The following is a 72,089-nucleotide window of genomic DNA, read 5'->3' as shown; positions in this document are numbered from 1 at the left end:
ACTCTAAATTCTGATTTTTTTAGCATTACTGCTGATCCAGTATCACTGCTGATTGATGAACTCTTACCTGCTGAGGTGGGCAGTGGTGGAGTGGGTGTTACTGGCTTGCAAGGTACAGGTATAATAGCTTGGACAGTTAAATTCAGAGTGAAGTTTCCTTGTAGAGCATAGGTGTGAGGTGTAATGGAGCTGCTTGATATAAATAAGCCGCTTCCATCTCCAAAGTCCCACTTGTAGGAGATGACAGAATTATTAAGATAGTAACTGGGATCATGGATCTTCACATCAAATGTGATTGGTGAGTCTTTGATAAAGATAGAGTCTGAGATGTTGCGGTCATTTTTCTGGGACATGTTCACAAATAATGGAATTTTGTCTGCAAGAAAAAAGGAAGAAAACAATTAAAGCAAGCATATCTGTCTGCAAACAGCTCCAAAGTTCCTGAATAGCAACAGTCAGAATGTAAGACATCATTAATATCTTTAACATGGGTTTCTACTTTAATTCAGTTTACTGAGTGAGTGTCAATAGGAAACAGTTACACAGAGAAGTATGGGAACATATAAGGAATCACAAGCATCTGTTGAAGACCACGTTTCCTCTAGTAGATCACTTTTCATCACAAAGTAGAAGTGTTACAACTGAGGTAGATACCAAGGTAAATTATGTTATTCAAGGCAATTTGCCAGAGATTTCACATCCATATTAAAACCTTTCTTGAGCCAATGCCTTCTTTTCATCCCAGATAGTGCTCATGTTACATTCTTGTAACACACAACAAATATCTCCAGTATTTTATTACAGTTTATTTCAGGACACTCACCTGTTACAATATAAATGCTACTTGCTCTTGCAATTGGAACATATGTTGAGTGCCCTCTCCTGTAAATGGATACCTCCATCACGTGTTTGCCAAGAGTGATATTTGCTGTGTTGACTGAAACAATTGTTGAAAAGCGTCCGTTTTTTTGGTAGTACTGACCTGAAACACAACATGAACTTATAAAATGTTTTACCCTTAAGGCTAGCTACAGGAAATTGTTCTGAGATAACCAATGTCTCTGTGAATCTTGGATTGTGTAAATCATAATATAAGTTTAGAATAGTCTTTCAGTTATCTGACAGGTCCTTTTGGAGCACTGAGTACTTACACAAGTACACTTACACACTTATTCCTGTGTTTTTTTCAAAGGTGTCAGAAAGATGTCCCAAATTTCACTGATCTAAGAAAAGGCATTTGCAAAGCATCTACATCTTTCCAAAGCAATTACATTATATTAAGTTATCAGGATTATGTAGTGAAACAGCATTACCTCTTAGGCATTTTAGATTAGCTTGTATCTGTATGTTTTCAGTGTAGCAAGAAGGTATAATGCTTCTTGCATCATTCACCAGAACCCTTTGTATACATTTACTTATTTATATTCATAACAGCTGATTGAGATAGGTAAATAGTATCAGCTTTATTTAAAATTGAGGGCATTATTATTATTACTGATGCTTATATTGATGTTGTCAAGCTAAATTAGGATATTAAGATTTATTATGTAGCCAGTGTCAGAAATAGCCCACCATTACATATTCAAGAGCTGAAAACACTAGAAACCAGTATCTGTGACTAGAACAGTGCCACACAGTCAATGGCAGTTTTCAGAGTCAAAAAGTGCTGTACTGTTAAACTAATCTACAAATATACAGCTCTGTGGTCTCTCTAAGTTCAAGAATCTGAAGTAGTAACAGCTGGTCAACAAATCATCTGGCTGACCTGCTCAGACCCTCTGTTTTCCTAGAAAACTATTTTGAGCGCTACTGAAAGGAAATTAATTTTCTACAGTTGTAATTCTCTGAATGCATAACCTTAAAGAAAATCTCCTGGTAATACATGATTTCCAAATCTGGCGGAAGATAATAGAGCAGCTGATGCCTTCTCTGAAAAGCTCTGAATGAATTCAGGATTCTCACTTAAGAACTATGGAATACCATTTAAGAACTTTTAATGAAAGATATTAGAAAAATGAGTTAATATACAAAGTGAATGTAAGTTTTGCAGCAACAACCAAACCAAGATATATTTTGCAGTACTAACCAAATGTATGAAACAGATAGACAAAGTTCCTCCTCCTCCAGTCAGGATGATGATGGAAAGGTCTCCCATCTGGAAATACGTTATGGCTGTGGTTGCTTGTGCAGTTTTCCCAGCCGCAGTTGTTGATCCATTTAGTCCAGTTGTAGACATACTGATCCTGCAAAGCTGGAGTATCTAAGTGTAGAAATAGGACATGTTCCTGGTCAGTTGTGAAATGTATGGTAAACCAGGAAACAGAATGCAGACACCCAGGTCACAGCAAAGTTATTGCCCTTAAACAATGGGGTAAGTAAGTGGGCTGTTTTTAGACTGACATTTAGTTCTTCTGAGACTGTGTTTTGTTTGCTTTTTTTAGACATAGTTAAAGTTGCGTGCCCCATTAAAGTAGCCTGTCAGCTACAGAGGATGCTACTATTTCACTGGAGCCAGTGGAGCTGCCCTGACATTCAGCATGCAAAATTTAAATATTTAAGTAGAAAAAGCATTTGTGGAAGCACTGGGAGGAAGTGATTTATTTTGTTTTGTCAGAAAATATTTCTATGGCACTTTTAAATGTTACACATCAACTACAGTACCGTTCTGAATAGTAAAAAGACAGTTGCTCCCCAAACAGTAAAATGAACATTAAGTAGAGAATGGGCATCGGCAGTTAATGTTTCCACTGTAGACAGTGGAAAAAGTAGAACTTATGCTGAAAAAAATCTTTGTTGATGTTCCTTGAGATGGAAATTACTTTGATCAGTAGAAACATTTGTTGAACATTTAGGAATTCAGAGGAAGAACAGTACAACAGCCTGTTTCACTCAAGATCCAGTAACTTCAAACATCAGAACTGTGATGTTTTTTGCTCCTTGTAGCATGTAAAGATGGTCAAAAAAAGGTGATGTTCTGTTGAAAAGACTGCTTGTTTTTAAATGATAATATTCTCCTGGTTACTTTTTATTCTTGAAATATGGGAACGTGAAATTTACTCTTCCTTGAGGGTTTTCAGGACACAGAAGATTGTTAGTGATTCTACAATACTTAACTGAAAGAAGTCTCAATTGCATAAGTTGTCAGTTTTATAAATTTGGAAGAAAACAGTGTGACTGATCAGTTGAACCTGTCTTCATCTAGGGATTGGGCTACCTTGTGAGTGAGCTGAAAAGCAATAACAGTATTTTTAGGAAGCCAAATTAAAGTCAGTATTTTGAAAAGCTAATTTTATAGTGAAGACAAATCTCCTTAAAGTACTTGGCCAATATACGTAGCAGGTGCAGAACTGTAAAAATAATACAGTGATATTCTGAGGAAGAAAAGTGGCATGACACAGGCTAGACACTAGTGTAGTTATCAGTTAAAAGCAACTTAACTTTTGGTTACAGGTTGTGCTTCTGAAGATTTATGACACTCACACCACAACAACAGTGAGATACATAGACAGTACGTGGAGATTACCATTACCTACCCTGGGTACAGTTTCTCTCGTATATTATGTTGCCATCATTATCCTCTCTCTGGCACTTGGGAAACTGGAGAGTCACAACAAAGGTCACGTTGGATCCTACCAGTGCTGGGCTATCAGTGACCAACTTGGCTGTCACCTTTCCTCCTGTAGAAAATAAAATTGAGACTTCACTGCAGTGAAGGATGCATCAGAGCAGCAGTTACCTTCAGCTGTGCACTATTTACATTTGAAATCCTTTATTGACGCTTTCTTTATTTCCAATGGGATTTGTGCTCCTAAGTCACTTGCACCCATATCAAAATCCCAGCTTACAATCAATTAGAGGGATTCATCATCTCTGCCAAAATCACTCACTGACCTGCCATTTATTTCCTTCTTACAGCTGAGAATCAGATTTTTACCTATGGGGTCAATATATTCCAAAGGAGACTACTTTTATTTCTCCCCAGGGATACAGCCTTTAGACCTCAGTTGAGACAAGGTGATGATAAACTGGGTCTTCACTGTCGTTGTTAAACTGAAGCCCACAATACCCTAGGATAGAAGTTGAAGCTATGATGTGTCCCCTGGTGCATGTTTCCAAAAAGAAAAAAAAAAGGATTATCCAAAAAAAAAAAAGGATTATCCTAGAGCACTGCCTCTTAATACGTATTAATTTCTGATGCTATGAGTTGTGGGAAAGCATATACTGTAATAACTCACTAGTATGCTTCTTCAGACAATGTACTAATAGTAGTATCCAAACCAATGGTCTTTAATTTATTATTGCTTGCAGCAGCTCTGGATATGACATGTAGGAAATAGCACTATAGCACCTGCACTCTTTGATGAGGTGGATTTTCTGGCCAATTTTTTCAATTTTTTGAAAAATTCAAAAAAATCCTTTGAATAATGTATGTGCAACTACCTTTCCAGCAGTCCTTCCATCTGGGATCTCCTTCTTCCCAGAAAGGATAAAGTTTTTCATTCCATTCATTTTGATCACTAGACCAGCCATGTAGCTTCTTATACGATGTGACAGGAGAAGTTCTTTCTTGGCTCAGCACATCTTGAAACCCTAGATAGATAGAAAAAAATGAACATATAATGTCATAATATATTCCCTGTTACTCTGTCAGGACATAATTGTGCTGAACAGCCTACTTGTGATTGTGTTCTTGCACTGATTAGAAAACTCTTCACTAGTGGAAAGTTATGGAACTTTATTGTCACAGCTATAAACACTTAAATCACCTATAAACAACATAAAGAAAATTCTGTCACTGATTTGTAGTTGCACAAGCTTTCCAGAGAAAGAATAAAAGTTTTACAACATTTTTATCGTATCAGAGCAAGTGTTCTTATGGAATGAACATAACCATGCAATAATCAGGCTACCTGTAAAGAGGTTGCTTGACTGCTAAAACTCTTTTGTGCCTGACTGGTAATCTATGACTAAAAGGGTTATAGGCTAAATTCACAGTGTGTCTAAGTTGTACTTTAGTGGAAGTTATGCTAGGAATGAGTTTTGACCCACTGAAGCTTCATTTGTGAGTTGGCTGGTGGTTTGGATGGGAGTGATTCTTAACTGGTATTTCCAGAAAAGAAAATGTAGAGCTGAATAGTAAATTTAATGTGTTAATAATATAACAACAAAAAGATACTAGCTTCATGCCTATTATTTTAGAAATGGCTCAGGTTAAATAATTTTAATAACTTCTTTCTTCTCATTTTAGCACAAGTGATGGACTCAAACTTTTCCCAAGCCTTTGAGAGGCCTTTAGGCCTCTGTCACAAAGTAGCTGCATTATGAGAAGCAAAATAAATAACTGAATAACCTGTAGGAACATGTTTAACACTGTAGGATGCCATCAAAATATGTTTGTAAGTAGGCTCATGGACAGAGTTCAGTTAAAGCCTGGAGGCTTTAAACAGCTCTGTCATGTTAATCAGGTAACTCTGGGTGTGCCATTCTGTCATAACATCAAGGGAGTTAGGATTTCTTCTGCTTTTCATGTCTTTGTTTTAAAGTTACCTGATGTTGGACACTTCTGTGATTTATATACAAGTGCAACAAAGAGCTAGATGATTTCAGGAAGAATGTAGAGATCTATAAGAAAGGCAGGAATGTCCCTGTCTGGTATTACATAACCAACTATGTTGGAGTTTCTCCAGGTTTTGGAAAAGGTACAGAACAAGTGTAGCCGGTCCAAGCTGCTGGAAAGGACATGCCTTCAGACAGGCCAATGCCCATCTCTCACGGTCAGTCCAAACTGATGCTGTAAGCTCTCTCTCAAGTATCTTGGGGCTTGAAGGCAGAAAGGTCTGAGGAAAAGAACAGATTTTGCACTTGGAGACATACACTCCCATGTTCTTTTGCCCTAGAAGGACTCCTCACAATCTCACTTAGATCACTTAAATCAAGTCTTTCCTGAAGATCTACTACATTGATATGAGCAAAGCACAACATTACAACGGACATTGTGATACACACATTACTCAATGGCCCTTGTCACATATTGTGTCATTTTCAGTCTTGGTCAGAAGTAGAGTTGGGTAATGCTGTCCTTCAGAAATGTTTCACAGAAAAAAAACCACAACAGAGATTATAAAAATATTTCACAAAGGCTTATCAAGTTTGATTACATTTTATGTCAAGAAATTAATATGTGATCTTGAAATTAAATGGTTTGGGATTTTTCCTAATTTTCCCATTATCTTTGATTTTACTTTAAAATCGTTTAATGAATAAAAATGTTTTGATTTTGTCAGATCAAAACAATGGGTTCAGTCAATGTTTTTCCCCCCCCCCCAATGTTCAGTTCATCAAAAAGAGCTGGAAAACTTTCAGTTTTTTAAAAGCTTTTAATTTTTAATTTTGAATAACAATCTTTGAATTCAAAAGTCATTTTCTTGTCCAGCTTTGGTAATAACTGTGGTCACTGCTTCTAAATCACAAGTTCCTAAGTCATTTGTCTGCCTCTCTGATGTATTTTGTTTATTTCAGTCAAATATAAAACATTTCACAAGCTTCAGGACAACAAGACAAAGGCATTTTTTTCAGTTGAGCAAATATTTCAGCTCCAGCTTCTCTAACACATGCAGCTGAAGATTTTCAGTTGCTGAATTTAAAGGAATAAAAGGCTTTAATGTGTTTCTTCTTTAACAATGGAAAACATTCAAGAACAGATGTTGGTCATAACCAAAATTAGGGCAATTTGGTTCAAAATACAGTAATAATAGAATCTGAGGAAATGTTTACTGTAATAGTTTTGGTGAGGTGATCATAGGAGAAAAGACCTTATTCTTGGATTGACTTTCTTCTTTCTCATTCTGGTTTTGTTTTTGGTGAAAAAGGAACAGAAAAGAAGTTTGGCATTCCTAGCCACACATGGCTAGCATGTTAGCCATGAGAGAGAGAAAGAAAGACTGTTAGAACAGCGATAGAAAGAAGACATAATGAAGAGGAAAATAAAAGAGTTATTAGAAGTAAAAAGGATGATATTATGGCCAAGCTAAGAAGTCATGTACATTCAGCTAAGCTGAGGTAAGCTTGGCTTCTTAGCCAAACTAAGAAGACATTTACATTCTAAGAAGAGTATAAACTCTGTAAAGTTAAATGTAAAAACATAATAAAGCAGGACAAAAGAGAATTTGAGGAACAACTTGCAAAAACATAAAACCTACCAATTAGTCTTTTTTTCAAACACAAAAGTAGTGGAAGGCTTGCCAGAAAGTCTGTAGGGCCAGTAGATGATGGAGATTCAGAAGACGTGTTCAGGGAAGATAAAGTGATGGCACAAAAGTAAAATACATTAGTTTGCATCTGCATTCACAAAGGATGAGCACTGGATATTTCCATGCTAGAATTTTTCCTTACAGTGATGGAGAATCTCTGTCAAAATGAAGTGTTGGCACAAAAAGTTATAGAATAAATCAACAAAATGAAAAAAGTTGTCTAAATCAGGTGGCTCTAACAGTATCGAAGTTATTCAAGAATGAAGTAAATAAGCTGTTAACCATAGCATGTAACCTCTTGCTTAAAACTGCTTCAGTGACCGAGAAACAAAATGTGGCAAATGTGATGGCAATTTTAAAAAAGGGTTCTAGGAAAGATTTAGAGGACTACAAAAAGTCTGATGCCTGAACTGGACAAGCTGATAGCAACAACAAAGAACAGAATTAGCAGAGACTGGATGAATGTGATACGATGTAAAATGCTCTAATTCATAACAAATCTATTAGAGTTTCTCTGAGGGAGTCAGTGAGCATGTGAACAAGGCTCATCTGTTTGATATAGTCTGTTGAATTCCAGATGGCATTTGACAAGGTCCCCTGCTAAAGGCACATAAAGGAACTAAGTTACCATGGGCTAAGAATGAAGGATCTCACATGAATAAATAATTGGTTAAAATATATCAACCAAAAGTTATGAATAAATGGCCAGTTTTCTCAGTTGTTGAAATGGTTTTAAAAGTTCATAAATAATCTGGAAAATGGGTGATTAATCTGCTGAAAGTAGCAACTTAGAGTAGAGGGTAGGACTGACTGAAATGCAGGAAGACTGTATGAGACTCAATGATTGGGCAATAAAATGATACAAAGTTCAGCATAGTTAAATGTAACTCCAACTTTAATTACAAAACGAGGGGCTCTAAACTAGCTATTACCCGTCAGAAATGAGATCTTGGAGCTTTACAGTTTTCAATACAGTGCTCAGTAGTGGTTGAAAAGCTAGGGAAAGCTTAGAAATAGAGAACAAAGACAAAAGTGTTATTATAACTTTGTATAATTCTGTGTGTGTTCATGTCTCGAATACTGTATGCTGCTCTGGTCTCTACAGTTCAGGAAGGATATAACAACTGAAAGAGTACAGAGAAAGGTGGTGAGGATGCTACAAAGGGATAGAATTGTTTCTGTATGAGGAGCAGCTGAATAAACTGGGTTTTGAGCCTAGAGAACAGGTGACAGAGAAGAATATAAAAACAATCATGAACAGCATGGAGGATGAAGCAGTTGTTATTCACTATTTCTCAAAATACAAAAGCTAAGGAGAATTAAATGAAACCAGCAGGTTCTAAGCACATAAGAGGATTATATTTCTTCATGTAAGGCACAGTTAATATCCTGGGTAAATACTACTATGAGCTTGTCCAGTTATACGTTCATTACTATTCCCCATTGGAGACAGGTGCAAAGCTAGATGGATATTCAGCCTGACCTCAGCATTTAAGGTCTTTAGTTCCTTCTTGGAGATCCTGGAACTTGAGGTTAAATTCCCATTTCTGGGTTCCTAGCCCTGAGGTCAGTGAGTCAACCTAGATTGAGTCAAGTTGGGAGTCCTGGAAGATAACGACCAGCTCTGTGCCTGCCCACCACAGCTTGAGGATCTAATTCCTTGACTGGACTCCTTGAGGTTTGGGATCCAAAGGTATGGGTGTCCCAGCTGGGAGTGCTACCTCTAACCTGGCCTCTTCTAGCCACAGCTGAGCTGAGCAAATTACGAGAAGTTCATTCTACCTCTGCCTTTTTTTCCTATGCTTGTGCTGGGGAAAACTTGCTGGAAATTTGAGGAAATGAGCCAAGGCTTAGCTCCAGTCAACTCCCTGTGTATCTGTGGAGCACAGGAAATAGATAGCTGAAAGCTGTCTGCACTTTTCTCCAGCTCAAGTGACATTTCTACCCAGACCCAGGTAACCCTGAGATGGAGCAGCAGCCAGCTAGCTGCTGCCTACCAGTTCCCAAGCATAGCTACAGCAACTGCTGCACTTTGCAGTAGCAACACAGTTTTTACAGCTCTGCCTCAGGATGTTGAATCTGTAGATGTAGGGGAAGAGGAAAGGGGTAAAGCACTCACGTATGGCAGCAGTACACAGAACCACTTCAGCCAGGAGCAGGAATCCAAGGTGGTGGCAAACTCTGCTCATGGTGTGAGAGACCGTGCGTCAACTCAGCCTGTGCAGAGGAGCAGAGAATGCCCGTTTCTTCCACACAGTAACTCCTTCAGTCTCTGCTGAGAAGTGAGAATAAAGTTTCTCTGCTGCTCTGCTCTCTCATTAAATGAAGGGCCCCAGGACTCATCATGTGATGGAATTAAGCAGAGATGCATGATTTTGTCTTCAGCTTCTTTCAGCTCATGTGCTTATGACTCACTGCCCTTGCTTTCAGCATTCCCTGGGATTCCTGAGAGACCTGTTTAGTGCCACACCATTTACCTTGAAAGCATTTTTATACCAGTTTTGCACTGTGATCAATTTTTGCTCTTATTTGTTTTTAAATTAGAGCCATTTCTTTCCAGAAATCCAAATTAACTCTCACCTCAGACTGATTTGCAGCTGTTACTGCAACAGCTCATTGAATTTGATTGACCTGTCACTACTTCATTAACCTCTTCATTAATGACCTGGATGATGGGACAACGCACCCTCAGCAAGTTTGCAGACGTTTCAAGACTGGGAGGAGTGACTGATACACTAGAAGGCTGTGCTGCCATTCAGACAGACCTCGACATGCTGGAGAAATGGTCAGAGAGGAACCTCATGGGCAATGCAAAGTCCTGCTCCTGGGGAGAAATAGACCCATGCAACAATACATGCTGGGGAGTGACTGGCTGGAGAGCAGCTTTGCAGAGAAGGACTGGGGGTCCTGGTGGACAACAAATTGACCATGAGACAGCGATGTGCCCTTGCAGCAAAGGAGGCCAATGGTATCCTGGACTGCATTAGGCATCTCCAGCAGGTCGAGGAAGGTGATGCTTCCCCTCTGCTCAGCCCTGGTGAGGCCACAGTTGGAGTGCTGTGTCCAGGTCTGGGCTCTCCACTACAAGAGAGAGATGGCATTACTGGAGTGAGTCCAGCAAAGGGCCACAAAGATGATTACAGGACTGGAGCACCTTTCATATGAGGAGAGGCTGAGAGTTGGGACTGTTTAGTCTGGAGAGCAGAAGGCTTGGGGGGAATCTTATCAATGTTTATAAATACCTGATGGGAGGGTGTAAAGGAGATGGAGCCAGACTCTTTTCAGTGATGCCCAGTGGACAGGACAAGAGGCAATGGGCACAAATTCAAACACAGGAAATTCTGTTTGAACATAAGAAAACACTGTTTTACTGTGAGGGTGGTTGAGCAATGGAACAGGTTGCCCAGAGAGGTTGTGGAGTCTTGATCCTTGGAAATATCTGAAACCTGACTGGACACTGTCCTTGGCAACCTGCTCTAGATGACTTTGCTTTGAGCAGGGGGGTTGGACTAGAAGATCTCCAGAGACCCCTCCCAACCTCAACTATTTTGTCATTCTGTGATACTTAAATGTGTCTGTCCCCACATGCTGGGCAACAGCTATAAACTAAATGGAGACTGGCTGATTCTAACACATCCTTGCACTTGGCGCCTGATCAGAGTTGATTCTTAAGGAAAACGTTCTTTAAAAGTTTGTGTAGTGGGGCACATGCATCTATCCTACTGCAATTGTGTGATATGACATCACAATGCGAGGTCTCATCAACCTGCAGGACATTTGCAAATGTCCTTTATGGCAGTGCTGCTCTGAGTATGATTTCAGTGCATGACACATATAGAGGCTTTAACTGAGATTGGAGACTGTTGTGGGCCCACTTTAAGGTGAAGTTAGATGCTGCCCACAGTTAGAGGTGTGGTCACAGGCCATATGTAGTGATGTCCAGTCCATATCTAGCTCATGAATTGCCATGATTGACACACAGGCAAGTGCTTCATTTTAGTCCATGGTGTATAGAGATAATGGAAAAACAGATCAAGATAATGGAAAATGGAAGCCAGGCAAATACTACACTTTTAACAGTTCAAATTCAGATTCAACATGCTTCACCAACCCAGATAGACGGCTTCCACAGGTGGTCTTCTGTAGGCAGTGAAACAGCTGAATCTCTTTGCAGCCCTGGCAGCCTCATGAAGTTTATTGCTTTTGTTTGCAGCAAAGCACAAGCTTTGGTGAAACACGGCATAGAAGCAAATATGAAAGTTCTTGAGAAAAACTTGTTGTAACAAATAAGGTTGATGGAGCTGCTGACAACATAACATGGGTAAGTGCAGCTCAGGATTGGGAGAGGTCTCCGAGCTGAACATCAGGAGTCCAGCTAAAAGTGATGAGGGGATGGCCTGAACAAACAATGACCAGAAAGACAAACTTGACAAAAAGCATAGTGAATGCTTTTGAGGGAGGACATGTGATACAGTGGCGATTACCAAAGTAGAACTGTAATGTGAAAAATAGCCTGGGCCTTTGAATGTGTTGTCATCTGGGTCTTCAAGACAGCAGTTGAAGAGACCAAGGTCATTGATCCCAAAGTATAGCATTGGCAGAAGTGAGACACTGTTTAGCCAGAGACCAGCAAGCCAGGCAACACTAAACCATTTTTATTTTGGGCAGGGCAGTTGGAAGTCTGTAAACCCAAGGCACTGTCAACGAAATTAAGAGATTGCCCAATGGAAGGATATTTTGTAACTATGGCTATTTATTATTTTTATTATTTATTTGGTTTGTTTTTAGTTTCTTCCATTTTCTACCAGTTCCTATTAGCTGTTCTTGTCTCTACCCTGAGCATCCCAGCCAGCATTTCTGTCAGTAACACAGGATCTGATGTTCAGTTTTCTCTGAGAGCTGTTGGTAGGTGCGAGGCAAACTCCATTTGCCTTCATGATCACTGCACTCCAGTCTCCTCTAAATCACCACGTTCTGGAGGCCTTTCAGAAATGGTGAGTCATGGCCTATATGTGTGAAGACAGACATACGGGTAGGAAAGCTAAGGGAGCTGGAGTGCCCTCCTTTCTCCCCAGCAGCACAGAGGCAATTATCCCAGAGCATATGAAAAGTGAAGTGCTTCAGCACCCTCCTGTCTGCAGCCAGCCCTCGCTCCTTTCCTTCTACTACCAGCCAGGGAAAAGGGTGAAGGCCTTAGGGATACCAGGCTTGTTTAAACTAAGCCCTCATTATCTGGCAGAAAGGAGAGGGAGCATAAATCAAAGTCAACGCCAAAGCTGTGACTGACTATGCAAAGAAAATCATATGACTGCAGCGTCCTCATGTGATTGTTGCTTTTTTGTTGTTATTAAATCAGCTACATTCCCGGTTGAAATGTCAGGTTTAGAAGCCATTCACAAGTATTTTTTAAACCATGTGGGACGTTAATTTTAACCGCACTCCTTTGTTTCCAGGTTGTTGATCCTAGAAGTGAAAAGTGACCTTCAAATACAGTGTTTCAGCACTGAGGGCCTGATCCAAAGTTTTCTGGGGAGGACGGGAGTTTGAACATTCTTTCCCAACAGTGTTTTTGAGAGCCTCCAGAGAAAAACTGCTGACAACAAATGCCTGGTAATTAAAAACAAAACATTATCAGTTTAAAAACAATAAAGTTGGTTAAGACATAGTTTTTTTGCCATGTTACTTGATACATGAAAATGTTACATAAATATTGAATGACACTCTCAATAAAGGCCAGATGGTGGAAATTATTAAACATGTTGTAAATAGACTTCAGGGGCACTGAGGATCAGGCCTGTGGTTAGAGGAATCCAAAACCACCAGGGCTGGGGTAATCACTAAAAGGTGGTTGTGCTGTAAAGATCTGGTCATTCTCATTCTTCCTCCTTGGCTCTCAGGCTTTAGACTAAACATCCCAGAAGGTTTGAAACAGAAAATGTTTGGATCTGTTTATCCTTTGCCTGCAGCCAACAGCGTGAGCAAGAAAAAAGAAGAGAAAGCCACATAAGAGGGGAGAAGGAGCTAGGAGAAACAGAGTTGTAAAAGGAATGGAGAGAAGACTAAAAAGCCAATGAAATGTATTAGGAGTGAAGACTGAAGGAACCATCTGAAAACTGATCTGACTTCTCAAAGCAGTACTTTACAGGCCAGCCTTAGCTGACTTCTCAATTTATGTTTGAAAATGAATGCTTCTGAAACACTGAAGACTTCATGAAGCTGGTTGATCATCACCAAATCTTAAATTAATTTTATAGATTTTACATTATAATATCGGTCTCTGAGAAACAGTTTCACTGTTTAAAAGAATTGAACTGAATTATAAAAGAGAAAAGATTTAAAGTATATCCTAAATATTCTACTAGCAAAGAAACACACATTCAGGGAGATTTAGGGCTTAATCTTACAAAGAAGTGAGTAGGAGGTGTTCAGTACTTCACAGCTTTAGCTCCTCAGTTACTAAAGTCATCCAAGAGATCTACATCTCTGCTACCTGCAGGCCTGTCAGATGACAGGGTGTGATCAAATCATGTGTACCTGCATGTCTAGATTGTGACAGAGCTGGCATGTTCTCACTGCTATCACACTTCCATCTCCTCAACATGAGTACAGGAGTTGTTAATCACTTCTCATAGGAACTGTGAAAAAAAAAAAGGCTTTGAAGAATGAACTTGATTTTTTGCCAAGAAAGCAAACTAAAATGGGATGATCTCTCATTAACCAGCCAGGTACCTTTAGGTAAATGTTGTCTGCCATTTTCAGTGGTCTTTCAAGGGAACTCTGCTAAAGGCTACACAAATTCCCTTTCTGGGAAGAAATTTGTGTTACACTTCACATGTGATGGTAGGCCATCAGCTGACTAAACTGAAAATGTAAACAAAGCTAATTTAGCCATCTGCAGTCTCTCTTGTTATGCAGAAATCAAAAGTTTCTGATCAGTTTATGGCACCATCCAGCTCAGATTCTCAATGAAAAATGAATAAATCTGTGCAACTGGAGGAACAGGATTTTAATAATCCTGTATTCTAGTATCTTCATTTATTGCTTTTGTGATAGCTAAAGCTACAGCTAAGATTTTACCATTTTATTATGGGAAGGCATTTCCATTTGGTCACACTTTTCTCCTAATTCCCATGTTGGGGTTGATATTTTCCAAGCTTTGCACTTGACCATCATGAATTATTCTGGAATTGTTTCGCAATAAAAATCTTTTTTGGCCTGATTGCCTCAGGAGCCAAGGCTTAAATGATCATGCCATCTCTCCACCTTTTTAGGGCATCTCTGTCAGTCCCACCACACCACTGCTTGGTTGCAACCATGTGTAAAAGAATGCTCCAAAAAGTCTTGTGGGGAAGGTATGGAAACCTAAGAAACTGTTCCACTCAGGGAAAGGCTGCTGTGCTTTGACATCAGAAAATCTGCCTGGGAGCTCAGCCTTGAGATACAGATCCACAGAGCACCCTGGGCCACTGGTCCCCACAGGTGGGATGGCCTTCCCTCTTGCTGGGAGTGCTCATTAATAAGGGTAAACGACCAGCAGTTACAGATTAAGCGTGGTGTCAGAAATCAATCCTCCAAACCATACCACACATGTTTTTCAAATGTGTGTAAGTGAAGCAAGTGAGCTTCGTCCAATGTCTCTAGGCAGATCTTTTAACTCTGATTTCAATGCAAGGAGGAGATGTAGTTAACCTAGTAATCACAGTGCTCAGCTTCAATAGCTGGTGGTCCTCTTAAGGCCTCTGTAACCTTGTTGTTCTCTCTACGTGCACCCCAGTTAACCCAGTTCTAGAGTCTGAAAGCTACCAAACACAGTTCATTTGTAGTCTGAATATTGGCCTTACTATACTACTTTTCTCATACTGATTTAATGAACAGTTAGTTACATGGTTTATATTTACAGTGACTCAGTAAAGCACAATCCTCTTCAAAACAGGAGGGCATATAATTACTGTGAAAGTGCATGGTTATGACTGTGTGATATTCATTTTTTACATGCTTTCCTACATCACTTTATAATGAAATCCATTCAGACCTCTTTGTTGCTCAGGGAGACTGAAAAAGAAAGATTTTGTATCATTCAGCTAAAGAGAGAGCAACCAAATTGCTGAAAAGTTCTGTTTTCTCTAAAGACATTTATTGATATTTTGGCTGGGAAAAAGAGAAAATTTTCTTTAAAAAAACCCAGGCACAACCAAACAAATAAAAGCCCAGCTAAGAAGGTGACATCGTATCAAAGAGAATGTACTTAACAAGAACATCTGTTATGTAGACATTTTGATGGCAGGACACGGAAGGAGAAGTGGTCGCTCAGCCAAAGTCTGCTCCTTTAAAGTGTTTCTAAGAAACAGTATAAACTGAATGCACTAAATCACACCCTTATTTGCTGTATATGCTGTTACCTCAGTTTCACTTATTATAGGCAGGGTATAAGAGTTCAGCGTTGAAGCTCAGTTGTTTTATGGGCCGGTGGAATTACCTTGACTACTCAAGAAATAACCTCAGCGCTTCTCTGAAATGGGAGTCAGAATAACAAAAATGTTGGCAGCTGAACTTTAGCATAGCATGCTCTTTGATGTGTTAACAACAAGAATATGGGCAAAATCCTGCTTTTTTTTTTTTTTTTTTAACTGTATCTTCACTAACTCATGTCATTAATTCAGACACTGACCTTCTCCTTAGAGGGCAAACCCACTAGAGAACATACAGGCATCAGAGAGAGGAGAAAAAAAGATAAATATATTATATAGCAACCTGCTTTCTATCTAGAAGCCCAGTTTTGATAGTAACATTTATGGCATAAAAGGAAGGCAAACAGCAAGCAAGTTAAGAGTTGCTGTGCTCCTAGTAATGCACTTCTCTCACTCTAAGACTTAAATCCACCTGGGTCCTGATTCTTTGGCTGACAATATGCAGCTGGGGGACAAGGTGGGGGACTCATTTGGGGGCCTGTAGAGAAATAGAAGGAAAAGATCATCTGTTCCCCCCCCCTTTTTTTCCCCAGATTTATCTGCTGTCACTTGCACAGAGTGGTCATGCCCTGCTGGAACCGTGGGTCACCTGGAGAGGAGCAAGATGAGCAGTTTGGTTGTACTGTGACTTGCCAGGTCCTGCAGGTACACATGCATCACTGCCTCAACTCGTCTTACACTGCAGAGCAGCCAGGTGGGGGGATCTTGCCCTGATGTTGCAATGCCATGGCTGGCAGGGGAGGGAAAAGGGCCATGCTGTGACCTCAACCACACAACTTCCAGATCAGCATTGGTTCATGCCCAGGCAGTTTAAAGCACATGTGGAGAAGCTTAGCTTTGCTTGCTCAGTGCTAAAACTTTAACGGAAACTGCTATTTTTCTGTCACTATGTGAAAAATATAAAGTCTAATGAACTGTTCCCCAAAGCATTACATAATAATCTTTAACAGTTCTGATCTCATGAGAACAGGGAAATATATTATTAAATATATAGGAGTTAGTCTTCTGAGTTTATCTTAGACACTGAGGCCCTAATTTATATTTTCTGTGATATAAGCAGTAAATTTTCACTGATTCTGCTTTAAATCTGCATTGGAATATGGATATCTTATTTCAGCTTTCTTTGCCAGTACTGGAAAACCTAATACAAATTTATTGTGTTACTGTATGAGAATCAAAAAATTGATTTAATACAGTGGCTTACTTTCAATCTATGTCTTAAGTGAAATATAAAGGGTAAAATCTCTCTGTCTTGAATGTGTAATGCGCTGATCACCAGAGCTTTAAGGTCTGCATGGAAAATATTACATAACTTGATAACAATTGTTACAGAAAATGCGTGTGCATCATGTAACAGAAAATCTCATTCTTAGATCTATAGTACAAACTGCTCCCCTAAGAAAGCAAAATAACATAACAAATCTTACCTCAAACATGCTTAATTGCAGTTGCTTCCATTGAGCACTGTTGTGTGCCCATGGTCTGAAAGGAAGAGAAAGCTCTTCCATGTCTAACAGAAGTGGTTATGTGGTTTAGTTATGTTGTACATGGAATGGAGAAGTTTAAAAGTTATTAAAAATAATTCAGATCTAATGTAAAATAGTTGCAGTTCTTCTCAGCAAAAGACATTATGTCCAATTTGAACAGTCTGAATTTAATCCTGCATTGTTAGTGTCTGATGTCAAAGTATAAAAAATGGAATAGCCTTAAAGAGAAAAAAAAAGAAAAAAAAGAAATGAGAAGTGTAAGTGAAGAGAAGGAAAATGGATTTTATACTCAGACCTCTATAAATTTACATTGATTCTTCATGTGCAGTTGTGGTGAGTATTGTTTAGATGAAAGCAAAAAATGATTTTTTTTATGAAATAAGAACAAAATAATAAAATGGAAATAGAGATTATTTGACCACTTTGTTGCCAATTCTTTGCTACATTTCCTAATACCTAATTAATTCTTCATTTCCTAATACCTAGTTCTTGTATTATTACATGATGCAAAAAATCTTTCAGCAAGAAAAAATGGTAATTCAATGGTATTTTGTAGAATGAAAAAAAGGCATAAGAAAATCAACACTTGCCAAGACAAGGAAATCCAATTTTAAAATAATTTTTCACTGAGCAATTTACTTAACAGTTGGACTTCAGTGGATGTTCTGATAACAAAATACATCAGGTGGGTGCTGAGGACAGACAGATTACTAGTACATTTGTATGATTTTTAATTTTATTGACAGTCAAGAAGTTTGCAAATGTAAAGAAATGTAGTGTGTAGCCCAAATGCTCTATTTATTTGATTTTAAAATATGATAGGAGTTCAGAGCTTTTTTGTCTTGCAATGGTATTTGTTGTCAAGGATGAAGTTCAAGAGCAGGAAGCCAGGAAAGCAACCTCAGTTAAACTGTTCACCTGTTTTGGCAGCTGAGTTCTTGGATTTCACACAGGTATGTGTTTATGTTCCTTTTCCCCTCCCATGCCCCTCTGCTTTTCTTAGTGAAATAGTCCAGGTCTATGGCACATTTGAATACTTACATTTTTTATGCAGAAATAACCTATTCAGTGGTAAAACTCACTTGGAGGTCACTGATCAGTAAAAAGCAACAAATGAACATCACAGTGAGAGCACTATCTGAGGCCATCAGCTGCAGTGATATTGCCACTTGATAGCAAGGTGAGAAGTGTAAATAGGATCATTGGGTCATCACATCATCTATGCTAAGTCCTTGTCTGGAGTGCTGGCAGTAGCAGCCACTATTTAGATCTGTATTTTGAGTGGCTATGCTTTTTATCAACTGCCTCTGAGGAATTCCAGCTCTGACTTCTGGTAGATGTATTTAGCTGTAAGATATCTCAAAATTTTCATAGTTAAACCACAGCTGAACTATCTGAACAGGGAGATCAATTTGTTTGCTTTAATTTTTTGCTTGTGGCTTAACACTGATAGCACAAAATGGACTTATGATGCATATCTTTGTGTAACTGAATCAAGATAAGAAACTTCACCGTAGCCGTAGAAAAGGCTGTGATTTAGGAGATCAGGTAGAGAGATTTTGCAGAAAGGAAACATTATAAACATCACTACTGTCTGAGGGTGCATTGTGGAGGATCTGTAGGACAGGGGTCTTCATCGTCCTCTCCATCTCAGTGGTCCAAACAGTGAGCAGGAAAGCATGATGAGGTGGGGAGTTTAAAACATCTTCTCTGCAGGTCGCCTTTCCTAAACTAGCAAAAAGACCGGTGACTATCAAGAAGGAGACTCTGCTGCTACTCTCCTCTTTGGATAAATAAGCAACTTTGCTTTCTATAAAATAAGGGAGAAAAATCAAAGGGAGGGAGGGATTAGTAATACTTTAAGCAAAATTATGGTTCCAAACATAACAATACATACTGTATTGATTTATATGTAATTATTAATAACTATGGTCAACATTCTATCCGGTGTGCTGAGGAATGGTAGCGTGTTCCTGAACCCATACATGCTCCTAGCAGCTCTAATACTCTGTTAAGAACTTGGTGGTCAGTGATTCACAACATTAAAAGGCAACTTTGATTTTTTCATTAATTCATCTGAAATGGGAAGGTTCTGAGTGAGAGTGACCAAAGATGACATTTTTGTTCTGTGGAGAAGCCCACTAAAATGTCATAAAAACAGCTACCCTTCCCTCCGAATAACCCAGCTAGACCTTGCCATGGGCTAATACAGTCTCTTCCTGAGCTAGATACTACAGTGACAATTGCTTCTCTGTGGGAGGCAGCGATTTAAAATGTTTTAGGCTATCTAAATTCAGTGAAAAATTATGAAAATCATGAAGTACTTTGTTAAGAATTTTGTTCCAGTTCTTCAAGGCTCTTAAAACTAAAGCAACTAGAAATAGAACAAGCAATGAACAAACAGCATTATGAAAAGTTTTAAAGTCAAATGTAGCAAGCCTTAAGTACACTATTTGAATAGCTTGAAAGGAACAGGGCAGTACATTTACACTGTTTTATATTCACATGCTCTGGAGATCAGGAGATATCTGATGGAAAGCTTCAGGACAAACTGTTCATATAGATAGGAATCAGAATCCCCAGAAAGTAGAATCTTTTTGAAATTTTTGCTGAAATTACAGATCCTGCTTTTTCATCACAGCTCTGTAGTGGAAGCAGAGGCCATGCAAACTCTGTGATTATTTATCTACGAGATGTTCTGTAGTTTTCATTCCTATAGTATTTGAATGCTTTTCATGTGTTTTTAGATGATTACCCCAAACTCTCTCTCATAACGTATTTTAATAGATATTAACTTTAAATAATAGTAATAAAAAAACTTCAGGGTTTTGCAACTGAAGGAACTTGTTAGGTGGAGACCACCAAATCATCCAGTGTTGAGATGGCTTCTCCTTAAAACAAGCATACCCGATACACTAGAAAGGCTTTGGCTCTCAAGAGCTTTTAGAACATAAACTAGAACTATTCACTACTTAATTGAGAGCAAATATAGAATAAGACAAAACAGAAAGCTTAAAAGAAAATCTGCCCCTGCTCACTGCATTCTTGCTGGACAGGTCCTTTTCTTTTGCTGTGCCTAAGTATAGGACCATTTCAGTGGCTATTAGAGTTGTAGTAAATCTGTAATGTCTGTTTTCCAGTAATCACCTTTGTTAAGTTTCTTTCTGAATCCTGGCTCCTTAGGTGTTTAAGCCAGGCCTCCAATGCTTTTGCAGAAGGTTGTGTGGAGAAAGAACTGATGGACAGAAGACTTTTGCTAATAAAAATTTATAGAGATAATGCTGTGAGGAGACAGCTCTGTGCTTCAAGATGCATCATAACCTTTAGGGAGAGTTTTTTAATTCAATTAAAAAATGACTGGCTGGGAGTTTATAATGGAGAGTTTGGTAGAGCAAGAGGGTATTTAATTCTATTTCTTGTGTACCTGAAAACTGCTCAAAGGAAACAATTTTGTGCCAGTCCATGTAACCTTTCATTTACCTTTGAAGTCTCCAAATAAACATCTATTGATTTAAATCCTGGCAGCCTACAGCAGGTTTTCAAACTGAATGGGTTGGGAAATTTTAAAATGTCTTAGGAATAAAGTCAAGACTTATCTTGTTAGGGAAAAGGGTTCCTTTGATGTTTACATCTTCCCAAGTTTCTCTGTAATTAAGTACAAACATAACGAACTTGCTAATAGAACCACTCAGCATTAGTACCACAGTAGTAGTCAGCAGGCATAACCAGCTATCACTGCTTTGTGCTAGGCATTTCATGAACATATAATGATAATCCAGGCAGTGGAGTGCCAGAATTGCAGAGTTGTTTTCATGTGCTGTTGTGGTTCTACCTTATGGCCAGTCTTCTGCCACTTAAGCTTTGGTATCCTGGATAAACACAACCCTACCTAATACTTGCCTGTTGTTATCTTATTATTTACTGATAGTAATTAAATTTGTTCTTGTATTAGCTCAAGCTCTTGTGGTAGCCATAGGACAAGCAGGTAATCTTTGGTGGCTTCTGACTTGGCCAATACAGGTAGCAAAACTTGGGAGTCAGAAGAGACTGGAGCAGCAGAGAATGAGAATAAACATCATAGTTGCATCTTTTTTCTCATTGTCAGGGTAATGCTTTGATGATCCAGGACACAAACCTCAGTGGAATGTATGCGCCTGCAGGGAGGAGAAGGTGCAGGGAGATGCACTCCTCTGCTAGGCACCAGGGCACACTTTTACATCATCCTTTTCTCATTATCATTGTAGGGGACTTCTCAACATCTGTTTCCTTGCTTTCACCCTGTTCGGCTTCAATGGGCCACAGCTGAAGCAAGTGTGAAAGAGGCCCTGCCCCTCTGGCAGTGCAGGTATTCTGGAAGCAATGAAATAGGGCTGAAGGGCTAAGAGACCTTAGAGCTGAAGTCTTACCTGACTGTTTCAAAAAGCTTTATTAAGCCTTATACCATGACTATGTAAGAGGTGACCCTCTGGAGAGATGGTATATGAGCAAGCATAAGTTACATAAAGTTAGAGAAAGTGTGGTTACTTGCTTAATGGTATTTCCTGTGGAGAGCTCGTTACAGTAGTGCTCTGGAGTCTGCATGTGCTTCATTTTCTAGGTGAGTCTGAATATTCTTGCTTAGACCTACATTGTCTTGAATCTTTTGAACCTTTTCATGGGACAATGGTTCCCCTGCAAGGTAAGGAGGCCACATCTAGTGATGCATAATCAACTCCCTCCAGTTTGAACAGAGGTAGCTAGTGGTTGGCTAGGCTTCTTAAGTTTGGTACATGTGACAGAAAAACATCTGAAACTGCCCAAGTTTGTTCATGTTAAGGCTTCCTTGTCCCTTGAGCCTTACAGAGTAGATTTTATTAGGTTTAAGGTGATTAGAAGATGAATGAATATGTTGCCCGCCTCCTCAGCTATCTATAGCCAGCACTTTCCTCAAAATTATCTGAGGGTATGTGAAATGCAAAGATAATAAAAACAATTGTCTTATTTCAGTAAAATTGTTGTTTCCAGTTTCATTTAAATGAAACATCATTCACAGTTTCTGTTTCATTGCAGAAGCTCTTCTGCAGTGATCCTGTTTTCCCCATGAGTTCTTGGGGGCTGGAAGCAGGACTGGAGGAAGGATGGGGCTTAGGCCCCATCAGCACAGCTCTTGGGTCATGGACAAATATTTCAACTAAGTATGAAATCAGCAGGAAGTTAGGAGCCTTGGTACTTTGTTGTATCTGAACTTTTAGACATAGTATTGTAGTAAATTGTTCCTCATTTCTTGGTTAGCTTCACATTTGGAAGTGATTTCTTGGCTCACTCCACATTTGAAAGTGAGAGAATTTTGCTTTGATATTTAAAATAAGTTGGTTTTGAACCACAAAACATGTGTATGAAAATTGGGTTCCTATAGATTTGTGTCCTTTGTCCTCTGTAATACCTCAATGGGACAAAAACCTAGCAATCTACTTTAGATTTACAAGAGTGCTGATCAGCCAGCTAGCTGCTAGCAGTACTCATAGCAGCCGAGTTTTGGCTTTTTTTCTTTCAGTGGTGACACTAATTTTGGTCTCCTTCCACATCCAGCTTTTTTTTTTTTTTTTGCAACAGCTATGAGAATATAGTCATCTTCAAGACTTAACCTCCTGGAAACTGGCCAAGGGGTTAAGGAAAGTGACTGGGACAGAAGGAATGACAGACAGACAATCAGACAGTATAATCAAAAATATGTTATTTTCTTGGGAAACCTGCTAAAATAATTGAGTAATTTGAATATAAAACAGAAAATGTCATGAATTAGACCTCAGCAGTGCTATGGCTCCTGGGCACTGTATCTTCAGTTGCCATTTGGAAGTCCTATTTCCATAGAGAAACTTTCAGATGGCTAACACCCAGTGTTACAGCTCTGTAGCATCTTTTTCAGGAATGGGTCCATACAGAGGATCTGCAAGAACCAAGGTGGACATGCAAGGTGCAGAGCATGCATGAGGGATCCTCGGCTCTCAGAGCACTTCAGGTGTCTTAAAGGGCTACACGAATCATCGCAGGCCCCATGTCAGAGGTGAGAGTGCTGTACAGTTTATTTCCTCCTCCTGTACACCAAGTACTACAATATATAGACTCCTAAATAAATGATCTAGGATGCATAACTATAGATTATGGCCACACGTAATAATGGATTTTTAAAAAAACATGTTGTTCTCATGTATTTCTTTAGTTATTTTATAGGTCTCCTTCCATTCATGAATGTTCCTTTTATGTTATTGTGGGAAGAATAAACCTTCTCAAAGTGGATCATCATAAGAATGGAATGTATCCAATGACCATGTAAGTAGGAAGAATTCTCTCTTTGCTGCCAGAACCATTTTATAGCAGCTGTGATCAAGGAGTGTCTTGTGTGCATTTACTTGTTTGTTCTCCAGTATTATGTTTAATATTAAGAGACACTCTGCTAATCTCTTTTAATGTAACCCAATATTTTGTCAACCGAAAGCAGACAGAGAAGAAAAGGTCAGAAAGAGCAGCCTGCTTTCTTCAGCACAGGTAGTACAGCCTTGTACCTTGTCAAACTTTTCACCTAACCTTGCTACCTCAGTGCAGACACAGTGTCAGCAACCAGATGTGTTTCCTGATGCAGGAATCAACATATACTACTTATGTTACTTCTTGTATAAAGTGTGCTCTTTGGAAAGTATTGCTCTGTACTTTTGCTGTGAGAGGAAGGGTGGATCTGTGCTTTAACCATATTACCAAAAGTTAGGGGATCCAGGCTTTTTCCCCTGGCAGTATCATGGATTTCTGGTATGCCTGCAGTGAAGTTGCCAGAGTACTTTGTGCATGATTTCCACCCCCACCCACCCCTGTAAAACATTGCCCAGAAGCTGAAAATAGGAGAAAGGCACTCTGATCATTAGCAGATACACACTATAGTTGTTATTGTGTGGAGGCCCAAAGATATTTCCTCCTTCCCTGGATTGTATACCTGATCAGTGACAAAATCCTGGTGCAGTCTGTGGCATTACAGCTCAGGGCAGAGACTGTGCCTGTAGCATGCTGTCTGCTAAAGAACTCGGGGATTAGAGGATAAACCAGATAGGAAGGTACATCACTACATCGCTGTGTTTTGAGGCAACAGAAACCTTCTGACCTGTTTTTGCCAAATGTCAGGGGAACCAGAAGCACTTGCTTGGTTGATGGGGGAATGCTTTAGTGCACCTGATTTTCACCGGATCACAGCAGATATGGTTCTGAGAACTACAGGGAAAGCTGCCTGGGAACAACAGGCAGGAGGAGTTGACCAGTGGTTATACAAGATGATTAGGGTTAAGGGGAATTAGGTTTGCTAAAAGTGTCATATGATATGGGTTTTGAATGCGTGAATAAAGTGCACTAATGGGAGAGAAGCTTTAAACAGCACCAGCTAGAAAGACAAGTTGTGTTGAAGCTGCATCACCACCTACCTATAGTGTTGCACAGCTCTGCTTCTGTTCTTGAGCTGGCTTCAAGGGGATCTAATAATTCATGAATGTCCTGACAGGGTCATCACAGTGTTTGCTGTATGCACATGTGAATTCCCACACAGGCTTAATAAAGAAGTGGCAGAGACATTTGGAGGGGAAGCGTTTCTGAGTTATTCCCCTCCACAACACCTGCGTGGGAATGCCAAGGGGATCCTGTGTCTCACAGGAATCAGTCTGTATAAGCAGGGGACTAATGAGCTGAGGCAGGCAGACACACCGGGCAAGGGTAAAGGTGTAATCTCTGGGAAGTCAGGTAAGTTAGATACAGAGATGTCTGATGCAGACTCCAGGCAAAAGGATCTACAGTGAAATCTTAGGCAGCATTATCTCAGGAATGGCAGATCTGCCTGCAGGCTGGGGTGGGATATGTCTTTCCTTTATGCTGTGCCAAGTTCCTACAGTGAAGTTCAAGCAATGCTCTGCTTTGCAAAGGCAATGTACAGCCTCCTCCTCTGCCACTGAGCAGAGCAGTGTGCCTGCTGGGCCTGAGTCCCGCAGGACCCCAGCCAGAAGCTGCCAGTCAAACTCCAGGAAGCTGCCAAGGAGCGCAGTTGTTACCCTCTGGTTCTGGAAGAGTTTTTATGCCTCCATGGAAGCATGACATGAGCTTTGGCCGAAAGTGGAAGACCATAAATGGCCTAGTACTTGTGGGATCAAAGAACATTTCAAATCCTTTCTTATCTTTCCAGGACAGAAGAGTCTTAGGTGAGGGTATAGTAGATAGGGACTGATATGCAGGATACTCACAGAAGCAGGTATTATTCTGTGACATCAGTCATTCAGAGCCAGTTTTTGTTCTAAATTTTTAAAGCCTTGTATGGTAGACGGTTTCCTTCTGTCTTCCCCTTGCCTTCCTGTCATCACTGGAGACATCTCCCAGTGCGTGGAGGTTTGATGAAGGAGCAGCTTCAGTCCCTTTCACACATACATACCAAATACAGAGGGTTCCTCTCCAGAGCTCATCTGCTATTCGTCTGTTATACGGAAACAGTAAGTGACCCAAGGCATTTAAAAAAAAAAAATATATATATATATATAAAACCCATTGTTATAAATGGCTATTTCAGTTTTGCATGACTTCAGTACTATTTCATTATTAGAGATACTCCAAGAGAAGCCTGGATATTAAGAAGCCCATACTTGCAGAAGTGGAGTAAACCACAATAACAAAAGCTCATGTGATTGTAAGGAGTGCTTTAATACTGAAGTGCATTAAAAGCCAGAGTATGCCAGATGCTTGTCAGGCTGAGAAAAATGCAACAGCACTGGTTAGACAGAAAAGGTAAGTAGTCACAGATCAAAACTCTACCTCATGAGCCTCCCTTTAAAGGTGATGTGATATATGTTCTTGCACACGCACAAACGTTTCTTGTCCAATTCATAGAGGAGGATGGGTTTATTTGGTATAATTAGGACTAATCTAATCACCTAATACACGTAGGGCATATGTAAAGGACAGATTTCATGCAATTTGCAAAGATAAGGCTCAGGGAAGACTTACAGAAGCATAACTAGATGCTGCCTAGAAAGCATTTCATTTGCTAAGAGTGCTGTGGAAAACACTGCCTTTAAAAAAACAGCAATACAGGTGGAACAGGATATAATTGCTGCAGGTACTTTAAAAATCACCAAATCTCTCTTCTGATGACTACTATGCAATTAGCAATGTAACAGAACTGCCTGCTGGAAGGAGTAAGATGTAAAACTTGTTTCTTATGTCTCTCATATGACACCTCAGGAACAAATCCCACTGTCTGGGGAGGCAAACACAGAAGCCTACACAGTCCAAGTCACATGCACAAAAATATTGGTCAGTCTGTTGACATTTAAATCTTGTCACTTGTTTTGCTCCTCTTCCCTTCATTTTAAGATCTGTTTTTGTTATTTTGCAGGAGGGTAAGTCCCACCAAAGAGTCCATCATGTGGTACAGTGTTTTAAGAATGTGCCCAGCTCTATTCTGCAGAGCAAACTGAAAACTTGCAAACAGCACTGCAGATTAAATTAGCAACTCAACCTTAGGCAATGTTCTTATGAGAACTACTCTTTGTTTTTCTATTTGCTTATTCTTAATGGGAAAACCAGGTAATTGTGAGCAAGAGTTTCAAGACCAAGAAGTTTATTCACATCCAGTGATTGGCAGCTAATCTGCCTCTATAAATGCAGTGGAGAGAGGCTCCCTCTGTATGACCAGCGCTCTAAATCATTCTCAGTAGAGGGGCAAGGTACCTAAAGCTAGCTGGTCCAAACGCTCAGATTTGTACTCTGTCACTCTTGTCACAATCACTAATGTCTTTTCTTTCAAAGATAAGAGATCATAAAAATTTTTGTTGACTGGTATGTCTTTGAGGACATGTACTGTGACAGGTCTGGATTTGTTTCTAGGCTTTTGTTTTGGGTTTTGCTTAGGCAGATCTTAAAAGAGGAAGAATAGGACTTTCCCCATGTGGAAACTATTCCTGGCCAAGAAATCTGTGAGGAAGTACTTCAATATTCTGGTTACTAAAATGGTATTCAACTCTTAAATATCCTCCTAAACTCATTTCCAACCCTCAGTCATTTTGGTTGCTCTCTGAATTTCCTTTTTCTTGTCAAGCAGCTCTGTGGCAACAGTGTGCGTAGAACCCAGTGCAGCACTACTGAATCGGACACTGAATGAGATTCCCACATCTCAAACTACATTTTACTGACCAAACCCAGTGTGGGCTCTCATCATTTACTGTCAATATCTTTCAACCGTAGTTTTCTCAGTCTCTTTGAACACTAGTAGTATACATTTTTCCTTCAGCTCCTGGCTTGTATTAGGTCAAATACAATTAGATATCTACTTATGTCTAAATAGAACCTAGAACTTTTCTCCCCAGTTATTGTCCAGGAAAATGCCAAGTTACAGTTTCTCTGTCCTCTGCATATAAGATATAGGAGGTGAACTGTAAACCAACAGCATTTACTTGTCAACATTCTTAACTAATCTCTAGCCTAATCACAGTAAAATAAACATCTGACACCCCTCAAATATCTGTATCAAATGCCTTAGTAAAAGCCAGACCATGGAATCCCCTCAAATTACTTGTAACTGTCTCAGATAACATCTTTGCTTGCTAAGGTATATTATTTTTCCGTATATTACTCTCTCAAATAATTGTCAGTAGTAAGGCCATTAGCTAACTGTCTTACTGACCCATAAGGCAAATTATCTGGACTCCCACTGTAGGCTCACATTTCAGAAGTATTTTATTTGCCTTTTATCAATAACTGCATTACATCCTCACTGGGTTTTTTTTTTTTTGACTGTCTCCTCATTTCAACTATTTGTTTTAAATTGATTTCCACCATTTCAAGAGTTATCTATCTTACTTTAGTGCTCCTTTATTAATAGACCTCTTGTATTCCTTTCCCCTAGATGTGTTTGTGAGAGTTTTTATTTCCCTTATCCTTCTGGCTGTTAATTCATTGTTTTTGATGCCCTTAGCTTAATTCTCTGAGGCTTAAATCTAGTTATTTGATATTTGTAGTTCGTCTTCCTTCTTTTGGTGTGAGGCCACCTCACCTCTGACTTTCAGCTGCATATAGTAAAACTACACAGCACATTGCTACCACAATGCTTAACTTTCATTACAAAATTGTAATGATTTCTAAGGCTCTTGTTTGTCCTTCTCTATTAATAGCTCACACACTGAGATCTCTCACTGCTGCTAGCATCACATGGGTGAAAAAGGGCAGAGAAAATCCCATTTGTTACATACCTAGGGCTGATCTTCTGCTTGGGCAGTGGAGGATTTCTCATGCATATGCCCAGGCTCTAGTGCTGCTGCCTGAGGATTAATCCATGATCCCTCAGAAACTCAACTTCAAATCATTCTTCAAATTAGTTGTTTGTACCACACCACAGGAATTTCAGTGACTCATAAATCCTGTTATTTCAAAGTAAGGGAAGTACTTGAAAATATCACATGGAGCCAGGCTACAGCTTGAATGTTCTATCCTATTTCGCACACTAAGTTCTCCTACTAATCATGACATGTTACAGCTCTTTCATTGGGTTTTTTTCACCTCATCTTTCCTGTTCTAAAATGAGATGCAGTAAATGAGATCTGTGCATCTCATGCTATCCTAAATGTATTTTCATATGCCAGAACATGCTTTTATGACTTTCTGGAGGGCAGCCATATACCAAACAAAAAAGCAGTTGCAAAAAGGAAACATTAAGAAAATTAAAGGGTTGTAGCTAAAACAAGGATATTCTTTTGCTTTCTTTGTGTGTGCAACCAAGTTTAGTATCAAATATAGCAAAGGCAGAACAGGATGAACAGCAAAGAAAGTAATACAGTGCAACTATTGGAAAAGATTGCTTTGATCTACTGGTAAATTGTTACTTATTTTCTGCAATTTAGTAAGCCCATTATAGTAGTACTATTTCTTTCTGTTCTAGCCTTATCTCCTCTTCTGCAGCCAAATACACAGCTTGCCTGTTGCTAGATAAGTCATATCACCAATTCTAGTCTCACACTGCTTTCTACCATCTTTTTAGATGCTCAGAAGTCCATATGGGATGAAGCATCCAGCCTTAGTACCTCCTTAATAGTAATTTTTGATTTTTACTTTCAGGGTGAGATCTGAAAAGATGCATTTATTTAAAAAAGTTGATCAAACAAGAACTTTTTATTTATTCTGTCATCTAAACCAGAAATATCTCCCTTGACCTTTCTATTTACATTTCTTATAGCAAAGTGACCTAATACTTCAAAATTCCCATCTCCCCTTAGCGCTCTGTAGGTTTGGCTAGATGTTTTCAAACATCATTCTATGTTGATCGTTTGACTATGTGGGTTATTCAGATTTTCAGGGTCCTACACTTACTTAAAGCGAAAGCATTTCTACCATAAAAAGCTCTTGAGCACTACAGGACCTTGCAGCTTAGCAGCAACAGCCTGCTGCAATACCTGAAGAGTGACTAAAGGTTTTAGACAGCTCATCACTTAAGTTCAATGGCAAGCTCCTTTAAGCTCTTATGTAGCACAGCAGTAGCATTGAGGTACAGAAGCTTAAAAAAATCTTGAAGTGGCCCTGTGTGTATAGACACTTCAACTGAGTACAGGTGGCTTAATCATTTATCAGATGTAGCCTGTCTCTAACTGCTGCTTAAAAGCATTCCTCTTTTTACTGAAGTAGCCATTTAAGAGGATGAACATCACAAGATAAAGACTAAGTTGAAAGCACAGGTGATTTCAACATTATTGCTACCTTAAATGTAAGACAACCATCCAGTCTTCTAAAACATGCCATGGGATCTTCAAGGTTAAAAAGGACCTCATTTTATACCATTACCCCAGGATATAACCCTGCCTTGCTAGAATGCTGCTTTAATTTTAAAAAAGTTTCCTGGAACTTTTTTTTTTAAACTTGTAGCTTTCTGACACAATTAGGCTTAAGAATCACTCAGTCTCCATAAATGAAATACAAGAATAGGTATAGTATGTAAAGAATGAGTTCAGGCAGTTATGGAATTCCTTTGACAAGCCATGAACACTTTTTGTCACTTTAAATAGTAAGATTTTACAAAAGTGAGTTTAACAACTGCTGTGAAGATGGGGGTTTTCTAGCAAAATACGTTATGCCACCATAGTGCTATGTTCCTCAGTTTCTCCATGTCAGAATTGGAGTAATTGGCATAAACAATTCAGAGCTAAGTGAGCCCTAAGCATGTACACGTCTTAATTTGTACAAGTCTCAGTAGTATTCCAGAGTCCCCACTTGGGAAAACACATTTCATAAGACTTAAACAGAACTCCAGGCCTATGTATCAGTATTTCTTTTGTGGGTTATGCAAAGCCTGTACTGGGTCATTAACAGTAACAAAAAACAGATGCCTTATTTCATCTACAAAACAATCACCAGAAAAAACCCTACAAGCAACCCAGCATTGTAAGATAATATACATGAGTTTCTGGTGAATATACACCGAGCCCATGACGTAAGGCATCTGAGTTCCTATTAAGCCTGCAGCATGCCTGCCCATTGTCTGTCATCTTGAGTTTACGTCCTGGACATTAAATTCATTCACACTATTTAAGCAAGCCATCTTCCAGTATGCTCTAGACCTTTGTTAGGAAGCACATTTATAGTGCAGTTTTAGGTATGACCATGGGTCCATAGCAAGAACTGAAATGTTATCTTCAACTATTCAAAGAAACAAGTCAACCTATTTATGTATACTCTGGAGTAAGCTTTTGCTTTCCTCTTAAAATATGAGGTTCAGTAATTTAAAACCATCAACAGGAGGGCCTAGTCAGAAACAAATGTTCTCATCACACTGACTCCATCACCTCATTCTGGAAAACTTCTGATTGCTGCTTATAGCATCTAGGCAAAATATATACCTTAATATCATTAATTCAGTAAAGCTAACATACACAGCCATCAGATTTGAGAACCAGACAACAAAACTGTATCAATTCACATAAATGTAATAAAACTTCATAAGCAATTAATTGCAAAACTACGTAACTAATAGGTGTCAAAACAGCAAACTGCAAGTTTCTTGTTAGGTGAATGCTTTTAAGATTGTTCCCCCAAAATTGTATTATATTAATGTATGCATTATAGCCTCAAATAGAGCAAACAAAAGCTGAACTGTATCAGCTGGGAAAGGTAACTGCCTCCAGGGTCACAGAAGCACATAACTAGGTGCAGACCACACAGGAGTCTACTGTGTCCACTGACACAGTTGTCAAAGGCTGCATGAAACCACTTAGTAAGAGACATAAGGCAAAGTGGTCCAAAACCAAGCAGTTTTACATTGTATCCATTTCTTTCTAGATCAGTAGGCTGTGAATACATCACCAAAATGTTCCTACTTTTGACAAAAGGTTTTTGTTTTAAGATTCTTTTTGCCCATAATTTCACAGTACAGAGTATAAAAGGGAACTCTTACTATAAAATTTATTTTCAATAGTGTATTTCTTGGATTTAAAAGGTCCTTTCCAAAACAAACAAGGAAAAGTTAAATACAATGTTGAAATATTTATATCTCTGAATTTATTACTGCAGAAAACTTAAAGAGGAAATGAAAATTTAACTCACAAGGAAGCATTTTAATTCATTACTTAACCCCAAAATTGTGCATTTAAGGTGTCATAGAGCAATTACAAAAAAAAAGTAAAAGAATTTCCTAATTTCAGAATAAATATAAAAATCCTAAACATTTAAAAGTTCTAGTGGTGGTGGCCTGAGAGGAATCTTTCCCATTGTGAACTTTTTTGCTTCAAATTGTTTCAACTCTTCAGCTGATAGTTCCATCTTCAGTGTAAATAATTTTTCTGATGTAATATTGTTTGTGACTGGAGAAGGTGCTGATGTTACATTATGTCCAGGAACACTGGCAGTCTGTCCAAATAAAGTACTGCTTGAACGTGAAGGAGAAGCTGCTACTGCTGCATTAAAAGCTCCGAAGGCTGTAAGTGGGGTAGTGCTTGAAGAGTTCACAGCAGAAGAACTGCCAAACCCCGAAAACCCAGAAGTTCCCAAACCACTAGTTGTTTCAGAAGTTTTAAATGAGAAGGAGGCTGCAGATGGAGCTGACTGACTGCCAAAACCAACAGAACGGGATACGCTAGGGGAGGACATCGCACCAAACACAGGAGGATCACGGCCAGCAGAAGAGCTCCCAAAAGCAGGGGTGTTTCCAGATGATGCACTGACAAGACTGGAACTTGTTTTAAAGGAGAAATTGCTAGCACTGTTACTGTTGCTGTTCACAGGAAAGTCTGCAATTATAAAATTTAGAAAAACTTTTTGAAAGGGCACACCTGCAATACCAAAACATGAAGAAAAAAAACACAGGAAAAAAAAGACCTCAAAAAACAACATTTAACTGTTGGTTAATGCAGAAACTTACTTGACAACCCAAAGCTTGATGTTTGCTGTCCTCCAAATCCAAATGAAGGCAATGGTTGACTGACCGCATTCTTCAACTCAGATAGCTTAAAAAAAATCCAAATATATAAATGAAAACTAAGATTCTAAAGCAGGGAAATGTCTTTCAATAAATACTTGAAACAAAAATATTTTCATTATGACCTGAATACCTCTTAGAGCTGTTTCTTATCTCTTAACTATTTTAATCTATATTTTATGATTCTACTTATGTCATTGCTTTGTCTTATTCTTTTTTCTCACTTTAGCACATCTAGTTTTCTGTGCAAATCCCACTTCACCTTCAGCACTGAACATACCAATGATCATATTAAACTTGAATGCACTTCATGCAGACTCCACTTAAATCAATTTATTCTGTCTCCCTGATTATTTAATAGTGGCTTCTAACTGTTCTTGAGCATTCTCTTTCTGAAATATCTAGATTCAGAAAATATTTGTATGCTTTYCCAGGAACATGCACCCTTCATGTCTTCAAATTTTATCTAAACACACTGTTTCTCCCTCAGCTATATAACATTTTCTCTTTCTGGCATTACAGAAATGCTCTAAGTGATCCTATTTATCTTAAGATGGCCTGCAGGACAATTCTGTCTGGTGTGCTAATTATGCCTCAGAGAACTCAACACTGGACTGGAGATGTGCATCTTAATATACATGTACATAACCAGGTCCCAACCTTAAGCTACTGCTACTTCCGTGTGGCTTGCAATGATAAAGTTTCCAAACCTGGGATCCAGCTGCTGCCTTGCTAATGTGGATCCATCCTGATTCACTACCTTCCTTAGTTAACTAAGAGAACTTCATAATACAACTTGCATACAATACACTGATTTTTTGATTTCAGAGAAAGATGGATATAAGACCCAAAACTCTGTTCATAGACTTCCATGTTCATCTGACTCAGGTACTGCTAAAGTATTCAGTCACATTTCTATCACCTAAAAAGCTATAGAGAAGTAGAGATGGGGTGGTTTTCAAACTGCAGGCATCATTCTCTTATGTAATTCCTCCTTCCACCCTTTCTGATTTCTATAATGTTCCCAGGTGTGTTTCAAGATTACTGTCAAGAGGTCTTCATGCTGGCCATCAGCCAAACAGTTTCATGCCTGCTGTTCTTCATGGCGATAGTGCCAGAAGATAACACATCACAGTAGAGATTTTCAGAACAGTTCATGTATCTCCCATTAAAATTGCCACTGCATCTGGGAATCAAACATTTTCAGGTCTCAGCTAGTTGGATGCAAACAAGGATGCTCTACGAGTATCATGTATATTTGGTTGTTAAATAAAATCCTGAGATCTTCAAAGCAATACTGATCATTTATTTTTATAAAGTTAGTAAAAGTCTAGCTAAATGCTTTGACAGTGCCTGAAGTTTCTGTGGAACTTTTAAGATCTCCACATTAAGATCAAGGTGGCATATTACAACTATCATGTCTTAGAAATCATTTCATTAATGCTCTTAGTAAAAGAAATTAACATCGGCATTTGTAGCACATTTGCAACACACATTTGCAACAAAACAAAATCCAAGGGAAACATTCTGAAATTAAGAAAAAAATGACATCAAAAACATTTTACCTTTCAGTAACACTTACCAATGCTGCTCTTGTTGATGCATTTAAAGTTTTTAACTCCAGCAGTCTATTTTTCCATTGTTTCACTAACTGTTGGACAGAATTTATCTATAAAGGGGGATAGACAAGCATACTCTTATTATTGGCAAAGACTTAAAAATGGAACTAGAGTGATCTAGCAAATAAGCTAAAATAGATTTCTAGAATTAGAAAAGAAATCTTCATTAAACTAAAGAGACAAGATTTTTGCTTTCATGAAATTTCAAGCTGAGGATCTGAAATTTTTGTTATTAACGCAGGATTCCTTCAATTCTTTTACAAATGCTCTTAAATCAACATTATTACTTTACATAACAGAAAATGTAAAAAAGCTTGTCCTGGAGCTTTCTAAATATAAGCTCTATCACTATCTGAATTAGGTGCTTGAAAAAAATATCAGCGGGGAATTTCAGGCTCTAAGCATATAAGAATAAACTCTTCTGTCCTTGTTTTATTTCTGGCCCGTCCAGTTATAGGATTTCAACTTGAGTGAGTGCATGACTTTCCTTAGTTTCTCTACATTTTCAGAAAAAATACCCACTTTCAAAATATAATAATTGAGAACAATTGGAACAGTATCACCCCAAAATATTTAGGTTTGAAAAAAATTAATTTAAATCAGTCCCTCTAATGCGATGCAACAGACTACTGCACAGAACGTATACAGCAATAAATAGTACCTGTGTCTTGATAACTGTGATTAAAGTATTAGATGGGAGATTGGAAAGTCATTAAATAACTGATTTTTCAGTACTTTAAGACCTGAATTTCATATATTTATAATTACGGAAACCTTATTTTAAGTCCAGCCTAACTGAAATTCTCCTCAAAAATTGACAAAGTGGGGAAAACATCTAATGTGCCAAACGCCTGCAAGACTGGAATGCTTCATCTTTTGTAACTAGATTTCTTAATCTTTCAAAAGGGTCTCTCACTGCAAACATCAATAATTCTTGTGTGTTACATGCTGGAAGATCATGCTGTTTAATATCAGCTCTTATACAACAGACTGGAGAATTTAGATTTTGACCCAACCTATGAATAGAAACACATGCTTTGGATAAGATATGTTGTACTTAAATATTTTGTATCATATAGTTACCATCTATATATAGTTACCATTTGTACACCGAAACTTTCATGAATTTGCATTCAAGTATTCAGTGATGCCATAAATCCTTTCTAACAGCCAGTAGTAATGTATTGTTTACTCTTTTCAGTTCATTTCTCTAATTGAAGTTTTTTTAAAAAGCATCAACCCTATACGAAGAGCAGATGTTAGCATAATATACTTGCCAAGCTGAAAAAAGTAACTGCTCAAAAACATTTTACAGTAAAATATTTACCAAGTTAAGGAGATTTATTTTGATTAATTGCTTCAAAAATTGGATTAAATAATCATTCAATCTCTAACCAAAAAATTACAACAGAAGTTTTCATTTTTGGATAGAAAAAAGATATGGTCTGGCAATTCAGATTTGTTGCTGACTTGCTTCAGACTTTTATTAACAGTGTTTCTGTTGTCTCCAACTTTTCTTCTGTCTCAAAAAAAAAAAAATTGCAATTCTGGTGATTATAAACACATGAAACAACAGTAATGACAAAAGCAATTTCTTCTGTAATACAGAACCAAGGGGAAGAGGAAAGAGTGCAATGTAGCTTGAATTAGTTTGTACTTTCAAGACATGGTAACACAGATGGATACAAAACTGGGATTTACTTCTATCTTGTGAAATTCAGGATTGAAGAAATAACTAAAAGCTACTTCAAATGGAATCATCAGCTTGTCTAACCTATTACTAAACTTTAGGTTTGAAATTTGCCAGAATCCATAGAACAAATTACTTTGCCGTTACAACTTGTTTCAAGCATCGGCCAAAACAGCTAGTGAAGGCTGCGTCTTTGAAAGAAGAAAGGAAACTTCCTAACAGGCACACCGTCTGTTCTGTACCACATGTTTGTGACAGAGCTGTCACCCTGTTCAGAAGCGTAACCTTGGTGTCCAACGTGGAGTTATTTGGCAGACATGATGTAAAACTCATAGAATTAGCTAAAATACACGTCTGTTTTGATTTTGTCATTTTCACCAGCCAAACCACTGCTTTGCAGCACAGTCAATTTGATAAACCTACTGTAAGCTTAGTAATTACTTTTCGTAAAGAATGCAAGACTGTGGAGAGATTCTAAAAATGATTCATTTAGCTGTCCCCTCCTTCTCACCCCAAGAAGTCTGTACTGTAAGAAAGGCTGCTTTTAGCAACAGTGGTCAGCATCGTGACTGCATTCAGTCATACTATCACTACTTTATCATAACTTTATCATACTGTATTTAATTTCATGGCATCTGTCTAATAGCTTAACTCCTTTGCTGCCATACCATTAAACTATGCTAGTTTTGTTGATATTGATAGGACTAAAAGGGAGCAGAAAATATATATATATATATTTAAATATAAAGTGTTACTTTTTTTCTATAAATATACATATATACTTCTTTAGAAGTAAAATCTATTTTCATCACCAACTCTCTCTAGTAAGGGTATGTTAAAAAAAAGTAAAATAAACCTCCCCAGTGTTATACTTAAAGCAATATATATCCAGTTATACCAACAATCAAACTAACAGCATGAAAAACATTAAAGTTCTGAGCCAGGATTCAAATGACTTCCACAAGTAATGCACAAGATCAGGAGCCAGAATAAGAAAATGAATGTCTAGATTTATAAAGACATACATTTAACTGAGATTAGCTGAAAGTTTATTCCCACCACTTTTCATGGGAATTGAAGCATCAACATATTTAGGGATTCAGTTTTAGAAACCCAGATCTGACAGTTTCAGCCTTTGATCTCAGAGAGGAATACAAAATTATGGTAGAGCATTGAGACTGGCAGCTATTTTTTTTTTTTTTTTCCTATTTGGTGCACAGCAATTTAAAAATATTTTGGCGTTCTGATCATCGCCTAGAATTTGGTAAGGTAATCAAATGAACCAGAGTTGCCACACAAAAAATATTAACCAGTCCTATATTGAAATGTTCATGTAAAAGATTCAGTATTTTTAAAATGCTTACGTAGTTCTGAATATTATTGTTTGCTCTGCAGTTATAATACTCCAGATGCAACTCTTCTGGCGAGAAATCTGGAAAACCTGAAAGGAGAGGTATAATCAAAAACCTCAAAAAAAAGGTACTTTCAATGGCCCTCTATAAGGTTACAAAGAAATGAGCCTTAATACATTGTCTGTAATAAGTCAGTTATACTTGGAGACACAAAAAGAACTCAGAACTTCAAAGATGTGAATGCCCAAAATGAATTTCTCATAATCCAATATTCCTTCCTGTTACATCATAAGGCAAGTGATCAGTTTGCAAACAGTTCCATATAGGCTTAACAGCATGGACAAGTATGAGATACTGCTTATGTGGAACAAGTTGCAAGTTTATAGTCCGTCTCAGATAAAGATTATTTTGCATTGTTGTTTTCAGACAAGTGCCTAGCATTCTTCTGGCCTCTGAAACAAAGTTAGCCCTACACCCAACAGAAACGTTCTAACTAATAGCAGGGTGTGGCAATACTAAAAACATTTTTACCTGAGATATTAAGCTTTTCTTTCATAGGTGAGTAAGATGAAAACATCCATTGTCCTGAAGATTCCCAAATTTCCATGTCTTTCACTATGCCTTCACTAGAAGCCAAGAAAAAAAAAAAAGGAGTAGAAATTATATGGTCAAAAGGAAACGCAAAAAGCAATTGCCTAGTTTGAATCCAAGGCCAGATTCAAATACCTGAAACCATGAAAATTAATGAAGCAGGACACTATTCAGGATGAGCAATGTAAGTACTTGGTTCTTTGTGAAAAATGCATTTATTCTGCAAGATACATAAATGTCCGTTCAAAATATTTTACTTTATCATCTGACTGCAAAGTAAATTAAATCAGATCTTAAAAAAATCCCCAAACAGTATTTTTAAATGCCTGAATGGCATACGCTGCCACAGATTTTCCCTGAAGCTGCAGATCACAATACAATTTTGAAACCTTCCCAGTACTAAAGATTTTACAAACATGAATGAATATGCATAGAAAAGAAAAAGAAGAAAAGTGTTTCATGTAAGTTTTTGGAAAAGAATCAAGGACATAAAAATCCAGAAATGGCAGAAGCAGAGAAATAGAAGCTACATCAACAGAAGTAAAACCAAACGTAAACAGTTAAAAGGGAAAAACTATAGTGGAGAAGCATAAATATTTTTATGCTATTAGTTTTTATTAAAAATATTTTAATAATATTTTTGTTCCTATTTCAGATGTTTGTTAACACGATACACATTCCCATTTGAAAAGCTGAATAACTATTCAATTAAGTACTTTATCAATGTACTCTTAAAAAAAAAAAAAGGAAGGGGCTAGGGCTGCTCATTTTCCTGGCTTCCACAAACCTGTTTCTTTAGGAAATCACACTGCTTGCTTGCTTCTCATCACCTACCCTGTAATTGCCCTGAGCCTGCCGGTCATCTTAAACCAACTCTGACATACATGCACATGAAAGTAGGTTTCAATAATTTTGCTATTGATGAAATAATTTGTTACCTTAAGGGTCAGGAAAACTAAGCCAAATAGTTCATTTTTCCCAAGAACTTCTTTAAAATGGTTGAAATGCTGATTTAGGGGCCCTGACCCTTTAATTTCAACTACTGAACTCTTAATTTCTCCTTCCTTATCCTCCTACACACAACTTTAACACCGTAACTCCTTACTACTATCATAGCTATCTAGCCACCCAACCCAGCTTTTCTGGTTCCAGACAAGGACCTCCTTCTTCCCACGCCATCATAACTCAGAGAACTAAATGACACAGTGGTTTTTTAAATGTTTTTCCCTATATGTTCCAGCTTCCCTCTTCATGATCACCTCCTCTACATTATCTCTAGTAAGCCAGCAAGCTTTTAAAATGCTCATTCTAAATGCTTTCAATTAGCCAGTCAATGAGACAAGACTGTAACTTACAGAAGTTTCTCCTCTTCATCTTTATAGCTGTCATCAATATTTTGACTGGTCATTAATGCAGAGAATCTGTTCTGTGAAAAGTCTGCATTTCTACTGCCACTGCCCAACGATCCAAAATCAGATGATCCAAAAAATCCTCTTCCATGATCTTTGCTGCCACCCCATGCATTGGACTTAAAGGTGGAGGGTTGGATAACGTTAGTGTATCTGTGGTTACTTGCACCCCATCCTCCTCCTCCTCCTCTGGTGGTACCTTCCAATGAAATAGTGTTAAATCATTTAAGATATTAAACAATATTCACAACAACAACAAAACAACTGTAAGTTAGCTATTCTCATAGTGTCAGTAAAAAATTTAAAAAGAAAACCTGAAAAGAGCGAGTTAATTAGGGTAGTTCTGAAATCAGAGCAGGAGAGAACTCCTCATCATACACATCACTATGTCAACAACAAAAACTTGCTAGGAGTATTGCAGAAAAGAGTTTGTTTCAGTTTTGCTTATGTTGTTCTGCAAAGTAACTAGCCCAGGAGAAAAAATAAAATTTAACTCAGTATATTTACACTAGGGGCTTCTGCTAAAAAAGCTATAGCAGCATCTCTGTTGCATGAGAAGACCTCCAAATTTAAGACCTTCGTTTCGTTTGTGCATGCTACAGGCAAACTCAGAGCCTCCTTCAGTAAGTACACGAGCAACTGTAGTTGTTACCCCACGTCTATCTGTCCAATAGCATTGCTCATCACGTCACTTGTGCGTCAAAAGCTTCCAAAGAACCAAATCAAATCAGATTCAAAACAACCTTAAAAGTTACAGCTGCGGGTGTCTGAAACTTGCCTACTGCCCTTGCAAATAACAGTGGAGAACGACTCTCGTTTTCTCCGCTCATTCGGCACTTTCAACGGTGCCTTCTTCGGAACCCACCGCCCCTAAGCTGACGCGACCGCCGAGCCGAGCCAAGGCGGGAGACGCGGAAGCTCCTGCCCGCGCAGCTCCCGCGCCCCGGCGGCGCCTCGCCCCGGCGCGGCTCCCGCCCCGCTGCCCACCGCCAGCCCGGAGCTGCTCAGCCCCGCCGCGCGCCTCGCCCCGGCCGCCGCGGGGCCCTGCTCCCCGCCCCGGCCAAGCCGGAGGCGGGCGGCTGCGGAAGGGCCGCGCAGGGGGCTCGGCCCCAGGTACCTTGGGAGGGCGGCGCAGGGGGCCCGGAGCGGCCGCCGCCGCGGGGATGCTCGTTCCAGCACCTGTCGCCGAAGCGGCAGCGGCCCTGCAGGAAGAACTGACAGATGGCCATGGCGGCCGCCAACCGCCCGGCCGCCCGCGCCGCGCCGCAGTGACGTCGCGGGCAGGCGCAACACAGGGAGGAGGCACCAATCCGGCGGGGAGCTGGCGCCGGCCCCGCCCACAGCCCGCGCGCGCCGCGCCTCGGCCCGGTCCGCCCCCGGCCCAACCGTCGCCTCCACAGCGAGGCTGCCGGCTGCGCGGCCCCGGGGGGAGGGAGCTGCCCGGCTGCCTCGCTTGCTCCGTGAGGTTTTAAGACTCAAGCAGAAGGCGCGGACAAAAGGTCCTGTTGGTTAAGCCATTAAACATGCTGCCAGTGCTACCGAAGAAAAATCATTTATTGATCAAAATGTACCGAGTCACAAGCCTCACTGAGGTATTTCACTTCACTCGCATCATAAGCTTCAAAAAAGTGTTTCTTATACTGAGCCAAGGTGTCACTTCATTAGTTTTATCAATACACATCTTCAATACACAAAATGACCTAAGAAACAAAGTATTGCATTCTGGACAATTTTCAAATTCAGACAATGAATCTGACTGAACCAAGTCTATGACCTAGGGCCCAGAGCATGATAAAACTCTAATAAGAAAAAAGAAAAAAAAATCAAGTGATCATTACCAGGTGTACATAGGCAAGAGCATCATCACTTTGTGCAAAGTCTGAGCTGCAAGTACTGAGCAGCCTACCCTGTTAAGAAAGTGTAGACTGATTTGAAAAAAGTAGTGTACAGTAGTTCAAACAAAATATCCACATGAAGGTGTTAGATGTGTGTTCCACAGTAGTCTAGTTCTCTCAAATCCTTTCAGTCTTTCTACTTATAAATTTTTCAGTAGCTTAAGCAAATTATTAACCTCTTGAAAAGAAATTTAGAAAAAGGTGCTTCACAACTTTAAAAGCAGACACAAAAAAAAATCCAACAGGCGGTAGAACCTAAAAAGTGCAGAATTCAGTCCAGTCTCTGCAGTATCTTAGAACACAAATATTCAAGATACCAGTAACAAATTTGTTTTATGGCTCAATCAGTAGGAAAAAAAAAAAGGCAAGAGGGGAGGAAAAAAAAAGTGTTTTACAGCATTCACTTACTACTGAATATAGAGCTGAGTTGCATGAAACACTATGAAACCCATGAATGCATCTATTAGTTTACCATACATGCAGAGTTGTTAGTATGAGACAAAATAGTCTACAAAGCAGTACTGACTTAAAACTGGAATTATACCATTTGAGAACTTGATGTATCTTCAGAAATAAAACAGAATAAAAATCCACACCACCAGCGATGCACAAGATATAGATAGGCAAGCACCAACTTTTTAAGTTAACTTGATAGTCTCATAGAAACAGATCTGAAGGAATTAGCAAGTTAGAAAAAAGGTGACAAAATTAGGATGAAGACATTTACGACCTAGCACGGGAGCAGAACAGACTTACATGTATCAATTCGTATAGCTTTTCAAAAGTAGGAAGATGTACACAGTATTGATACTGATAGCCTGACAAGCCTGAATTTCTATGCTGGAAGAAAGACTGTGATCACATTTAGTACCATGTTGGCCGTCTGGAAACATTTACAGTACTATATGCTTATAAACCAGAGATTAATAACCATGTGCAACTTTAGAAGACTTCTATAAAATAACTTTAATGACTTCGTTCATACCATTTTAAAAACAGTCATTTTCAAGAAGAAAATCAATACATTTGTTGTATTGACTTTGCTTTCCCAAACCTATTCCCATCTTTGCTAATGGTTTGGCATCCACAGCATGTACAGTCTGGTTGCCTGGGAAGATATAGTGAAAATGAATCCCAAATTTCCAACTCGCTAATATAGTGCACAATTATTGCAGACCTCCTCCACCCTCGCCCCCCACCTCAACATAATCAAAAGTTTAGTTCTGTTACAGCTCAGGAGTCTTTTTGTGAAAGCTCCCCAAAATGCCAAAGAAGTCATTAGCAAAGTGTTTCGCTTTTTTATATATATATATATATATATATATATAGCCTGTCTGACTTCAAAATTGATATGCAGTCATGCAAATGATGGAAGAAAGTCACTGAAATAGGGCAGCCATTATAAGAAAGGAGCTGTATAATCTATCCCCCTTCTCCATGGGAATCTTAATCCATTATACTGCTGTTCTTGCTCTTTCCTGAGCAAAATTTTCATTGCATTCTAGTAAGATTTTTACAGGTATATATAAATGAGAAAAGTTTGCTCGTATTTCTCATGACCCAGGTTGTATTTACTCACCTTTATTAAAGGAAGAATCTTTGCAATTGAGCTCTGGAAAGTATCATTCAGCCAGAAATCTTTATCTTCATCAAATGCTTTGAATTCTTCTAAATAATTGGATTGGGTCTACTTTTGACAAGGCCACACAGTCTTTTCAAAGGAAGATGTCATTATGTTCTCAGCTAGGTAACTGGATTCTCAAAACACATCCCCATCTCTTAAAACAGACAATAAGATGGGCATGACAAAATCCATGTTATACAATATGCTGTATATACAAATTCAAAGACTGCATCTCAGTTTTTCCTATTACTCAGTTTAACAAGATTCAATAAAACATGGAAGCAAAGCACCATGGCTATCTTTCCCCAAGTCCTTGAAGAATGTCTCAGTATCTCTTCCAGGTCTTCAGGTCTCTAAGGTTTCTTCATTTGCGCCACAAGTGTCAACAACACAGATTAAACAACTTGTCACTGGGAAAGCGCGAACTTTGGAGTTGGCTATCCACTTGTCTGTTTCAGTATTATATTCGAGAATGTGCCCTAATCGACCAACGCCCTGAAAACCAGCCAGGACATAGACTACAGATCCCACAGCAGCACACTTCACTGTTACACCCTTCCATGGCATTGGAGATACCATCTTCCATTCATTCATCTTGATATCATAATATTCTACATTATCAAGGCCACCTGCAAAGCAATGAAATAGGTAAGTGCTTATTACGTTACACACTCTAGGCTGAACTTTAGCATACAAATGCTTCATAAAACTTGGTTGTGATTTTAAAGGTTTAGATTAAAACAAATCATAACAGTAAAAGCAAGCTAAAATATTTCCTTGGCTGGGGGTGGGAGGGGGAAAAGGGGGGAGAGGGAAGTGCCACAGGTTTCTAAATTAGCTGCTTACCTTTCTTAAATACAGAAACAAAGCAGAGAGAAAAAGGAGACTGAAACTAAGATGTATTGTTATAAATTTCATAATACAATCTTTGATCTAACATGTTGTTTCACAAACAGAAGAACTAATAACATCTAAGGGCCATTATGCACTGAGGGTATTTTATTCTAGACATGTCACTCACCAGTACCTTTAACTAAATGGGTCATTTACTAATACTCTTCATTAAACTTCAAGGAATTTAACATCAGAGGCGTAAGTCTCTTTGACAGAAACTGGCCAATAGACTCAGGAATTATTAGGGAAAAGTAGATATTGGGACTGTGTAAGACTTCCTTCTTTAGGAAACAGGCTAACAGCTACACTTTACAATATTTGCAATACTCAATTATTCCTATTTACCAATAGTGACTCTGAGACACAGAAGAGTTTTTACTTCCATTCGTGAATTATTAGACCTCAAAGATCAAGAAACCTCTGTGATCCTAAGACATATGAATATTTTATCCCAAATGTAACTTTTTCCCATTATACTACAATAAGAACAATTAGTCAATCAGGCCACAGAATATGAAAAACAGCAAAATAATAGTTTAACTTACTGGATCAATACTACACACTTCTGAAATAAGCATTCAGCCAATACACTAGAATTTTGCAAAAAGGCAGCTCTGAGTAGCTGATAAACTATTTGCACAAGAGTTGCATCTACTGATATTTTTGTATTGGGAATCAATCATGTTGGAATAGTTCTAGTAGCTAATTAAATTGCAAGCTATATACTAAAAGAAGTAGAATATCTGATTTCAGATTAATGTTATCATAAATAATGATTAATAAAGCTGAGTATTTTTCATTTTCAAAAGCACTTCAGAAATCCTATGTAATTAAATTTCAAATTCAACTCTCCTAGGAAATAAACTATTATTTTCTAAGCTAACAGACAAGTAGACAGGCAGATTATTAAGTGACTTGCCCATGGGCATACAGTAAGTCATATTTCATACCTAGGGCAGTCAGAAAAGTTCATTGTTTCACCACTTAAAAATAGCTATAGCCCATTAGCTACAAGTCTTCAGACTGAATTTCTCAAAATAGTGATTACACCTTAATCTGCCTCTCTGAGGAACAGTGTCTCAACATGCATAATGAAGGACTAACAAAGTTAGCTTTTTTCAGATGCCTGGTTTACCTACATTAACCTATTGCAGAACTGAGTTACAGTATGGACACATTTCTGAATTTGACAGGACTATCAGTAATAAAAGAGCTTGAGAAATAATCAAGATAGAGCAAAGCAGGGAGGTGAAAGGAGGCAGGCAGCAATACAGGGACAATGGTAGAGCATGTTTTATGGTACTGCTCAGAATGTTTCAGATGAATAGACTAGAATGCATTTTTAGCAAAAGCAAAAAGCCCCCCAAGAAGCCTTGGGAGACCAGCTACAAAACTAGTAGAATTAAGAGTACCTAAGCCATTTTGTCCACCCACAGCAAATATTTTGTCTTTTACAAACACCAGTCCATGATTCTTCCTGGCTTCAATCATTGGACAGAGCTCAGTCCACCTAGGAGAAAAAAACAAAACCAAAACAAAACCAAACCAAAAAACCCACAACACACAAAATGCCACAGGAAAACCCACAGTTTAGCTCTTAGAAAATAAACAAAATAATTAAGCTCATCCTAGAATTGGGGAAGTGAAATATGGAAGAAGGCTGCTTAAGAAAAGCAGCCTTTTAAGTAAAACTACAAATATCCTATTTGTTAATACTTAACTCAGGAAAATTCCTTATTTTATAGATAAATGGGAAGACCTGTATACTTCAGGTATTTAAAGAGTGGGCAAAACCACAGGGACAAGTATTGGAATTGATACTTACGTTTCTGTGGCTGGATCATAAACTTCACAGGAATTTAGGACTCTTCCAGAAACATTGTTTCCCAAGCTTCCTCCACACACATAAATGAGGCCATTTGCCTCTACCATTCCATGACTGCACCGCTGAGTCAGCATGCTGGGTTTTGTGTGCCAGCTTTCTGTTCTCGTATCGTAGCACTCAAACAAATACAGTGCAGAATTTCCTTAAAAAATAAGAAACCCACCAAAGTGGCATTAATTTTTTTTATTTATTTTTATTTATTTATTTTTTTTTACAACTGGCTTAACAAAGAAAAGTCTAACAGTAATATCAAATTGATGCTCTACTTGCTAGTTGAAAACGGAAAGCTGCTTTCCAACCTCTAATAGCAGAGCTAATCAACTCAAAACTTGGGACTATTCTGGAAGCACGTACTTAAAATTCTTTTCTTGACTCTTCTGTTGTCTTCCAAAATATGCAAGTAAATTTATAAAACTGCTATCAAGGTACCAAAACAAACAAGTGATTCGGATATTCTTTTCAGGGGAAGAAAAAATTGAACAAGGATATGCATAAATTACTGACAATTTTCATCTCATGCCACCCCTCAGTACTTGAAATGTATTGAATTTTCAGACGTGAAGATGAAACCAAAGTATTATAAACTTAGTACAGATTCCCATAAATCTTTTTCCTATAAACAATGTGACTTGACTAATTCCCAAAACACTTGTTGCATTTGGAATCAAATGGCTAGATTATGTTATAACATACTTCCAAATTATTAGCAACCACAAAATAGCTACCCTTTACCATTCTACTTTCTTCCTGGGGACTGGCAAATCCTTATTATTATCTAGAAGTGCAGGGTCTGTTCCCTCTTTCCCCAAGGTCCAAAAAAGCTATTACTGAAGTCAAAAGCAATCTTTCCACTGAAGATGGATGGAAGCTTAAAGACTTATTCACAGAAAAGAACCAGGATCCATCTCCCCTTTGTTTCAATAGACACATTCATCTAGAACAGTTAAAGGTGCCTTCACCTGACCCTCTTTTGCCTCAGCTTTCTACTTCTAAAACTAAATATGTTACACAAGCAGCACTCAGTGTCCTCACTACCAGCTGGAGATCTGAACCCTCAAAACTCATGGCACTACATTTCCAGGCCTAAAACACAAGAGTAGACTTCTATAAACCACGTTTGTTTTCTCTTTCTACCATGCAATTCTTAACATCATGAAGATGAACAGCACAATGGGCCATATTCTTTCCTTGATGGCAAATACACATCCTTATTGCTTTAAAGCTGTAGAAATTACCATCAGTGAGAAATACAGTAGAACTGCCTTACAAAAAAAAGGGGGTGGGGTGGTGGGGGGGGACAGAGCTTCCATTTTCAATATGCTGTCATGTTGTCAGTGTAATAGTAAACATTTGCCCTGAACCTAAATATGGTGGAAGAATTTAGTGGGTTTAGCTTTCAAATTCTGCCAGCTATTCCAAATAAGACTGTATTCCCACCAGTGCAGGAAGGGGGGGGAGCCCTATTTTCCACAGTGGACTGACAGTGATTTGTTTTCCAAACTAGTAAATCAATGCAAAAGCATGCAACTTTTTAGATTTCTCTACAGCTAAACACTCTGCAGCATTTTCTTTAATTAATACAGTTTCACATAACTGCCTGCTTCAAATGCTAGAATTGAGATAGAAAGACTTTTCCCAATAAATGATCAGTGCTCACTGGATTCCAAAAATGCACTGGAAAAAAATGCAATAAAAAACTCAGTTATTGATTTTAGTTTTCACTATTCTGTCTTGAATGATATTTATGGAAAGAAAAGGGAATACGTGCAAGTGAGGAAAGGTTTAAGAGATAACTCTCCACTACTGATGTATTAACTAATTACAGTATATTAGACAAAAAGACAGAAGTCTATACAATCAAAGTTTGGATCATATTTCCTCATCAACTGGAGTGTGGGAAACTAGAATGATTTAACAGCTTTTCTAATATTTCAAGCTTCTCAATACAGCCTTGGTTAAGCCTCAGTTTCAAGTAATGGGAAAAGTGTTATTTCACCTTCACCACACTAGGTGGCAGTTATAAACTGTGTCCATCTGCTGCTTCATCAGAGCTGTCCAACTGTTTTTGAAGTCAGACAAGGTTATCTAAATGTCACAACTTCCTATTAAGTGACTGTTATCAATGTTAATCACTGTGACCACTATTTATTTTCTGCTCAGTTTCCTCTGCAGTAAGGCAAAACTCAAGAGGATCTACTAAAAACTGTACTCACGTGGCTCTAGTTGTTTTGGCAGAACAACTTTTTCTTTAAGCTTTTCCACAGCAGCAATTTTTATGGATATGGCATACATACATTCCTACTTTTTAGTTTGCTGAAGATATCACATCAGATTAATTTAGGCAAAAATAAACTCAAAAATTTTGCCATAACACTGTAGTAGGAATGAGTTAGATCACAGTCAAGCCACTAGGGGTTGGGGGGGGGGGGGACGGAGAGGGGACACCCTCCTGCCCACAATGGTCTTAATTTTTGACTGCATGATAACATCTGAAGAAAGAAGTATGTCTCCACAGAGACAAACCAACAGAACAGCAAACTAATAGAGGATAACTTTTGTCATTTGACAAAGATCAGAGACAAATTCCTTTACAGGACCAGGTATAATTTCACCACCAAGAGCAGCAGAATCAAAAGCTTTTTCTCCTTTGACTCATTAGGCCCAACACAAACAACGCAAGCTGTTCTGGCCCTACATCACAGATGATTTTCAGCCACGTGGTGAGACTTCTATGGATTTATAGAAGTAAACTAAGAGCAGAGTGGGAACGTAAAAATATATTTGCTTGTCCCCAGTTTACTCCTAAGAGTCACAATGTATTTTATGTTCTAGTAGTTAATGTAAAGATCATTATATTCAATGAAACTTCTTAAAAAAAACAAAAAACAAAACAAAACCAAAACCAAAACACAACAGAAAGATTACTGGATTGCGGGGAGGAGAAAATCCTACATACAGGAAAATTAATTCATTAGGCTAACATTATGGCAGTGTGCAGTTTCTTGTCAACAGAGTCATGCAAAACCAGAAAGCTTTCCAGGTATCTTTGTTTGTGCTTTTTGTTTGTTTTAAAGATTTTTAGTGTCTTACCCACTTCTGAACCACCAGATGTATAAATTTTGCCCTCAGCAGCACAGGCTGCAAGGCTATCTCGAGGTGTTGGAGGTCCTAGCTTGGAATACCAGCTATCCTTCACCACATTGTAGCAGTCCATTCGCTTTATAGGGAAGAGCTGGGAACCACCCAAAATATAAACTACGTTGTCCCAGAAGACACAAGCTGCATCCCTGCGCTTTTCAAAGGGACATCGGATGTCTGTCCAGCTGTAATCCTGCATTACAAAGAACAGGTAATGTCTAATAGATTATATAACTTACCTGCACAGTGAGTGTTTTCAAACAGAGCTTTTCATAGAGATTTAGATATGGTCAGTTTTACATTTCCTTTTCAAAACAAACATGAATACTGTTTATTGAAGAACACTCCTCAGGCATATTCTTGAAAAATTCTTAAACACATAGTTAGCTGAAATGAACCATGACATTATCAATTTCTATTTCCTCATTCCCTGTATGCACCCAGTACAGCTTTCCTGAAAAACAGATTTTTTTCCCAACAAAATTGACCTCCTGATGCTGTAATGTCAGAAACAATGTATGTCATCAATAAAGTACAATAGCATTTTCTTTTATAGGAATGTAAAAAAACATCTGACATAACAGATTCTTTCTTTCTAATAAAAAAAAACAGAAAATAAAAGCAATCAAAGGCAATGGAAAAAGGAGAAGCAGGTAATATCCGAATTGACAAGCAACTCAGTTAAAAAGCTCTGTAATACATATTTTATTACCATAACAACTAGAAGCTTATTTACAGAATTTAACAAAACACAAATGATCTATAGCTATCCACAGCTGATAGCATGAGAAACAGCATAACGCTTCATCACAAATACTGGCAGTCATGTTGCCTAGAAACTGATTTTGCATGGACTGGCAAAATCAGTAAGTATCAAATATGGGCAGTAATGCTAACTAAACCCTTAAGAACATACTCAGCAGTTGATGGTAGACCATGATAGCATACAGCACAAGCAACATTTCTTGAATAATTGTATCTTACATATTTCATGCCATCATGAGAATGGCTTGTTTCCTATACTGACCAGGAAAGTATAGGACCTTAAAAGTTATTTGTGTCACCTTAGGATGGTCTAGCTAAAGCTGCTGAATGACCTTCATTGAATGGTTCACACAACATGTTACATCATTACATTTTCTTAGCAAGGACATACTCCACACACTTTGGTCAATGAGGAAAAACAGCGACTCCTGCGTGGGGGTTCAAAGAAAAGAGAGAGACAGAGCATGTTATAGTCCAAAGCATCTTACAATCTTTTCTTGTAGCATCCCCCATATCAAGAAGAGCTGGCAGGTGCATGTGGCCCTTTATGGTGAGAAACAGGTCCTGGGGCATCCTAGAAAGGAAAGCCATACTACAGCATGGCAGAATAACTAGCTGTATAAACCTTAAGAAAATGTCTTACTGTTTTGTGTAAGATCATTGTGCTTTCTGCTCAATTTCTGGCAGTTTTATGAAAAATCCTGTTGTTTCCCCTTACTGTTGTAAGGGCTGTGATCTGACCCACTCTTGCAGCTCCAATTCATAGCTACCAATTTTGTCATACCTCTATAACATATGAAAAGCCATAAGCTCTCCCATAACCTGAGCACACTCAGCAGAAGCCTCCTCTTCCAGCAGGAGGCAATATAGGTAATTTTCTTGTAATACTCTTCACTGTTATTCTGCATCATGCAGAATTGATTTCAATACTTTTACGCATTTAAGAACAACAGTTGCTCTAGGACAGAGTCAAGATCCACAGAGCCCTGGACAGTGGCAAGTCTCTCTTTCCTCCGTCAGCTCTCAAAAAATAAGAACAAGGTAGGTATATAGTGACACTTTCCCTGCTGAGCTCAGTTTCCAACAATTTGTGATGCAGGATACCAGAGCCAGAAACCGTATCCTTGTAATTAGGAGCTCCTGAAAGTGTTTTTTTCTTTCATGAATTTATTTAATCACCTATTTAAATTATCTGAACTCCTGGGAGCCACAATACCCTGTGGCAAGAATTCCATGTGTATCATGTACCATGTACTTCCTTTTGTTTAAAACTTTTTCTTTAATTTCACTTGTTGTCCCCCCCCCCTCCAAGTTTGTCAAGGAAAACAGCACACATGCCTAACAAGGACAAATTTGCCACCAACAGCTTACTGACTACAGCTCTTTATCTCCTCATAAAAGGCATGCTTGTTCCCTTAATAATCAAGAAAAAGCAATGCCAGGCATTGAGTTAAGTATTACTTGCCATTGCTGGATTTTACACTGTTTAAAAAGTTAAAACTTCTAGTTATTTCTTGTCACTAGAGACAGCACAAGAATTTCAAAAGAGTTAGCATATGGCTGCCTCAAAATCCCATAAAGTCATATATAAACTTTTATCAAGAATAAGGGGGAGGAAAAAAAAAATCTTTTTCCCAAATTGGGGAAAAAAAAAGTTCCTTTCTGCATTCTGTGGAAAAAAAAACAACAACAAAACAAAACCAACAAGATAATGCTCCCTGCCACCACAAATAGGACTTTCTAGCATGATCCTGAAAACACCTCTAATTCAACATGGTGCCAGTGTGCTCCACAGGAGTTTTATGCCCCAGTCTGCATCTGTCCTGCTGCACCATTTTGCTCTTTTGCTGAAGTAAATGCGTCAATAGAAGTATCAGTTACAATGCAACAAGGAAAACAAATACAGACCTAAAACAATGTTAACAGTCTCAACAAATAACAGAGCCTATCCAATCCATTCTTATTTGAACTTTTTTTTTTGACAAACGAGGAAATGAAAATCAGCATTACAGCAGAGACTGATTTTATGTGCAAAGCAACCATAGTGAGAACTAGAAAAAATTTTGAACTAGTTTTATTGTGGGAACCCTGAGATTATGTCACTCATAACATTGAGAAAATATATTTTTTAGAAGAAATATAGCCTACATTTGTTTTAAGCTGTTTAACTGATGTATAAGAATAACTGAACTAAATTTAATAATTTAAATAAAATTAAAAGTGAAGGACTAGGTTGCTATTCAGCCAGTTTAGCAGGTAACAAAACAAAATTTTCATTCTTTCCCAAGGTCCAAATCCTGCAAAAGTATATACACAAGCTTTATTTTATGCACTGTGACAATCCTATTATCTTTTAAGGAGACTAAATCAAGTCAGTTAAACATGTGATGTAGTCTCTGCAGAGCTGGAACCTTAAATCCCACGCTTATTTCACATGCACAGGATGCTAATCTCACAGGGGCTCTGATTTGTAGTATTTAGAAGTTACTGCTACAGCTTATTAAAGATCAAACTCAGATACTCTAGGAAAACATCCTGAAAAGGAGTTTTAAATAACTTAGAGCTGGAGATAAAGTAAATAAAAGCTATTCAACAACACATGACATGCTAGCTAAAAACCCAAAGGAAGCATATAAGCATATAATATTTTGAACTAGCAGAATATTCAAGGAAGGCATGATATTAGGATCTAGATCTCCAATTACTTACTTTTTTCCTTCTCCCTGCCACCCCCCACCCCCCATTATTCCACATGCAAGGCCATAAAGCTTGATCAAGAGTCAGTTCTGCAAAACTCCTTCTGAACTCAATTCTTTTTTGGTGTTATGCCAGAGCAAATGGTACAAGAAAAAAAAAGACAATTTTATCCCATAAGGCTTTATGGGGACCTATGTAGACACAGTCACTTTTCAGGCACAAAGCAGATTCCACTGTAATATTATAGCTTAGGTCTGACTGAAGACCATCTAACTGCATACATAATTTTCCTTTGAGCTGTAAGTCTTTGCCTGTTGCTCCCTGCTCTATGTTCACCCAGATTATTTTTTTCAAACAAGGTTAAGTCTTCAAAAAGATATATGGTGATAACTGAGGGATTTTATATTAGTTCATAATGAATGATGGAACAACTGCCCCATCTCCTGAGTTCCAACTACCACGGACATTAGGCACTTACCGTGGAATCTAACCTTTTGCCAGTCAGGTTGGCAAAGAGACTGCATGGACTCTATGCTAAGATAATACCACTGCCAGTCAATGGCTGGGGCAATAATTCTCAAAGCTAGTTTCCATCCTGTCTTAGAATAGCTTTGTTCCAACATACCTAACTGGAGATTAGGAGAAAATACCACTTTGATCTAATTTTGTTCTAATAAAAGAAAGGTCAGAGCATATTGGGTGAATTACAATCTGCTAAAATGCCAAAAACAAATAACTGTTTGAAGTGGATGGATGCCCTGATCAAAGACTTCCAACTTGGAGCTTACCTTTCAAAGCAAAAAAAAATTATTGTTTCACTTCAGGAAAAAAAAGTTATCTGCTCTGTTCCCCACCACCACTCAGAGCAATATTTGTATGTCTCACTTGAGTATGTGTATGAAGGTACAGGTGTTTATTTTTTAAGAAATCTGGAATTCCTATTACAAATACAAGTTAAGAGTGTCTCAAACTAAGACAGCAAAGCTGGTAATGTTTTTCAGACTTAAATGGTGCTCAAAGAAAGGTAGCTTCAATTTTGTCTTGAATAAAGGACTGTGAATTCATACCAGATGGGTCCAAAACATATCCTAAGGGCTCATTAATTCTGAATTGGATTTTATGGCATCACATTGATTGCACAGTTCACACAGATAACACAGAAAACTGTTTGAAATTGTAACAAGCATTTAATATGCTGAGTTAAAACAACCAGAATTTCTGCAACAAAATATTACAGGTAAGTAATTCCATACCTTATCAGAGTCCCCTAATATTTAGGTAGCAATTTATTTCTGTATTCTTGCATGTGCTTATCTGGTAAAAGGGAGGATGGATAATCCCTCTACAAGCAACTAAGGATTCCAGACAATCTAGTACGCATAGCCCAAATATACTCCTTTCCTGTACATTTGGGCTTAATTTTATTCAGGAAAAACGGAAACAAATTTCAGCCTAAGCTTGCTTGCTCTAAGCTGCCTCTCTCTAAGGTTTTCATTGCAGAAACTCACTTTTTTCCAGTTCTAGAATACTTTGTTCCCCATTCCTCTCCTTATATACTCTTAAGAACTAAGGAAACATGAACCATTGGGATTTAGAAGCAACTACATATTTATAATAAATACACCAAAACAAACAAAACCTAAAATCTTTGTATTCTAAAATGGGGTCCTACACTATTATACAAGCCAATATTTTAACTTATGTCAAAAGAAAAGCTGCCTTGAGTTATTCTCCAAACACATATGTGCATGCACATGCATACAGACTTTTAGATATTCTTAACTGATCACTTGATGCTTATGTGACCTTTTATTCATCTATTTCCAGCTGTGGCATGCACATACCAATCAATTATTGACCCAGATGGATTTATCATAACTCTCATACTGCCAATAAACAAACACGTGATCATTCTAATCAAAAGCAAGTATTACATCTAGGTACATAGATTTGAAAGCATCTAATTAACTACACCCTCCTAACTGTATACCCAAGAGGCATGAAACACATCCTTCCCCGTACCACTTTGTAGATCTTTAGGTCTTAGTTAATATCAGTCAGCAAATAAAACACACACAGATTACAAACAGTGAATCTTAAAGCATTCTGAGGTAACGATTACCTTTGGATTAAAATATCTGCAGGACTGGGGCTGTGAGCCTCCAAACAAAGCAATGCGATAATCGTGTTTTTTTCTTCTTGGCCGTGTACCTTCCACTAGCTCTTCTCTGTCTTCTGGGGAGAGTAGATGGTATCGCATCCCACCTAGCAGGAAAACAACAGTTCTAGATCCAGTGCAGCTCATACACAGAAAGGGATGTTTCAGAGGGAAGGATGGGGAAGAGAGGGGAATGAAGCTTCTACTTTACAACTACCCAGTTTAAAAACATTTTTTTAAAATGCACACAAGGATGGGAGCATACATCCAGATTTACACCCCATTTCAAAATTCCTACTCTCTGTGGAAACAGGATATGGATATGGACTGACTTAAATGTTATATACTAATTTATCACCAATTAGCTGATGTTACCACACAGTTAAAGTTGACAGATTGAAACTAGCAGAAGAAAGTACACACAAAGAAAAGGAAAAATGGCAGAGCTGGGAAGCCTAAAGAGGAAAATATAAATTTGAAAGGAATTTGAATGCAATGAGGAGTCACCAATTCTTTTTGCGGTTTCTGGTTAATCTGGAAGGCATCTCTAGCACATTGCATCCCATTAAAGCCCCTCACTTTTGCTCTTACCTTGACAATGCAAAATACTACAGTTACAATTACTGTAAGAAAGAAAACTTAATCATTTTTCCTAAAAAACATTCCAAAGCATGCAAAAATACTAGCGACATTACAAGTCACAAAAAAACCCAGAACATGAACACACACAAAACACATTTATTTCTTAAACCCTGCACCCAGTTCTCTGTCATGCCAGAAGTATGATTGATATGGGGAAGGTTAGCAGATACTTACCAACATATAAGTTAATTTGAATCTTACTCATTGACTGCAGGAAAACTGTTGCATGCACTTTTTAGAACTACCCTAAAACAAAGTTGACTTGTCAACTGCTATTGGAACAAATTTTGTTCTTTTTCTTCCAGAATATCTATCAGTATCTGGGCATTTCTTTTGTATATAGTAAAATTTCAAAAATGGTCAAAAAAGGGAGGGTGTGTGTGGGGGGAAGCTTGTTCCCTTTTGTCATTTAAAGAAATACATCTCATCCCTGCGATTTTTTTTCAGCACTTTCAGAATGCAGCTGTCAGGTCTCAACTGTCAATGTACATTAGAGATGAAAATAGCGCAGCATAGACTTCGCCTTCTTGAGTTACATAGGGTAGCTTTATAATATCAAAATTTTGACAAAAAACATTTCTTATTAATTTATATCTGAACAATATTAAAGTTACTATCCTGTCCCAAATATGCACTAACCCTTCCAATTATTCTAACAACTCATGACAAAAATCCCATTTCATTACTTATCATGAAGTTGAAATCATTCACTAGTGACTTTCTTTTCTTTCCTCTTTATCACTATTAAATAAGAATGGCTGCCATCTACATGACAAGCTGCTAATCTACTTCCAACTAAAAGCAACATCCTAGAGGGAACAGAGTTGTAGATGAATTTAATGCAAAAATATTGTCATGGCATATTAGTTTAAAGTAAGCAATTTTCAAAAATTATTTAAGTTCCACAGTATTTTAAAATTACATAGAACAAAGGTTTCTACTAAAGGTCAACTTACTGATCACCATTTTAAGGCATTCTGGGTTATCCTGAATAAGCGGTTCAGCCTGAACTGTTTTACTTAAGAAGTTCTTTGATATGAGAGGAAATCGGACTTTAGCAAGAATGTCAACCATGTACGGCTGGCGATTCGGCTCATCATACTTCAGCCATCTGACTGCTGCGTCGTAAACCTTAAGCAAAAGAGAAGGAAAAGCACAAGATGTATCACCACACACTAAGACAGATAACAAAACCTTGATGTTCCAAAACTATTCTTCTGCCTGTTGGAAATTAACCTATATTAATATTTCAGTATGTGGGGATTTCACTAGAAGTGCCAACACAACCATCTTAATAAAAAGACAACACTCAGACATTGAATAAAACAAATACACAACCACAGAGTAAAAACCCATCTACAAACCTTGTTCATTAAAATTTCTACTGCCATTTTACCTCTTTTCAAACAGAAAGCCTGATCCAGCAATTCATATTTATTTGGGTAACTCCTGCACCCTGTTAAGACTAACATGCTTTGGGTTCAGTGTCAAAAAACAGGTGATATTTCACCAGAAATGTTGCAGCAGCTTCCGCTTTATAGTCTCCTGAGCTGATGACCTGCTTCCCTTATCAGGTCATAGTGATGGAGTTCCAAAGGCATCTTAAAATTTTTAGGTGCAGATTATTATAAATTTATTCATACTGAGTGAGTCTCCCCTCCATCTCCTATTTAAGGGAAAGGATGTGGGTTTTACTGGGGGTTAGGCAACAGGACAGGAAAGTAACAAAGAAACCTCCTCTGTTGATGTTCCTCTGGGTCAGGAGGAAATGGATGAGAAAGTCCAGTATTACATATCTACCAAGATACCTCAATGCTGCATTCAATCAGAGAAAGCTTCTCTAATACACAACCATTTCAAAGACAGCACTATCTTCTTCACAAGTAATCACACAGTCAGTAGCTACTCCTTGTAGCTGAAATTCATCATAGTGATCAGTTGCAAGTAACTGAGATTAATTCTGCCATTAAATGTTTTTCCACATTACAAGTTATCGAGAAGGACTGCTAAACCACCCCAGCTTTAATCCTGCAAAATGGCCACAAAGTAAGGGAGAGTAAAGAAAAAAAATGGATCTAAGGCTAAATTCTATCAGCTAAGGAAATTCAGCAGATTAATGATTGGGACAGAAACATTGTATCCATTTATCAATAGGAACATTATTAGCATAGAGGAAAAATAAGATAGCTAGTAATTAAAACTACCTTTTTTTAAACTAAGTTTAAATATGCTCTACACCAATACAAAAATTACAGAGTATATGTCAACTTTCTAGCAGTATTGCTTAGAAATAAGGTTTCTTTGGTATCACTAGCCATCTTCTGCAATTTCAAATTCTACACTGCCACTTTCCTACAGGATTTTTAATCATGCTGTTCTACCTACACATATATATTTTTAAACCACTGCTGCTGCATTGAAGCATGCCATTTACCTTATCAACAGAGCTTAAATTACAAAGTGTAGTTTTGGCTGCAAGCTAACAAAGCATGAAAATTTTCTAGTTTTGAGAATGTTACCCTCTGGTCTGAACTTTTCCCAGCACATGGCAAGAATTTTGAACTATGACTTAACTCATTCATATTTAACAGCTAGTCCCAACTATCATATTCTTGTCACCTGAGATTATCTCCCTCCCCCAGTAATCTTATTTTCATGGAAGGTTTTTACTGCAACAGATGCATCGAAGAAAATGCATTAATTTTGGAGCCTATGCATCTGGCTAAACTTCAGTCAGCCACCTGTTTCAAAGCACACACATGCCATCTTGATAGGAACTTGATTACGAGATCCCTCTGTTGCACTTCAAAGGTGTGAGCCAACTCATGACAACATACCCAAGCCAAGGTAAACTCAAGCACAAGAACAGCACAGCTAGAAAGACAAGATTCCAGTATGGTTTCAACAAATGTGACTGAGAACTTCAGGAAGTATCCAGCAACTAGCCCCGTCTTACAATCACCCCTTTGGGCTGTAGTGCAGACTGCCTATATTCTTCCTGTTTTCATGTGGCAGGAAGAACAAGCTGGCAAGCAAGCACTCAGATCTGTGGCATGCCAAATCCAGCTTTCCCAATGGGACAGCTGGGAATGTAACTTCTACCATGTGTTATGACTCTTAAATGAAAGAAACTTCAGGCTCCTTTCAGCCACCTAAACTTTTTTGTATCCACTCCCTAAATAAGGACTTACATCAATCCATCACTGTCAACATAACCTAGCTTTCTTGACTGTTTTATCCACCTTGTTGCTCAGCCCCACAGTCTCCCACACTTAATTTGTGTACGCACATGTTCCCAGCAGCAGCAACTCCTTGCTCTGAAATGGGCTAAGATCATACTTGGGAAAAGCCATGCAGCTGTTAAGGTACAGTTTGCTTAGCACTTTGAAGTAGTTCACTTCCACAGATAGTGCATGAACCCCAGTTTGGGAGCTGTTATACATGAAACTTAATTCAGCTCATGCACTACAGAATCAGAAGCCCTATAGCTACCTGAAAAAAGGAAACTGTTTTGCTTATTCCCTTTATGACTTCTTTCTGGTTTGCTGAAACTACCCATATAATACCCACACCTGAAATGCAGATATTCATTAATACAGGGTTTTAACCAAGCTAGGGTGCGCCTCTTAGTCTACAATTCAGCATGCATTATGTGCACTGCAGAAACATCAGAAGTGAGACACTTTGAACCAGCTTTTGATTAAAAAAAGGGGGGGGGTGAAATTCAATGTTCTTAACTGATAGAAGAGACAGACCTCTTACTATGAAACTGGGGTCTCACCTGGTCTTCTGCCCTCACAGTCAACGTATCTTGGTTCAGAAGATGTGTCACACGCTTAACATCAAGCTGAAGAAACTCATCTGTCTTGTAAACTTCAGTAAAATGCTGATGGATAAAGTCATCTGCAGTGGCTTTCAGTTCTGGACAGTCTAGGCATTCTGCTAACACACTTATACCTAATGAAGGAAAGAAAAATTAAGAAAAAAAACTTTCCAAAGCTTGAACTGCAATTACTTTTAATATATTCAAATAGAATAAAAATACTATAATGTCAGAGATGCTTATAATCCCAATTTAATATTTCTAACCGTGTTTTCTGTGTTTTTCTTTATTATTATGACATGCTGTTATAACTCAACTGCAAGTCAAGACAAACTAAGACAAGCACAAACTTCTGATCCTACCGCTACAAACTAATTATAGAGTCAAGCCTGTAGCACTTGCTATATTAATTGTTTGTCCAGTACTGTTTCCTCACTATTTCTCTCCCCATTACAAAGCAGGCAACAACAGTACATTAACTAGGTCTGAGCCATACTACAACAATACAGTAACCACAGCAGCTTGAGAGACTGGACCCAAGTTTTACTGACCTCCCCTAAGCTGCTCATGCAGCAGCAGTCACCAGCCAAGCCCAGTTCCTGCAACAGCCATAGTGAACAAGGATTTTGTGTAGATAGCAAAATCTGCTGCAGGCCAACACAAAAAAGTCAAGTTGATACTGCTGCATGTTGGCATAGGGGTATAAATAACAATCACTACTGAAAACTATTGTTTCTGAATTTTCCATTAGTAACCAGGTATAAGCAGGAGAAAGTCAGCACAGCTATCCAGCAGCGACTGTTGCTCAGCTCACTACAGTCCTTCCCCTCCTCCTTCTAGGGAGGAGATGGCAGGTTGGATGAAAGCAAACCACTAGCCAAATGCAGCCCACAGGTCTGCAACTAGATCAAACTGCCCTAAATAGTAAAACACAAACTACAATGATCAAAATGAAAGTGTATGACCTGCTTTCCAGAAGAAAAACAGAAAAGCTTGACAAAATTTCAAGAGATTCAAAATAAGCCATGACTTCTTTCAAATTATATATATATTTAAAATAAACTGTGGGCTTGCCTATGAGTCTGCAACCAGAACAGATTTCAACTTGTAAACAACATCTTGAGGAAAACTTCATTTAACCTTGATCTCCCTTTTTGGCATAAATTAGCTACAAAGTATGCAAGTGTTAGAGTGTAATTAATTTTCTATTTAACAAGAGGTTTGAATATGCCTCAAAGCAAGCATAAGTGACACTCTCCTTAGGAGATAATGTCTTCCTGCCAGCAGTGTCTCAGGGCCACAGTTGTACTGCACTGAAGTGTCAGCCGAATCATTATAATTCAGATACTCTGCAAAACATTCCTATTGCTATTATAAACATCTAAAACATCTGACTGAGATGTCACTAGAAGAATTACATGGTAAATGTCAACAAAAACCCCTTTACACGCATTTAATCAGAGGTTAAAGACAAGGTGCTGCAGATCTTGAAGAGCATCAATAAGCACCGAGGTCTACTCATTGTTTTGTAACATGGAGTTCACATTAAGGCTACAGAGCATAATAAATATCAGACACCTGACTAGATGACATGGGTAGATTTTTAGTATTTCAGTCAAAAGAAGGTGCAATTAAAAACAAAAGTAATCTAAACTTATCCTGTTCATACTTTTAGAAGATATGCTAGTTTTGGAGACATTACAACTGTGTCAAATTCCATCTCCAAGTCCGGTAACAACTGAAAGCTCCACCTTACTAAACAACTAAGAACCTCAAACATGCAAGAAGCTCCAGATTGTGCTGCCAGGCTGGGATGAGCCTTAAAATCAGCAGACCCTGATACCGGCAAAGGCAGCTGCCAGACTGTTTTGCTTATACCAGTGACAACCATTCACATTTATGATTTAATGATTTTGATGTGTCCTCATTTATCAAAATCTTACTGTCTTTTAGAAGAGACTATTCATTTTTCAAGAACAGTCAAGTTTAAGAAAAGATTTTTTTTTTTTTTTTTTTTTTTAAGTCTGCATTTCTCTTACCAAGACAATTTGAAGCATCAACTTGCTCTTTCAAAAAATCCACGCACATTTTTTTCACAGGTTCAATTTGATATTGGTTTGCTGCATCTAGTAAAGACTGTACATTATTGCTGTTAACAGAAATTCTGCAAAACAGAAGGTGCAAAATTAGTATCACTAAAACTACCTATTTTGTTGTAGTCAAAAAACTCACTTAAACCAATTTACATAAATGGCAAAATTATTTCACTGTTATTTCCTCAATCATTCTTCTCTCCACATAAGCTTAAGACGATGGTCTTTCCAAGCTGCTTTAATTTACAAACTGCTTTAATTTTAGATATTTTACTGAGGGAGGGCAGGAAGTCAACAGGTCTAGATTCTAAAGACTAAGCCTTAAACACAGGCCATTTGCAGACAGTCCAAATATAGTACTATCGCTTTGACTTGTATGATTAACTATTTTCACAAAAGAGAAGGAACAGAACTTTTTCTGACAGTCTCCTATTCCCAAACTAGCCTCAGCAAGATCCGTCTAAACTCGTTGTCAAGACTGCTCTGGCTGATTTGCCTGGAGTGCACAAGCAGAAAAGCCAGTTTAGCAGCACATCTCAATAGAAGGTCCAGAGCCCACAGACAAGGATTTGGGCTCCAGCAGGGGCAAGAGTGCGGCCAGGGTGCTGACATAAGCAGTCTCTCACTGCAGGGGGAGCACACAGCAAGATTCCTCTCAAAGAAAGGAGAAAGCCTTCCTAAGAAGAGTTAATCCTATCAGTACAAAGATGAAGGGACTGCCATCCACCAAGCATGAGAGCTTGTTGCAAAGGCCTGTCCACAACCCTAGTCATCTGAACAAGCTCTGTATAAACACTCTGCTTTTAAACAGCACTGCAGGCAACTAAACACATGGGCAACCTCAGACAGAAGGGAAATGCAGTTCACAGAGAACAGTCCTAGCCTGTCCAGAGATGAAGGTATAACTCCAGAAAGTGTTTCTCTGTGCTAGCTACTATGGTCATAAAGAAAACCCCTGCTGATATCAACAAGGGCCTGAATTCCAGAGCAATGGGAAATATCATTCGACTCCAACCCTGTAGTCAGAAGCCTAAAGTTCTTAGAGTTGCTTTCTAGAGGCAACTACCACTCACTTTAGTCAACAGGAAGCTCTACTAACTAAATTAAGCAGTGTGAGCATCCCTTTTCAAATAAAGGGGAAAAAGGGGAGGAAGATAGAGAAGGTCTAGTCACATCAGACTTTAAAGTATTGTAATAGTGAATTACAAAAGCATTATTTTAAGATTTTATCATTTACACTTGGCAGACTTCCTAGCAAAAATGTCAAGCAGTTTTAAATAACAAACTACCTTGCAGTATACGCAAACTCCACAAGCTGTTCAATAATGTCAGGTTCTGCATCTTTTAGCTCCACTTCAAAGGACTTTGATTCAAGCATATTTGCTGCAAATAGAGTAACAGACAAACTACATCAGTAAGTCACTCCAGTTATTGTAGATTTTGCAAAGAGTACAAAATAAAGTGATCAAACCTGCTAAAAACCGCACACAGCCAATTTCTGTTTTCCCAGGATTACTAACAGGAGTCAGGGAGGGCAGGAAGCAGTGGGACAACCACGATAACTAGCGGGGGAGGTTGCAGTATGAAAATTATGCTATAAAATGTATTTAAAAGGTCAGAGATGCTATTGGCTATAGTGTAGAGACTGCCAAGCTAGCATTGCCAAAGACAGGAAGCTCACATTGCGCTGTCAAAAACTATTTCCATATTCAAGCTGATAATATACAGCCAGATCAGACCTCTCTACACCCAGTCACAGCACTGTTAAGCCACCCGCAGATAATTACATGTTGGCCAATAGAAAACATAGTTATTTTACTCTAGCACAATGATTTTACTTTTGTATGTCTTACCCATAACTTGTAACATAGACCCTAAATACCTGAATTTATAAAGACAGTACAAATTCAAGAACATTTCTATTTCTGAAAGCCTGCTTTGTATGTGGAAGTGCCTAATGGTGGGAAGAGATAGGAAGGCATAAGTTAGACTCCCAAATAGCAGGTTAGAGAAGGGAGACTAACTAATACAGTGTATGAGCCCCAAAGAAGAAAAGGACTTGCATATGTAGTAACCACACTGATTTAATCATGAGAGATAAAAAGAAAATGAAAGGAAGGGTGAACAGAGATGAATGGAAAAAAGATACAAACTGAGGAAATCTACACTTACATTCATCCCTCTAATTATTTTTATAGAATAAACAGCTCATTAGCTGCAAGTCTAAGAGGACATGGACATAAAAGCCTACAAGAGTTAATCAATTTTGAAAAGACTTACTAGTAAACATCAAGTTAAAGAAGTGGCTGGCTGAGGCAAGCACAACACGGTGAGCTGGAATCTTTCTTTCCTGAACCATAAGAATGACATCACAGAGAGTCTTCTAAATTAGAGAGGGGGAAAACAAAACAAAACACACAGATCAGCATTTCAGAAACACTTTCAAGAATATTCTTCTAAAAACAGGTTATAGAAATCCATTGCTTTCTTACTCCACATTAACTCATAACAGCTTATCACGTAATAAAAAGATCAGAAAATAAAAAAGTAAGCTCAGTAACCTGAAGAACTAGTGAGCTTCAGTTTTCCTATGAACTTGCATCTTAAGGCTGGTCACTAACAAGACATGAGCTCTGACTAAAGCTTTTCTTGTGGCATTTGTATCAACTTCCTATAGCCTAGACTCTGCAGCATCTAACAGGGGCTGCATTTACATTAGGAGCTCTCATCCCTACTCAGCTGCTGATTTGTATAAAACACACAGGAACCGCGTATCTCATGACAACTATCATATTACCCAACCAGAGTGAAAATGATGACCAGATTCAAAGCATTCAGTGGAACATTTTAAAGAGAAAGATATCCTAAAAATACTACTTTTAGGTAGAAGTGCTTGACTGGTCACATCTAATTAACAACTAGTTAGCTTTCAGACAAACAAATATTTTTATTCCTCACTTGTTCACCATTTGTATGTAATCAGTTTCTCACACTTGAACAGTCAGGCAGTAAGAGGAAGGAAAGTGACAGCTTACAAGTTGGAAGACATTAGGCAAAAGTAATGGACTGGGGTAAAAACCACATTGTTTGAATAGATTTTAAAATGATATCCCTTTAAGAACATATTGACTGACCTAAAAGCACACCATACTGCAGTTACTTGAGAAATCCTCTTACTGAGAAAGAAGAACTGGGCAGCACTGCTTCCTAAAAACAGGACTCCATTTTCTACTATCATTTTTCTACTATCAACAGTTCGTGGAACTATTTTGGAAACACCTGCCAAAACCAATCCCAAAACTAACCACAGAAGAAGAGCATTTCTATTGTGGGAGGAAAAAACACTTGAACAGAGCAGTGTTACAATTTTTTCCACATGTAGACAATATTATCCAAGCACAACTCACAAGGTAGATAGTCCAGATATACAGCCAACAGCCAAAAGTCTTTTAAATAAACTAAAGAAAAACTTTCATTTGGTAATTTTTAGGCCCTTAAAGGAAAGGACACTCATCAGAAGCACTTGCTGGACAAAATACACAACAGTAACACATATTTAAAAAAAATTGTTTGAATTACAGGTATACATTGCGGGGGGAGACAGAAGGAAGGAAACCAACCTTCTTTATACATCCATGGCTTTAAACCATTTAAGATTGAATTAACATTAAAAAAAATAATCAAAGACCCTGTGAGAAAAGCTAAAGGGAATTTTTTAAAGCTGAAATTCCTAGCACATCTTGTTCAAAACAAGTGTTGAAAACTAGCAGTACAAGATACTGCAAAACTACGTGGGCGAACTTCACTCAGACTTGCAACTGCTGCTGTATTCCATGCTGTGCTTCTAAGTGTGTTTAGTGCCTTTTGAAATCACACATCTCAGTATTTGAAGTATCTAGGACATTCTAAGATCTCTCTGGATGTGGAAAAAAATATCTGTCAAACAAAACAGACTTTATCCTCATCTTTTTCATTTTGTCTTCTGCGATGTCTGGCTATAACTGCTCTATTTCAACTACTGTTCTTTCTGAGAATTGCTGTACTTCTTTCTTGCAGGACCCAGGTGTATCAGTCAGTAGCTTCAATGAGCCAACAAGTGACCTGTGTTGCATCAGCCATAGGACACACCCCAGCGCAAGTCTGCATTAGGGCGTTGCATCTTCTGAATAACAGGTCCAGTGACACCTTGCATCTCTGTCCCATTTTTATCCTTAATTACTACACTCCTGGCTGGTCTCCACCCAGCTACAAGGTCACAAAAAGCATTTACGCACATGCTGTCAAATAGCTCAGCAAAATCCACAAGGATATGTACTGTCTTATTATGGAGATTAGCAAGAAGTTCTCTATGAAGTAAATGTACTCGCCTGCAATATTTCACCTGTCTCACCAGTATTAAGTGCATGCATACCCAGTTTACTTTAAAATCCCCTATGCTGGGAGGCCATCTCTAGATCAGTTTACACAGCCTCTTTAAAGTTAGCTGTACTTTCAAACCCATTTTCCTGGGCTTTCAGCCCATTTTTCTAGAGCATTAAACAAAGGCAGATAAAGCAACGTGCATATGTAGCATTATATATTTCCACCAAAGGAAAAAGTTTTAACTCATAGCACACTTAGGTTTTATAACCACAGCACAGTTCTTGACTTATCAATGTACAAGAAGAGCTGTCTATAAATCCTCTTAAATTTCAGCACAGCTAGTCTGCTGAACTAGTACATTTTCCTCTGGTTCCAGCTGACTTCCTATTTTTATCCTATATCATCTCCCTCCCTCTCCCTCCCACTAATAGCTAACCCTCTCCTACAAACAACTCCTGAAAGGATCAAGGATGTCATGAACTATGTGAGAATTTCTGGAGTGGTGAAGACTAAGTTTGGGTGGGCTGAAGCCACCATCTGAGGTCTGCTTGGAAGTTTTTAGGAAACTCCAGTGGCAGGCAAATTTGAAGCAGCAGATGCTGCCCTGGTGCGCCAGCTTTCAAGACAACCAAAAGCACACACAGATTTCACAGCAGTTAAGTTTGATTCTCTCTCTCTGCTTAGAGTCACTCGTAACTAGATCAGAGCTGGCACTCTGCTATACTGAATGACCAGGTCAGAACAACACGGTGCCATGTTATTGGAGCAGAGACATAGTCAAGAACTGGAATTTCCTTGTGCTAATGGCTGTACATGCATCTGAAAGAGGGTCATATTTCCTCTATCTGCTCAAAGTATAACAGGATCTAGCATCCCCTTGTCAGCAAATACAGGAGTGTGAGCTAAATTATGAATAGCTGAGTTACGAACCCAGCTACACCTTGGAGTATGTTTACCCAAATAAACAGAAACAAAACCCACATACAGGAAGTGGATCACAGGCTTATGTCTCTGTGTACCTCTTTGCACTCCATTACCAGAAATCATCACAAATATTTAATTTAAACCAATTTGTTTTTCCATACATAGGAGCTTAGTCAGATGGCATGTTTTGTGTACACAAACGGATGGCACATTAGTGAGAGAAGAACAGGGACAATGCGATGGACAAAAGCAGAATCACCATTCTGGTATCACTTGCTAGGCCACGACCCATACTGCCAGCATACACACTAATAAAAACCAGACTGAGCCTTTGGCAAGACTAATACTGGGAGATGAGTAGATAAATTGTACAAGACATAGCATGTGACAGTGTCATGCAGGAAGCCCCCATCTGTTCTAGAACATTCAGTTCTAGAGTCAGCTTTGATTCTGGCTCCATATCACACCAGTTCCTCTGAGGAGGAGAAAGATTTCTTTATGCCCAGGGAGTTACAAAGACCATTCTTCTGCTCTTGTATCACACCTTTAAGTTTGAGCTTTTTAAGAGGAAAAAACATCTTGCAGCAGTTCTTTCAGTTCCGACAGTTCAATGGAAATCTACTTGCATAATTATGATTTTGGTTACCACTGTTGCTCTACTGGTAAACAGAAGAGTCATCTTTGATAATCATTGGACTATTAACCTAAGAAGCTGACAAGCCCAAAAGCTCAGAATTTCTAAAAATGAGGTTGCTCCACCTATCCACTCTCCTATGCAACTACTGGCTTCTTAATAAGAGTCAGATATACTCAGTATGAAGTGCAAGAAACAAAATACTACCTGTGAAACTGAGCTGTGGCTTCAGTTCTCCCTCTCCTCCTGGTGCTACTTCACTATACTGACAATATTTGCAGAGGGTACGCAGTCAACTTGATTAGAGAACAGTTCCAGGTTAAAATTCAGCATCACCATCTTTTTACTCCCCTCTGTTTTTTCCTGGAAAACAGCTATGTGAATACTATTTCTAACTGAATAAACTCAGCAAAAAATTGCAGCCTGACTTCTGCCCTAATATAGGCAAGATGTCAGATAAGGAAGCAGGTCCACAGTGTCCCTCTCTTCAGCATCAGCAGTAAGGCACAGCAAGTAAAATCTAAACCTGTTGTGCTTGTTATGCCACTGCATGGAAGTATTTCAGCAGTTACTTGTACAGCGGCCTAAGCCTGCCGCAGGCATTCAAACTCTCAGCATTTGTTTTGGTGGTATCTTCCTCCCAAGTGCGTTAAGAGAGATTATTCATGAGTTAGACTCGGAAGATGGGGAGAAAAAAAAGAAAAGAAAAAAACCCTTCACATGGGATGTAAGATCTTTTAATAAGGCAGCGCTGCCAACAGGCCCCGGAGGCCGGCCCCGGCGGGACCCCCACCCTGCACCGTGAATCCCCTGCGCGGCTCCCGCAGGCGCCCAGCGCCGGCCCGGCGGGGCGGTCCCGGGCGGCCGGGGCACCAGCGCCGCCCCTCAGGGGGCCCCTCGGGCCGGGACCGGCCCCGCGGCAGCCGCAGCCCCGGGCAGCCCAGGCCGCTGGCGGCTGCGGCGAGGGGCCCCGCGGGCCCCGCCGGCCGTACCTGCTTCCGCATGGTGTTCATGACGCCCATGAAGCTCGCCAGCAGCTTCGCCTCTTCCCGCGCCGCGAGCTTCTTCTCCGTCTTCTTCTTGCTGCTCTTCTCCGCCCCCGAGGCTGCCATGCTCCCGCCGCCGAGACCAGGGCCGCGCCACCGCCGCCGCGGCACATGCGCCGGGCCCGGGCCCAGGCCGGCCAGCTACCGCGCCGCGCCGGCTCCCGCCGCCGCTGGGAGCCGCAGGCGCCCACAGACCTAGGAGGAGGAGGAGGAGAAGGAGGAGAAGGAGGAGGAGCAGCAGCAGCAGCAGCAGCAGCAGCAGCAGCAGCCGCCGCCGCGCTCCGCGTCCGCCGGTGCCCGCGGCCAAAGCGGCCGTCCGGCGCGGGGCGGCGCGGGGCGCGTGACGCCATCGGCCGGCGCACGGCCCCAGCGCGAGATAAACAAAGAGCGGAGGGGCTTCGGCGCGTCACGTGGCAGGGCTGGCCCGCCGGTGGGGGGCGCCGGGTCGCGCGTGCGCACTGGCCACCGCGCGGCCGCGCCAACGGCTCGCGCGCTGAGAGAGGGAAGGGGGGGGGGAACACTGCGCTATGGTGGGGGGTCCTCTGTGTCTGCGGCCTGGTCTCCCGACCGGCAGAGCTTGTTTCTTCTTATGGCACTTTGGTCTGTAAGCATCGTAGGGCTCTCTGACTAATTGATTCTTAGGCAGCTTAAAAAAAACAACAACAACACTGCAGTGCAGATAATAGAATACAGTTTTTTGGTGTGTTTTCTGTGAAAGCGCCATTTCATGCCATGAGCAGTGTTCATTTACCCTGGAAGGAGCTCAGGGCTCTGGGACATAAGGAGCCCCAAACCTCTGTTGGTTAGGAGTGCACTCCTCTCACGCAAAGGCTTGGATTTGGTTTATTTTCAGACAGCAATTTGGGCTCAGTTCCTGCCTTATCTAAGGGGTTTTGAAGCTGCATTGCTCAAGGGACAGCTCGGGGGTTGGAGGGGTTGTTGCTGACCATCTGTGTGTACGAGCAGATGGGGGCCCCTGTCAACCCTTGTTTTAAGGCCCTCTGGGTTGGTCTCCCTTTGATAAGGTAGAAGGGTGACACATTTATTTGGACTGAGAAAGGAAACATGTGAAGCAAAGATAATCACACCCCTCTTAGTGATTGTGTCCGCCCCGCCTTCCGAAAATACTGCTTTGGCCAAACTGTCTGTTGCTTTTGACCTAAATTTGTGAATAGAGTGATGACAAGCAAAACTTCATTTTTTTGCACATTTGTATACTATTTCCAGGTTTAATCTGACAGATCTCACATTTTTAAACAGCTAAAAACTGTGACTTGAAGGGAGAGACATTTGTGCATGGAATAAAATGAGTTTTTGTGTTTTAATTAAAATAATTAGTTCTTTTGGTCTTGTTACCTCTTACCTGGTAAATAATAATAATATGTGCTTTGTGCACTGTGTGATATCATGTGGTTCTGCCGTGCAGTTATAAGAATTAGTATGTACTTGTAATACATTTATCCTTTATTTCATTGAAACATGGCTAGTCACATTGACAGAGCTATCACTTGGTTTTCTATATCGTATTAGATAACAGTAAAAAGAGAAACGAGAAGGCTACACCTCTCTTGCCATGGTAGTAACCTATTATCTCTGGTCTTAGCAGTTCTATCGTAGTGAGAAACTGAGAAAACTGGGACTGTGCATCTGGCCAATTTGAAATTTCGCAGTGTAAAGAAGCTACCTTTGGAGTTTTAATTTCAGGTCAAAATCATAAGATGCCTGCTTTATGTTTGGGATACATGAAAATAGCCGTGTCAGAGCCCTGAGCACTCCCCTTCTAGGAGTTTAGTCCATCATGTTAAGGAGTTTAACTTGCTGAGTTCAAGGTTAGCTCCTTCACTGATGAGAGGTGTTGTGAAGAAAGCTGAAAGCCAGGACTGCTTCTCCTTGCCCTTGGGAGCTACTTTTAAGGAGCGGCTTTACCACTGGCCCCCACCTGTGCTTTGCCACTGTTGGGTAGCAGCTGTGTCCGCACCTGGTCTCATAGTTCCTCAATCCTGACCCTGACCCACACCTGCTGGCTGGGCTCCCTGGCTTGCCCTTGGACCTACCTCGTCCCTGCGGACTTGCCAGATGACCACCCAACTGTGTCTGACCCTGGTCACTGCCTCTGGACCCAGTCCTGACCCTGACTTGCTGCTCTGCATCCTGGCTGCTTGTTGGTGAGGTCACTGCCCCTGCCTGCCCTGGTATCGTGCTCTGCTCCTGGCTCCGCTCCTGGCTCACCCTCTCTTGTAGAGCAGCTGGCCCTYGCTGTTCCCTCACAAGCTGTTCATGTAGTACGTTGGCCGTAAGGAGTGAAAACCTCACCAAAGAACCTGGCCTTGTGTGACACTGCCCATTACTGTGTATGGAGATTGCCTGGATCACAGGATTACCCTCGTTCTGAAATCTCATTGAAACCACTCACCATATTTGGGAATGGTTGACCCCTCATTTGAACCTAATCTGGATAAGGACATCATGTTATCTGCCTGTTGATGTGACAGGCACCTCCTTGGATATCTAGGGTATCACAGAATGACTAATTCTATATATTAATGTTAATCATTCTAATCATTAGGTGAAGTAACCCTGCCAAACCCAGGGACAGTGTAGTGCAAACAGGGTAATATAAGAATGGTTATCAGTTTATCTACATACTATCTATCTCTAAGTACTCTGAAAGTATCTAAACCACAAATAACCACAGCCTTTTCTCCTTTGAAGCGAACTAGGAAAAAGGTTTGACTTGACTGTAATTTACTTTGCATAAATGTCGGTGCTACATTTAGAGAGAGTTTTAGATTTAGTTTAGATTTAAATGCTTGTAAGGTTAAATGTCCATTTAGCTGGGATGAGATTCCTTTTTTGATGAAAACCAGTTAGCATCAGTGTGTTTGTGTGTGTGTGTGTACATACATGCACTGCTGTGTGTAATTAAGCAAAACTGCAGAGGAAGAACTGAAGAGGAAGAACAACAAGATGAAAAAAGTACATGTACTGAGGTCCTAGATTTCAGTGTAAGGAAGATATCAGAATCTTGGAGAGATGGCAGAAAATAATATAATATCAGGGACAAATTATCTTATTCAGAAATTTGAGCTGAGGATTGGAAAAAAGTAGAAGTGAAATTTCCTTGTGAAATCTGAAAATTAATTTTAAATCATTTAAATGAAATAAGCAATTTGTAGCATAAATTGATAAAGTAATACAAATGAAAGCATCATAATGTGCTGCATCTCTTCCAAACACAATGTTAATTTTGAAGCACTCTACAAACATTAACAATTTAATATTATCTTATCTTCCAATTCACAAACCGAGGTTAAAATTAAAAATTTTATCCCTCCTCATTTATTACTCCTTATTTTATTTATGAGCTTGACAGGGAAATAGTTGATCTGGCACAAACAGTATCATACTCACTGTGGTTTCAAAAATGTATCAGATTACATTTTGAGCTATCAACGAATACCGCTAAACTCATTTATGCAGCACAGTTGTATATCCTAAAATGTTTTAGTGAGCATTGTTTGCTTAATCGAATAATCTCTAATCCATAGTCTGGTGGAACTGTTTCCATCAAGATAAGTAATAGTGTTTTCTGCTGATATTTAGAAGATTAACAAGGCCTAGTTCTGCAATACAGATTCAGAAGAACCCAGAGTACTACTCATCTAAAGCTCCTTGCTGGATTGAAAACTAAACTCAGAATATTTATAGCTTTTTTTTTTTTTTTTTTTTGCTCTGAGGTGTATTTGCTTCTGTGGGCAGAATGAATGCTCTTCAGTTACTTTGGCATTAGGGTTAGGTTAATTCCCCTTTTGTTATGTTAGCATTAGTAACGGGTAAAATACTGTCTATAAACAGTAACTGTTCACTTGTGCCTTGTTTTTTTCCGATTTACAAAACAAGGCTAAAAGAAAAAGTTCTGAATCTGAATGTATGTGATTTCAGATTTTGTCACAATGATACGGGCTCATTATGGAAGCGAGTGCCACAATCTTGATATAGCTGTCATTCTGCATTTTTGTCTTCTGCTCTTGGGCCTGGGCCTATTCACCCTTCTCCCATGCCACTCCTTCCTTCAGATGAGGCTCGCAGGGCCTCTCCCTTCCTTCCCTTCCTTCCCTTGCTCTAGCCAGCAGTACCTCTGCCACTTGCAGGTGAAGTGTGCATGTTTGGGAAGACAGGGAAGCTGAGG

The 72,089-nt window shown here is 39.0% G+C and overlaps 3 protein-coding genes across 9 annotated transcripts in view; all 3 read right to left on the bottom strand.

The window, feature by feature from the left end:
• GPNMB (glycoprotein nmb) overlaps positions 1-9,621 on the bottom strand; it is a 16,672-nt gene extending 7,051 nt beyond the window's left edge. Inside the window, 7 exon segments of the mRNA XM_026082845.1 lie at positions 68-376; positions 824-982; positions 2,087-2,260; positions 3,534-3,677; positions 4,441-4,590; positions 9,370-9,535; positions 9,538-9,621. Coding sequence (XP_025938630.1) covers positions 68-376; positions 824-982; positions 2,087-2,260; positions 3,534-3,677; positions 4,441-4,590; positions 9,370-9,535; positions 9,538-9,621 — 1,186 coding nt within the window.
• A 21,858-nt stretch (positions 9,622-31,479) lies between these two features.
• NUPL2 (nucleoporin like 2) lies at positions 31,480-40,600 on the bottom strand. The gene is made up of 7 exons (XM_026082846.1): positions 40,438-40,600; positions 39,267-39,519; positions 37,852-37,946; positions 37,333-37,409; positions 34,242-34,328; positions 32,603-32,687; positions 31,480-32,471 (listed from the first exon to the last, which is right to left on the bottom strand). Exons 1-7 carry the CDS (start codon positions 40,547-40,549, stop codon positions 31,903-31,905), a joined length of 1,278 nt encoding a protein of 425 aa, XP_025938631.1. The 5' UTR covers positions 40,550-40,600; the 3' UTR covers positions 31,480-31,902.
• On the bottom strand, positions 39,433-68,181 carry KLHL7 (kelch like family member 7). 7 transcript variants are annotated; one of them, XR_003256175.1, is made up of 12 exons: positions 67,847-68,180; positions 63,215-63,317; positions 62,224-62,317; positions 60,881-61,005; positions 58,800-58,975; positions 55,975-56,149; positions 54,341-54,483; positions 48,709-48,949; positions 45,559-45,760; positions 45,146-45,243; positions 42,795-43,468; positions 39,433-39,519 (listed from the first exon to the last, which is right to left on the bottom strand). XR_003256175.1 is itself a non-coding variant. In XM_026082842.1 (12 exons), exons 3-12 carry the CDS (start codon positions 63,291-63,293, stop codon positions 43,185-43,187), a joined length of 1,617 nt encoding a protein of 538 aa, XP_025938627.1. In that variant the 5' UTR covers positions 63,294-63,317; positions 67,062-67,217; positions 67,847-67,935; the 3' UTR covers positions 40,857-43,184. The 7 variants fall into 7 exon arrangements, 5 of the variants coding, with proteins under 5 accessions (XP_025938627.1, XP_025938629.1, XP_025938628.1 ...); XR_003256174.1 differs by lacking the exon at positions 39,433-39,519 and adding an exon at positions 40,857-42,323; XM_026082842.1 differs by lacking the exon at positions 39,433-39,519 and adding an exon at positions 67,062-67,217 and having other exon boundaries at positions 40,857-43,468; positions 67,847-67,935.
• Positions 68,182-72,089: the final 3,908 nt, after the last annotated feature.

The sequence above is a fragment of the Apteryx rowi genome, unplaced genomic scaffold (assembly GCF_003343035.1).
Source record: "Apteryx rowi isolate R43461 unplaced genomic scaffold, aptRow1 scaffold_595, whole genome shotgun sequence".
Lineage (NCBI taxonomy): Eukaryota > Metazoa > Chordata > Aves > Apterygiformes > Apterygidae > Apteryx > Apteryx rowi.
The sequence above is the reverse complement of the archived record's forward strand: the minus strand, read 5'-3'. Positions and strand labels throughout refer to the sequence as shown.

Excerpts from the sequence above, each read along its gene's own strand:
- NUPL2 (XM_026082846.1), bottom strand. The coding sequence starts at position 40,549 with ATGGCCATCTGTCAGTTCTTCCTGCAGGGCCGCTGCCGCTTCGGCGAC. Across the intron at positions 37,947-39,266 it reads GATGAAGAGGAGAAACTTCT|TGAAGGCATAGTGAAAGACA; the intron begins GTAAGTTACAGT and ends CTTGGCTTCTAG. Across the intron at positions 32,688-34,241 it reads CATCAACAAGAGCAGCATTG|CTATCTGAGTTGAAGAATGC; the intron begins GTAAGTGTTACT and ends ATTTTTTTTAAG.
- KLHL7 (XM_026082840.1), bottom strand. The coding sequence starts at position 67,966 with ATGGCAGCCTCGGGGGCGGAGAAGAGCAGCAAGAAGAAGACGGAGAAG. Across the intron at positions 58,976-60,880 it reads TGATGCTTCAAATTGTCTTG|GTATAAGTGTGTTAGCAGAA; the intron begins GTAAGAGAAATG and ends TTCCTTCATTAG. Across the intron at positions 54,484-55,974 it reads ATGCCTTAAAATGGTGATCA|GTGGGATGCGATACCATCTA; the intron begins GTAAGTTGACCT and ends TTTTCCTGCTAG.